The 72,089-nt window shown below is 36.7% G+C and overlaps 4 protein-coding genes and 2 pseudogenes across 5 annotated transcripts; 4 read left to right on the top strand and 2 right to left on the bottom strand.

Annotated features, from left to right (window-relative positions):
• The window catches only part of LOC137734689 (MADS-box protein AGL42-like), a 16,367-nt pseudogene extending 5,510 nt beyond the window's left edge, over nucleotides 1-10,857 (top strand).
• A 3,686-nt stretch (nucleotides 10,858-14,543) lies between these two features.
• On the top strand, nucleotides 14,544-31,012 carry LOC137733191 (MADS-box protein AGL42-like). Its single transcript, XM_068472350.1, has 8 exons — nucleotides 14,544-14,834; nucleotides 14,963-15,157; nucleotides 18,589-18,670; nucleotides 29,233-29,294; nucleotides 29,387-29,486; nucleotides 29,589-29,630; nucleotides 30,206-30,247; nucleotides 30,415-31,012. The coding sequence occupies exons 2-8, from the start codon at nucleotides 14,976-14,978 to the stop codon at nucleotides 30,619-30,621; spliced, it is 717 nt and encodes a 238-aa protein (XP_068328451.1). The 5' UTR covers nucleotides 14,544-14,834; nucleotides 14,963-14,975; the 3' UTR covers nucleotides 30,622-31,012.
• Nucleotides 31,013-40,097: 9,085 nt separating this feature from the next.
• Nucleotides 40,098-43,902, top strand: LOC137735292 (uncharacterized). 2 transcript variants are annotated; one of them, XM_068474707.1, is made up of 4 exons: nucleotides 40,098-40,902; nucleotides 41,111-41,199; nucleotides 41,353-42,453; nucleotides 43,015-43,902. In XM_068474707.1, the coding sequence occupies exons 1-4, from the start codon at nucleotides 40,695-40,697 to the stop codon at nucleotides 43,771-43,773; spliced, it is 2,157 nt and encodes a 718-aa protein (XP_068330808.1). In that variant the 5' UTR covers nucleotides 40,098-40,694; the 3' UTR covers nucleotides 43,774-43,902. The 2 variants fall into 2 exon arrangements, with proteins under 2 accessions (XP_068330808.1, XP_068330806.1); XM_068474705.1 differs by having other exon boundaries at nucleotides 43,012-43,902.
• A 3,352-nt stretch (nucleotides 43,903-47,254) lies between these two features.
• LOC137735137 (uncharacterized) lies at nucleotides 47,255-50,713 on the bottom strand. Its single transcript, XM_068474523.1, has 7 exons — nucleotides 50,484-50,713; nucleotides 50,368-50,399; nucleotides 49,671-49,768; nucleotides 49,462-49,544; nucleotides 48,920-48,997; nucleotides 48,748-48,846; nucleotides 47,255-47,709 (listed from the first exon to the last, which is right to left on the bottom strand). Exons 1-7 carry the CDS (start codon nucleotides 50,577-50,579, stop codon nucleotides 47,449-47,451), a joined length of 747 nt encoding a protein of 248 aa, XP_068330624.1. The 5' UTR covers nucleotides 50,580-50,713; the 3' UTR covers nucleotides 47,255-47,448.
• An 828-nt stretch (nucleotides 50,714-51,541) lies between these two features.
• Nucleotides 51,542-55,154, bottom strand: LOC137734071 (probable fructokinase-7). The gene is made up of 7 exons (XM_068473337.1): nucleotides 54,940-55,154; nucleotides 53,891-54,135; nucleotides 53,237-53,449; nucleotides 52,933-53,130; nucleotides 52,679-52,819; nucleotides 52,227-52,343; nucleotides 51,542-52,012 (listed from the first exon to the last, which is right to left on the bottom strand). Exons 1-7 carry the CDS (start codon nucleotides 54,959-54,961, stop codon nucleotides 51,872-51,874), a joined length of 1,077 nt encoding a protein of 358 aa, XP_068329438.1. The 5' UTR covers nucleotides 54,962-55,154; the 3' UTR covers nucleotides 51,542-51,871.
• Nucleotides 55,155-70,060: 14,906 nt separating this feature from the next.
• Nucleotides 70,061-72,089, top strand: part of LOC137735294 (phosphoglucomutase, chloroplastic-like) — a 5,089-nt pseudogene continuing 3,060 nt past the window's right edge.

Below are 72,089 nucleotides of genomic sequence, written 5' to 3'. Positions count from 1 at the left end.
TAGGACCAGTGACAATGATGTCATCAACATACACCAATGTGAAAACTAATGCTGGATACCTCTTGACAAATAGAGTGATCATTTTGTGAACCGAAGAATCCAAGAGACTTTAAAGTAGTGGTCAACTTCTCATACCAAGCCTTGGGGGCTTGCTTCAATCCAATACAAAGACTTGTGTAAGTGACAGACATGATGAGGTTTGGTAGGATCTTCAAACCCAGGTGGTTGTATCATGCACACAAACTCAATTAAGTTACCATGCAAAAATACATTACTTACAGCAAGTTGGTAGAGAAACTAGTCGAATTTAGCAGTCATAGTGAAGAGCAGCCTTTATGGTGACAAGCTTAGCAACTAGACTAAAAGTCTCAGTGTAGTCCAAGCCTTGTTGTTGATGAAAACCTTTGGCAACAAGCCTTGCTTTGTACTAGTCAATGTTACCATCAGGTTTTTGTTTGATTCGAAATACCCATTTTGCACCAACTAAGTTTTGAGAAGAATTAGTAGGAACTAGAGACCAAGTTCCAATTTGAATGAGGGCATTGAATTCCTCTTCCATTGCTTTCCTCCAATGAGGTAATTTGAGGGCCTGAAGATAAGTTGTTGGGGGTATAATCTAGGGATATATCAGAATGGAGAGGATGTTTGGTTGCCAAAAGGGCTTTGGGTTTGAAGATGCCAAATTTTGATTTGGTTTGCATGGGATGAGTGTTGATAGGTAATGGAGATTAAGCAATGTTATTAGAGACAAAAATGGTATTGGGAACTGGAGTTGGGTGTGTTGGTGAGGAGGATGTAGGAATAAGGGAAGGTGAGGGTGGAGATGTAGGGAGAGGTGTAGGATTAAGAGAATGAGAGATAAAGGGAAAAGTTAAGGTATTGGGAATGGTGTTATGATTCTATGATGTAGATGAATTGGTACAGGACTAAGATTGTTGAATGAACTTCCTTTTGAGCAAAAGGAAAGGTAGCTTTATCAAAGATCACATGTCTTGAGATGTATAATTGACCAATGAGAGGATTAAGACACTTGTAGCCTTAATGATTCAAGTTATAACCCAAGAAGATGCATTCCTTGCTTTTGGGATCGAGCTTGGAGTTGGTTAAGGCTTCAACCATGGAAAACACCTACAACCAAATATTTTTAGAGATGTATAATATAGAGCTTGACCAAATAATAATTCCCAAGGAGATGATTTGGTGGATGTTGGCAGTCTGTTAATAAGATAGATGGTTGTGGCAAATGCATCATCCTATTAAGAATGAGGAACCTTGGATGCTACTACTAGAGTTCTAGCAGTTTCAACTAGATGCTTGTGCTTGCGCTCAGCACAACCATTTTATTCTGGTGTGTGAAGGCAACTAAACTGGTGTGAAATGCCATGCAATTAAAGGTAATGGAGAAATTCCCTGCCAGAATCAGATCTTAGAGTCACAATCTTAGAGTTGAGCAAATTTTCAACCAAAGGTTTGAAATGTACAAAAGTGTCAAAGACATCAGACTTGGATTTGAGAGGAAAGAACCAAGTATATTTCGTATAATCATCAACAAATATAATGTAATATCAATATCCATTAACAGAAAGAAGTGGTGCAGGACCTTTAAAGAGCGTTTTCTCCGAAGAAAGGTCATTCACAATGAAGTGAAAAGGATACAAGTGAATACAGCACCAATTATCAAGTATGAATTAATTGGCAGAAATCAAATCTTGCTTAAGATGAGGAACATGCAGGACATTTTTTAAAGCAAAAAAATGAGAGGCAGTGTTAAGTGTAGAAGATCCAGAGTTAAGTATAGGCAAACCCTTGCCATTACCGATATAAACTTGTTCAGGTCCATTGTATGGCTCAGGACTTTGCAAACTGGTATAAGAGTTGGTCATATGCGAACTAGCTCTAGAATCAAGCAACCATGTGGGAGTAGTAGTTGCATTGTATGCGGTTTGAGAGTTCTTGGTGCCGAAGTGTGGATTCATGCGTTGTGGACACTCTGTAGTTTCATGATCCATTTGGCGACAAATTTGGCAAGAGATCTTTTCGGTAGAAAAGTTGTAGTTAGAACGAGAACCACAATTATTTATGTGAGTACCCCAACTGCCTCGATGAAATCTTGGATTGCCTTGAAAGCCTTGATGATTTCTTTGAGTACCACTAGTATTGTAAGGCCTAGGATTAGAAGAATGTCCACGATATGAAGCACCATAGGAATTCAGATTTGATCCACTATGAGTAAAGAATGCCTGTGATCCAAAGTCACCAATTGGTGTTGGAAAAAGGCTAGCAAAAGAATTAAAGGCTTGAATCGGTGCTGGCTGAGAGACTTTCTTGCGAGTAGTTAATTGCAGATTCTTGCTCAAAAGTAGTCCATGAAGTTCATCAATGGTGGTGGAACCAAGCCTGAACTAAATAACATCAATGAACGATTCATACTCAGAGGGAAAACACTGCAAAATCACATAGATCAACTCAGAGTCTTCGATCGGAGCTCCGGCATTAGCAATTTCTTCAATTTGTTGAAGATAGATTGCAGCCGTAGAATCACCCTTCATGATGGTACGAAGATGAAAACGAAGCTCGTGAATGTGCGATTGCGATGCGGTTGCCAATCGTGATTCCAGTTTCGACCATAGCTCACGAGCCGAATAGACACTAACAGTGTATGGAATGAGAGCATCCTCAAGCGTAGAGTTAATCTATATCAAGATGTTCTGAACATTCTCAAGCCATTCAACTTACTGTGGATTCAGAGTGGCAGTGCAATTTCCAGACGAGTCAAGAAGAAATTTCGATGGAGCATGCATCGTGCTGTCAACGATACCTGTGAGATTGTACTAGCGGAAGATTGGAGCGAACAAAGTACTCCAGGTAAGATAGTTCGTCGTTGTGAGCTTAATCAGAACTAGAGATCCAATATTCTGGATCGTGATCGACAAAATTGCCGAGGATTGTGAAGAATTAGGGCAAGAATTCATCTTAGCGGGATGAATAGGAGAGGCAGATTAAGAAGAAGGGGAGCCAGAGGTCGCCATGGCTGAAAAGCTAGGGTTTTGAGCTTCGAAGAGAGAAGAAGAAGAGCGAGAAGCAGGAAGCGGAGAGAAGAGGATCGAAGGTCGTAGACGCAGGCAAGAGATACCATGATAGAAATGTTTAGAAATGTTATGCTTTCATTTCATAAACCAATAAGATTACAACTTTGGTATATATACTAATGGTATACCCACTTATGCTACTAACTAAGTACATCATTAACTAACTAATCATTAGCTAATTATAAGGGCTGTTTTAACAACCTTATAACAAACTCATCTATTTACAATTTTATCCTTATTAACGCTCACCCCCTAGTAAGGGTGGTGAGCAAATTCAGACTCATTTCTTCATATCAACCTGGACTAAAAATTCGTTTTTACTACCGTGCTAGAGGAACATGCATGGTGCATGTAATAAGCTACCACCCCTTGCATTTGCCGAACTTGAACCCCAATGAAGATATAGCCTTTTTATTATACCATAACTTCATTTAAACAAGGGGCATTTCTGGGTGCTTTGTATGCCCTGGAATCTCTTGTATTTCCATAGGGCATTGGAAAAAGGACTATTGTGTTCAGTGGGCACAGAAGCACTTAAGCCTCGACAGTCTACTTTCCTGGGAAGTGGTTTTGGGATCACTTGCCTGCGATGGTTCTTATTGCTTCTCTTCCTTTGCTTATGTTAGGCACCTTTCTTTTCAGTATAATCCAGAACTAATTGTTTAAGAGATTCTGTGTGTCAATTGTGCGTTATAATTATATTGTACCTATGTGAAAATCAGTACCATACATGCACACAATTGTATATGTTAATATGTATATTACGTGTACCATAGGATTGCTAGGAAGTTTTTTGGATTTTGTCCTTCCTCATCTTACCATCATCATTATTTTACAATATTGAAACCTGATAAGCCGATACATACTTATCAAACGAGAAAGGAAAAAAGAAAGGAAACTGAGGAGCGGTCTTCAAGTTGTTGATTAGGTTAACTATTAGCAAATCCTTTCACACCTAAGCATGTTTCCATGCGTTTGTACTCTATAGGAGGATTATATATCACATTTCACAATGTGTATACTCTTTAGTTGTGACTGATCATTTTACACAATTTTATTACATAAATGATTTTCACGTTTCTTTTGAATTTCTACACTCTCTTTTAATTTTTCTTTTATTCATTCAATTCAATAGCTTAAAAAAAATGTAATGCAAAAAGGAGTGATTTCTTGATTACCTAACCTCATATATGAGACAAATTTTGGCTGAGAAAAAACTAATTAATCTGCATGTGCATGCAGCACTTGAAGCATGAATCAGCTACTATGGCCAAGAAGATAGAGATCCTAGAAGCTTCTCAACGGTTTATGGCTTAATTTTTATCATCTTCTCCTGCACTTTTTTACTCAACTGACGTTTCAGGTTTTCCTAAACTCTGAAATTTGTATGTCTTAGGAAGTATTCGGGAAATGGTTTGGATTTTTGCTCTGTTGAAGAACTCCAAGAGATCAGTAGCCAGCTGGGACGAAGCTTATGCAGCATAACAGAGAGGAAGGTATTTCAGCTGATGATGATCACAATTCCATTTTCCTCCAACTCTTATCAGTTAAATGGATTTTTATTTTCCTTTTGAAATTTAACTAACTTGAAGTGATTCCAGGCTCAATTATACATGGAGCAGCTAGAACAACTTAAGGGAAAGGTATTTACTTAATGTACTGCTACAAAACTATTAAGGTGATGTTATTAGCACTTCAAAGCTGTTATCCCACATGTATTGTATAAATTTTTTTGGAAAATTGGCTAAAATGAAAAGAAAAAAAAAAAATCACATTCCAATTGTTGAAATTAATGAAAATTAAATATTGACGACATACTGAAAAGCTGATCATTTCAACAACTGTTAAACTGTAAAATTTAAATATTGACGACACTAGAAAACTGATCATTTCAACAATTAGATTTGAAAATGATCAACTAGGCCAATTTTCCAATTTTCTGTTATGTATTAAAAATTCAGAGTGCCTAATAACTTGTTTTGGAGAGTCAATAACAGCTCTCTTGTTGGAAATTCAACTCAAAACAAGTTGGTGCTAGCCATTGTTGAAAATCAATGTCAAAGTTAGGCATTGAAAGTTAGGCAATGTTAGGTATGGTTGAATAAAAATTATTAGGTGCAATTAATGTGTTTTGTGTTGTAATAAATAATCTTAGTTTAATCATTTGGTTTGCTATAAATACCCAAGTTCTCAAGCATTGTAAATCATCCCATCCAAATCCCACTTCCAATTGTGAAGAAGCTTGTAAGCTTTCTTATTCCAATAGTTTGTAAACCTTTTTCATATATCAAAGTCCAAGTGTTTTGCCAAAGCTTGTTGCTTCCCTCCTTTCTCTATTTCTTTCTTTGTCCAATTTTATTTGAGAGTGCAAAGTGAAAGAGGTGTGATAGAGTTTGTAAACTTATCACCCACATATTTTGGTATTGAGTTAGTAAACTGTAAAATACCAACAATTGGTATCAGAGCCAGAATACCATTCTGGCAGGTGCAGCAGTTATGGCGTCCAACTTAGTGCAACTCCAAGTGCCCACATTGAAGAAAGAAAATTATGAAAGATGGTGCATCCAATTCAAAGCATTGTTTGGATCACAGGAGCTATGGGAAGTTGTCAGTAGTGGGTATGTTGTACCCACTGCCGAGCAAGAAGCCGTATATACTGCGGATCAAAGGAACACTCTCAAGGACTTACGAAAGAAGGACCAAAAGACGCTGTATCTTCTATACCAGGGTTTGGAAGATTCAACGTTCGAGAAGGTTGCAGAAGCAACAACGAGCAAGCAAGTATGGGATACACTCAGTATAATCTACAAAGGAGTAGATCGAGTCAAGAAAGTGAGGTTACAATCACTTCGAGCAGATTTTGAAACTGCTCATATGAATGAAGGGGAGAGCATCTCCGACTATCACTCAAGGCTCATTGTGATAGTAAATCAGATGAGGAGAAATGGCGAGAGACTCGATGAAGTACGAGTTGTGGAGAAGATACTCCGGTCACTCACATCTAAGTTTGAGCATGTGGTGACTGCCATTGAGGAATCCAAGGATTTGGAGGTGATGAGCGCAGAAGAGCTACTAGGATCCCTCCTAGTTCACGAGCAACGCATTCAGAAGAATGCAAGCCCCACAACGCTAGAGCAAGCTTTGGAGTCAAAGTTGAATATTGACAAACCAAATAAAGGTCGTGGGCAGTGGAACTCACGTCGTGGGAGCTCATCCAACCGTAGCCGAGGACGAGCCCGAGGAAGAGGTCGAGGCTATGCACAAAATCAAGGTCAGTCTCAGGAGTGGAGATCTACTCGAGGAAAGGCGCATATCCAGTGTCACAACTGTAAGCAATATGGACATTATGCCAATGAATGTTCACATAAAAATGGTGAGCATGTCAACATGGCAGAATCAAGTGGAAATACTGATGAAGAACTTACAGTCTTACTAGAACACCATGATTCCAGTAGCCAACAAGATGTTTGGTATTTGGACTCTGGTGCAAGCAATCACATGTGTGGAAAGAAGGAGTTTTTTGCCGAACTCAAAAAAGGGGCCTATGGATCTGTAAGTCTTGGTGACTCCTCAAAGCTGCCAGTTGAAGGCAAAGGGAAGATCAAGATCATCCAGAAGGATGGAAGAGAAGAATACATCTCCGATACCTACTACATACCAGGTATGAAGAGCAACATTCTGAGCATTGGTCAACTGCTCCAGAAAGGGTACATTATACATATGGAGAACATGCTTCTCACTCTCAGGAATGCAAGGAGAAAGCTTATTGCACGTGTTCGAATGTCAAAGAACCGGATGTTTCCGTTGAATTTGAACACAAAGATTGGAAGCTGCAACATCGGTGTAATGGAAGATGAGTCATGGAAATGGCATCTTCGATTTGGCCATCTTAATTTCAATGGCCTAAAGTTGCTGTCAAGTGGAGGAATGGTTCGTGGTCTACCCCAAATTGAAGCCACACGCCAAGTATGTGAAGATTGTGTGCTTGGCAAGCAAACACGACTATCGTTCCCTGTTGGTGATACATGGAGAGCAAAGGCACCACTGCAGTTGGTGCACACAGATATATGTGGTCCATTGGATCCCATGTCTTATGGAGGTAATAGGTATTTTATTACCTTCATTGATGATTTTAGTAGAAAGACTTGGGTCTATTTTCTCAAGGAGAAGTCAGCTGCCCTAAAAAATTTCAAGGAGTTCAAGGCACTCACAGAGGCAGAAAGTAACCACAAGCTTGTGGCTGTGAGATCAGATAGAGGTGGAGAGTACACCTCCAATGCTTTCCAAGCATACTGCAAGGAGCAAGGAATTAGGCATCAACTTACTGCTGCCTATACCCCACAACAAAATGGGATAGCCGAAAGAAAGAATCGAACCATCCTTGACATGACAAGGTCCATGCTTAAGGAGAAGAATTTGCCAAAAGAGTTATGGGCAGAAGCTGTAGCTTGTTCGATTTATTTGTTGAATCGATGTCCAACAAAGAGTGTCAAGAGGATGACACCACAAGAGGCTTGGAGTGGATACAAGCCGAATGTTACACACCTAAGAATTTTTGGGTGTGTTGCATATGCTCAAGTTCCAGAAGCCAAGAGGAGGAAACTTGATGATAGAGGTGAGAAGTGTGTGTTTGTGGGCTATAGTGAAGAGTCCAAGGCATACAAGCTCTACAACCCACTAACTGGCAAACTAGTGGTTAGTAGAGATGTCATCTTCAGTGAGGAAGAGACATGGACGTGGAACAACAAAGAAGTCAGTAAAGAGAAGATCGTCTCCACTGATTTTGAAGAACCAGAAGTTGTACCACCGATTGAGCAACAGCCTGCTCAAACAATCACAACAACTCCAGTGCACAGAATTGCAAGGAGTGGTCCTACATCTAGTGAGGAAAGCAGCTCCTCAACTCCAGTGAGGTTAAGGAGTCTCACAGAGATTTATGGACAAGAAGAAGAAGAAGAAACCAACCTTTTCTGCTTGTATGCAGACCACGAGCCTTTCTCATTCAATGAAGCTGTGGAAGAAGATTGTTGGAAGAAAGCCATGGAAGAAGAGATCCATGCCATCGAGAAGAATGACACTTGGGAGCTGACAAAGCTCCCACCAAATCAGAAGGCTATTGGTGTCAAGTGGGTTTACAAGATCAAACGCACTGCAGATGGGAGTGTGGATCGATACAAATCAAGGCTTGTAGCAAAGGGCTACAAACAGAAGTATGAAGTGGACTATGATGAAGTTTATGCTCCAGTTGCGAGACTTGACACGGTAAGATTGCTAATCTCTCTTGCCGCACATCATAAATGGAAAATTTATCAACTAGATGTCAAGTCAGCCTTCCTTAATGGAGTACTTGAGGAAGAAGTGTACGTGGAACAACCGGAAGGCTTCCAAGTACAAGGAGAAGAAGATAAGGTGTATCGTTTGAAGAAGGCTTTGTACGGCCTCAAGCAAGCACCACGAGCTTGGAACTCAAGGATCGACAACTACCTTCACCAAAATGGATTTCAGAAATGTCCATACGAGCATTCAGTTTACATGAAGAATGGTGAAAAAGGGGAGTTCTTAATTATTTGTCTCTATGTAGATGATTTATTGTTTACAGGAAACAATGAGGCAATGTTCCATGAGTTCAAGCAATCCATGTTCAGTGAGTTCGAGATGACTGACAATGGATTAATGTCATACTTTTTTGGCATAGAAGTGAAGCAAGAAAGTGATGGTATCTACATCTCTCAACAAAGGTACATGAGAGACATATTGAAGAAGTTCAATATGGACAAGTGCAACACTGTCAATACCCCAGTCGCAACTGGATTGAAGCTGTCCAAAGGAGGAGAGGGTGAGTTTGTAAACTCAACAGTGTACAAAAGCCTCGTTGGAAGCCTAAGGTACCTTACAATCACAAGACCTGATATAGTTTATGGTGTTGGACTCGTGAGTCGATACATGGAAACACCAAGGGAGTCTCATTGGCTGGCCGCCAAGAGAATTTTGAGGTACATAAGAGGTACTCTAAACTATGGTCTATTTTATAATTTTGGTGAAGATGCAAAATTATTTGGTTATTCAGATAGTGATTGGGGAGGTGACCAAGATGAAAGGAAAAGCACAACTGGCTATTTGTTTTTTCTAGGATCAACAGCTTTCTCATGGACTTCAAAGAAGCAATCAATTGTTGCTTTGTCATCATGTGAAGCCGAGTATGTTGCTGTAGCCTCAACCGTGTGTGAGGCAATTTGGTTAAGAAATCTGTTGAAGTCAGTGTGTCATCCACAAGTGGAATCGACTGTGATTCACGTAGATAACGTGTCTGCAATCAAACTTGCAAAGAATCCTGTTCAACATGGAAGGAGCAAGCACATTGATACCAGGTTCCATTTTCTAAGGGACCATGTGAAGCAAAAGACAATTGAACTTGTCTACTGTCACACCAAGGAACAAGTGGCAGACATCTTCACAAAGCCATTGCCAATTGAAACATTCCGGCTACTGCGTGAAATGCTAGGAATGAAGGCGTTTTGATTTGAGGAGGTGTGTTGGAAATTCAACTCAAAACAAGTTGGTGCTAGCCATTGTTGAAAATCAATGTCAAAGTTAGGCATTGAAAGTTAGGCAATGTTAGGTATGGTTGAATAAAAATTATTAGGTGCAATTAATGTGTTTTGTGTTGTAATAAATAATCTTAGTTTAATCATTTGGTTTGCTATAAATACCCAAGTTCTCAAGCATTGTAAATCATCCCATCCAAATCCCACTTCCAATTGTGAAGAAGCTTGTAAGCTTTCTTATTCCAATAGTTTGTAAACCTTTTTCATATATCAAAGTCCAAGTGTTTTGCCAAAGCTTGTTGCTTCCCTCCTTTCTCTATTTCTTTCTTTGTCCAATTTTATTTGAGAGTGCAAAGTGAAAGAGGTGTGATAGAGTTTGTAAACTTATCACCCACATATTTTGGTATTGAGTTAGTAAACTGTAAAATACCAACATCTCTAACCATTAATAGTATTTGTAGAGCTCTATACATACATTGTTCAACTGCTTCACTAGTTCTATGTTCTTACAATCTTTCTCTCCTCTAAAATCAGGAGAGGTTCCTGTTACAAGAGAATGCGCAGTTATGTGAAGAGGTAAACGTTTTTAAATCCTTTTGAACTGTTTCCATTTAATTACTAACAACTACGTACTGTGCATGACGTTTGAGGTGCTTTTGTTTCCTGATTTCCATTATGATTTTTCTTTCTTTCTGGTATTTCTTGCTTATTTATCTGCACAATAATGATATGATCAGTGTGGTGCAAAGCCGTTGATGGAGTTTTCAGCTCAAAGAGAAAGAGCTTTTGCTCCTGCACGCTGTGAAAAAGCAGGAGCTTGCTTCTGCTTATGTAAGCTACAGGGGCCAAAGTAGCATGAGTTCTGGGGTGGAGACTGAATTGTTCATTGGATCGCCAATAATGCGCGCTGTTGATCGCATCGCAGTCTAATGTCAACGTACATCAGATAAATAATAATGCTTGTCAATAATCTCTAAAGACAATGCCATAACAATTAAAAGGCTTTTTAGGAAAAATGATTATGAGATTGGCATAATTTCCAACTATGTTTTCTGACAATGAAAATTGATAGAAGTGATCTTGAGTTTTGTCTTTTGTAAATCATTTTGATCATTCCGTGAAAAATCGGTCAATGAACTCATTAAATTGTCACAGTGAACGACCATGTGACCATCTTTTAAAGAGTATTTTTGACAAACCAACCCCTCAACTGAACGAGAATATTGATAAATTTTTCATGAATTAGTAAAAAAATATTTATGAGAGTTGTAAATATAAAAGAGTATATTCAAGATTTGCCATGTGGCGAGTTTTGAATGGATTGCAGTGTCACTCAGCAAAATATAATAGCAAGTTAAGATTTACACAAATTTTTTTCATATGTGAAAGATAAAAATTGATGTATGAATAAATACTCCACTTGGATGTTGTTTTCTTGGAACCTGCATCTCTCATACGGTCTCTTATTTTCGAATTCAAATCCTCTACACCTATTTTCTCCTTTGTGGCCCATTTAAATGGGCCGAGCCATTCGACAAATTTCATTTCTTTATTTAGGCAAGAGGTGGACGTACGTGATTGACCTTGGTTGACAGCTGCAGATCCAAAACATACTTCCAGGCTTCCGGCCGATGTGTCTTTATGGATCTAACTACTTTTATTTTATTTCCACACTAATTATTAAGAAAATATAAAGAAAATTTGGCTCATCACATCTTCCACTGGACGACAGACGATGCTGTCATTGTACGATGATCTTTGTCAAATTGTCATTGCGCCCTTCAAGATGTCAGAAGTTTATGCGGAGATTACAATTGTTGATTCCCAACGCACTATCAGAAAGCACCATTGATTATAAATATATATTCCTCAGTTCCTCCATCTTTTTCCTTCTTTGTTTTTAATTTTTGGCAAATAAGAAAACCAGCGAGGTTAATAAGCATTATGAGCGTGTGTATAAAATATTTTTTGAATCACGACATGATATGTATGATTTACACGTTTTAAATATATTTATGTGCATAAATTGAGAAAATGAAAGTCAAATATTTGAAGTAAATGAATAATCTTATATAGAAATTCTTCGTATACCAATTAAAACAGCTGAATCCACATAATATAATCGGTTTCTATAAAATTTACATTAAGAATAGAAAAAATAATATTCAATAAACAACTTATTGAATCACATTATTGCTGGCCTATTATGAGGTTAAGTTCACCATCTCTCCATTAGTGTAGATAATATTGTTTGTTCAACAAAAAAATAATAATTTGATAACTAATTTAATCACATTATTGCTAACCTATTGTGAGGTACTAATTAAAAAAATGTACAAAAAATTAATTATTAAAAAAACACTGTTAAAATCATGAAAATACTTCTGCCACATTTGATGCATTATTTTGGGTTGCTTTTGAAGTTGTTTGTTTGATGAGCATGTCCAATTCTTTTTTGTGAAGCTTGTAACACCAAAAAACACTATTCATTGGGCTTGTTAGCTTTATATATAAGATTTAATTATCTGTTTGTATTTCACTCAAAGGTTTTTTCTTTTTTCTTTTTATTTTTCCAGTTCAGGTCTCCAAGATTTTCAGCAAATATTCAACTTAAAGTTAAATCTCCATATTTTACATTCATTTATTTGTAATAATTGAGAGCTTTATGATTAATTATACTTTTCTAGGGGTAGGAAGTTTGGAGAGAAAGATAAGGGGAATAATAGAAGTAGACCTAATGTGGGTTCGAGAAACTGAAAAACGAGAAAAGTTAAAAAGAAAAAACAAATCGTATTTTCGAATTAAAATTTTTAAACTCAACTGAACTGAAATCTATTGGTTCGGTTTTGGTATTAGTGGTTTGGAAACCGAAATGAACATAACATCTAAACCCTTAAAACGATGTCGTTTTATGTTTTACACTTAACCTAACTAATACACCTTGCATCCCCTTTTATCTCCAAACTCCGAAGTTCAAACTCGTCTTCCAAACTTAGAACCTCCTTCTCTTGACGTCACACACTTGACACCTCGCCCACCTCGCTTGCCCACCTTGCTCGATTCAGTGCGATACGCCTCCATCCTTTCATGTTCTCCATGACCACCTGCTTCACTGTGACATCTCCGTTCATCTCCGACTTGACTAGGCTCTCCAATCCGACCTCACCATCAAGATAAGACATGCACGTGACTCTATTTTAGAAATAAAACAATATAGCAATTTTTTAAGTTCGATTTTTGAGTAAAAGTTGGGGAAGTTTGTGAAAAATAAAAGTTAAGGGAGTTCAGAGGCAAAGCAGTTACGATTCGAATAGGAAAGATGTGGGGTGAGGGGTTGAGAAAGAGGTTTTTTTCGTGCAGATAAGATCGATCTCAAGAGTTAGGATATCCAACTAGTGAAGCACTTGAGTAGGGTTGGGAGAGGGAGAGGGAGGTGAATGCAAAGATGGAAGAATGGGAGATTGATATGGCTAAGTTGGATATAAGACATGTTATTGCTCGTGGAACTTATGGCACCGTGATGTTGGAGGTATTCTGATTTCCCTGAAGGCTTCAATTCGATTTGTATTATTTTTCTTTGTTGCAATTTTGATGATGTGCAGGATTTGTTTGCATACCTAAGTTTTCCATGTTTGAGACTTTAAAACATAGTTTAGTGGTCAATGATTTTCACCAAAGATGAAATGGAATTGAGAAATTTTACATTTTGTTGAGTTGGTAGATGGTAAGACATAATTTATATTTGAGATATTCATCAATTTTCCTCCCAACCTTGTAACAAACAGTCAATTTCTCTTTTTGAACTTTAGTTTTAGCCAATTACCCTCTGAACATTTATAATTAACAAATTTTCGTGCTAAAATTTAATTTTAGCCGATTACCCTCTATACATTTACAATTCGCTGATTCCTCCTCCAACGTTAGATTTAGGAACTTTTCATCCATCTTGGTCATGTGCACAACACATGGCAATTGTATGAGGGCAAACGGGTAATTTTACCTCTAATGTGGAAAACATATTGATTTTTCTTCTTCTCTTTTGCTAGTTCCTCCATATATCTTTTGTTTGAATTTTATCCCTAATGTAAGAAACTATGAATTTTCACCATGGTCTTGCTTTTCAGCAACATGTTGGAGTTGTGGTGGCATTTCATTATCCTTTCTTGTGACTTGATTCACATGATCATCTCGATTTGCCCATTTCAATTCAAGACCCAAAAATTAAAATCTAAGGAATAATCGACTAAAATTAAAGTTCATGGAAAGATTGGTCAAAAAAATAAAAGTTTCGAGAGTAATCGATTAAAATGAAAGTTCTTGGAGAAATTTGACAAATCCTTATAAGTTCGGGCGAAAACTTGACCTATACCTTATTATATATTTTTTTTTCTTCTTTTTACTTCCAAATGACCAATTCTCAGATTTTTTAAATTGTTTTTTTTTTCTTCAGGTTTTATATAAAAAATAATAATAAATAAAAACCGAAAAAAGACAAACGGAAGTCAAATCAAATCCAAAAAAAAAATCCGAATTAAACAATAATTTTGGTTTGACAAAAAATAAAACACTAATTTTACTTCGGTTTTCAATTTCGACAAAAAGGATTGTGGGGCCTGAGGATAAAGAGAGTCCCCAATCAGATAAAACGATCCTTCACTGCGTTTCGAAACATTTTTAATGTAATCGACACACGAGATGATACATCACGTATTATTATACAAATATTGTGATATGTGTTTTAAAAAATTAATAACTTAAAAAATAAAATTTTCCACCATTTGCATAAAAATACATGATGTACCACTCGTGTTCCGATCATAATAAAAAATTTCTCTTGCTTTTCCCTTCTCTTTTAATATTATCTCTAGGGTTTCTGATCTATTTCCATATTTGTGTTCTTTCCAATCCCATACCACTGTGTCCTTGCTGCTCTTGTTTGGGGTGTTTTCCTGTCTCTTTTCATTAATATTACTTATGGGGTCTCTATATTCCATTTTTGGAAACTTAATCTAACATGTTTTTGGGGGTTTTCTTCTATATATCCTTTTGGGTTTCATCTATAATTTGCTTCATTTAGAACTTCTTTGGGGGTTTTAAAGTAAACCCTCTCCAGCTGGGTTTTCTTTGCTGTCAGCGTTCTTCACAAAATCTGTCATCTTTCTGGTGTTGGAGCGCTAATTCAAATCTTTCCCGGGTGCAGGTTGTAAATCTTTTTCTTAATAATTCTACTAAAGAAATCCTTTGGCTAGCTTTTTGAGCTAAATATGTGGCATATTTTACCAATTTCTATTAGATTGCTATTAATTATGGTGGTGGATGATGATTTAGGCAAAGCGAGGACATGGTGAGAGGGAAGATTGAGATTAAAAGAATTGAGAATGACGCCAGCCGGCAAGTGACCTTCTCGAAACGTCGAAACGGCTTGTTGAAGAAAGCTTATGAGCTTTCGGTTCTTTGCGATGCTGAAGTTGCAGTCATCACGTTCTCTCAGAAAGGCAGGATCTATGAGTTCTCCAGCTCTGAGTACGTTTCTTTTATTAAATTCCTTATATTTAAATTCTTGAAGCCCCATCTTTCTTTTTGTTTTATATGCTTAATAATTTTATAAAAATAAAAAAATAAATGAAACAAACATCATAAAACGTCTACATGTAGTTGTACCAGCTTGAGGCTAGGGTGTCCGATGATACTAAAAAAAATTCTACAGATTTTTCGAGCTTTCTATCAATTCTGGTCATAATCAAGACTTGAGAATCTATATATGTTTAATGGATGTACCATATGCATCTTTTTAATCAAGTCTGATATCTTTTTAATCAATATATTTGATCAAGTACATCCCAAAAAGATTTGGCCTCTTTTTTCCTTTATTGACCTAGATGAAGTTCAGTGCATATCCTATGCTACTCCCACTGACCAATTTTGTTGATCTCTCCAGCTCTAATTGTCTTCCTTCCGGTTAGCATATAGTTAATGTGAATGGGACATCAGCAGCCGGTTTGAGTTTGAAACTGGAGGAACCAAACTTATTAAACTTACCCGAAAGCAATTGGAGTATTTCCACATAAAATTTGAAAATTCATCCACATATAATGAATTTGCATTTATACTTTGCTAGTTTGTTGATGATTGGATGGATGACCAACACAATTTCTTTGGAGAGAGTAGTAGTCTTCACCTTTTACAGTTCTGCAGGAGATTTCATTGGAGATAGTGTAGGTCTAAATAACATTTGTTTTATCTGACTGCTAATTATGGTGATTAGATTTCAAGAAGCTTTTTTTGTCGTTTCTACCAGTTTATGTAGAACTTTTTCCAGTGAATTGAATGAGATTTCTTGGGGGCTTTTCAACTTAACATTTCCCCTTAAGTACATGTGTAAATTATGTTGCTCTTTGTTTTAATGCATCTATATGCATAAGTTCTGGTAAATTTATCACTAACTATATACCTACGTAATTATTTTGTCCACTTGATCATGTCAAAATTGCTAGCCTGGCCATAGTAATATATGTAGAGGTTATGATCGGGGGACAGGAGTCTTTGACACATAATTTGACACACATTTTTTAAAGTTCACTTCATCATCTATTTCAACGATCCGAACATCTATATTTTAGTACATCATTTATATATCATCCTTGCAAATAGATGAACACAAAACTAGTAAGATATTCATTTGAAGTGAAGAAAATAGACGAATATGATTCTTCACAGAAACACTAAATTTGATCAAATGGTCATATGATTTTGGATTTGGGTTAGACGAATATGCTTCTACAAAGAAACAGTAAATTTAAACCAACTGTCATATGACTTTCGGATTTTGGTATTTTTGGTAGACATGATTTTTGAGATAAGACAAAAGATAGACAGTTGGATCGTTGAAATACATTACTAAGTGAGCCCCACAAAAACGTGTGTCAAAATGTGAAACCATATGATCGTTGGATTAAATTTAGGGTTTCGTTTTCGTCAATTTTATTCACTATGAATGAATGTGTCTTAATGATTTTAGATTTGTCTAATTTTTTGTAAGGATGATCTATGAATGATGTACTAAAATATGGATAGTTCAGATCGTTGAAATACATAACAAAGTGAGCCAAACAAACTAGGCGTCAAAAACATGTGTCCCCGGATCCTAACCCTATATATATATTTTGTCACACGTTTTGTAGGGTCTATTTCCTAATGTATTTCAACGGTCCGATTGTCTATCTTTTAGATCTTACCTTAAAGATCATCTATACCAAAAATCACCCAATATGAAACCATATGACCAACGGATTGAATGATAGTCATTTTAGTGTTTATTTGTAAAACGTATTTGTCCATTTTCTTCACTACAAAGTTACAAATGAATGGTTTAATAGTTTTAAATTTATCTACTTTGTGCAAGGATGATCTATGGGTAATGACGGGGTTTGAACCCACGCCACCATGACATAACTCAACACTTTTCTACCACTGTGCTAAAGGGTCACTTGCATATATTCACATGAATTATATAGAATCGTTAGGTGGTGATTGTATTGAATAAGTATAAATATGGTAATCAATCCCTTAAAATTAATATACGTTCGAAAAATATTTTCTAATCATTACCTCTCGTCAGTAATTAATTGTGTTTTGATTCTCTTTTACTCCCCTCGCTTTCCTTCAGTTTTTTTTTTTCTTTCTCCTCTTTGCCATTTACATTCTGTTCTCTATTTTATTTTTATTTTAAACAAAGTACGATTTTTCGTTTATTGTATAAAAGAAGGTACATAGACATATTCATGGAGAATTTAGTCCCCAAAAGGTTTCTTAAACTTTTGCTCCAATTTGATATTTCATAGGTATTTGAGTTCATAGATATGGAAAGAGCACTAGTCAATAATGACCTAGAATAAGTATTTCCAAATGGTTATACTGGACTATAGGCTATATGGAATTTTATATATGTTTATCCGCTGATGAAAGGGCTTTGTTCATTTTTCTTGTAACTCATGAATTTGAATGAAATGTACAAGAGATTTTATGATGTTATGCATCCAACTTATGGAATATAAAAAATCATGTAAGGTTGAATAAAACTATGAAAAAAGGAGATGAAAAATTCGATCTTCTTATCCTTAAATTCAAATCCTGTACCTTTGATATCTTATTCCATCTCAGAAATACTTTACAGTCCAACAAAGTTAGAAAAGTAATTAGAATGGTAGAGACCTCGAGAGGACGAAGAGACCAAAAAAATGACAAGAGGAAGATAGAACGAGTAGGCCATAAAAATGAGGAAAGTGGGAAAGGAGAGATTGAAACATATTTTTAATGGAGATAGTTAATGATAAAGAGAGAATCATAGTTGAAATGTTCAAAATTTTATTTTCAAATTGTTTAAAGATTAATAACCAGATTAGTTTTCATGTCAGATTACATCTCAACCGTAAAGAGTGAACTAATCTAATGGTCTCAAAATTTGTATTCAAATATTGTGTTAAAATAGAGTAATGCTAGGGATACTACATTTGGAGACTAAATTTGCAAGCTAAATGATTTGTCATTAATAAGAATAAGCACGTATATCAACGATTAAGTAATCAACCAATCATAAACTTTCATGTCCTTTAGTTTTCAAAACTTTGTCTCCAAATTTAATCTCCCTAACTTTATCCTTAAAAACACAGTGCCACAAATCAGGATAGATGTGTGTGTGTGTGTGTGTATTAACTTTTAAGATTGTTGCGTTCCTTTGTTTTAAACGGTCAATTTTTCACAAAGGAAGTACTTATGAATCAGATTATGTTTTCTGCTATTCCTTGACACTTAACGAAAGGAAAACCTGAACCATTGCGTAACATCAAGTATGTATGTATATACATATCTTGTTGTTAAGAGATATTGTAATGAATGCAGCTCTATCTAATTTTATCATTATCTGTTTTTGACCTCTCTATTTCTGGATGCTTCAGCATGCACCAGACTATAGAACGATACCTCAAACATGAAAATGGAGGGGAAACCAACATGGTTGAAGCAGAACAATACGTGCAGGTTAGAAGTTCTATCTTGGAATTTGAAAATCCATCTTTAATTTCAGATAAAATTTGCAGTATCTTGATGTGGTAAATTTTGTCATCTTCCATAATCTTCAATAACAAAGAAGATATATAATATTGATTCATATAAAGTCTGGAAATTATTATATTAGGGCAAAAACGAAACTTTTACCCTATGTTTGGACGAAGAACTAATAGTTTTAAAGATTAATGACATTTACCCCAAATTTGTTCAGAATGCATTACAAAAATTAGATAGAATAGACTTGAAAGTGAGTAGATGCAATACGTTTGAGAGAAGTTTCAAATAACTCCTTAAAACTTGTCATTTGAAATTTTTTTATGTAGTCCCTTGTAATGTATTTGTAGTAATTTATGGTGCTTGTGTAGTTCATTAATAGTATTTTTCTAGTGCATTTGAAACAATTAAATCTAAAGTTCGATGGAGAAATCTCGTGATACAAACATAGGGTTAGTTTTTTCTGTATCAGTTGAGTTGAGTGACATGAAAAAGATACCAAGTATCTACGATTTATTTCAGGCTAGAAGCTTAGAGCTACAGACATAAAGATTTGAGTCCTAGTCGGCCTTTCAGATTCACAAAAAAGTAATTTGACGTATCCCTTAAAATATGTAGAAACGGTTGTGAGTGACGTCAAAGCATGGAAATAATATCGACAAAAAAAAAAGCATGGAAATAATAAGATTAATTTATCATCTAGGCACGAATTAATAAAAAAAGAGAATTTAAAATAAATAAATAAAGAGAATTAATATAGCATTTTACTCAATGAACCAAGCATAGATGAACAAGGTGCTGTGTCGGAGTAGGATCCTTGTCTCTCAAAGTTCTCCTCCCCTTCAGTCCCTTCTTATTTGAACGGTCACAATTAAACCACGTCAATATTTTATGTTGTCTTTTTTTTATAGAGACAAAGACAAGAGGAAAATGACAGAGGAGTGGAAACGGGAGAGAATTTGGAGGAAAGAGAATCCTATCTATTAATTTTCATCCTAAGATGTCAAAATCTGTTAAAATCAGGCATATATTGAACAAACTGATAGTAATTTAGTTTCTGAATTCCTGTGGCTTGGTCGGACTTCGGCGCCTGACACCAGGGAAGTAAAGGGTTGAGAAATTGAATAAAATTCATGCCTTTCTTGAGCTGTAGTTTGTATTTATCTTTTATTAGATAAACGAAATTAAACCCTAAATCCACCACTCTCCGTCTTCCTCTCTTGTTATTCATATAATTAACCCTTGGTATGGATTGGAAATAAAGTCAAGATGAAGGTTTTTCAACGCCAGTATGAGAATGAACTCGAGACAAGGTCAGACATATGCAGCTTAATCCTGCGCCCTGCGTCCTGCATGCCTCCTACTCTTGCACGACAACACCTTTCCTTCTTTTATTTTTTTTTTTCTCTCAATTTCTTTACTTCAGTTTTATTCCTCACTTAATTTAAATTAAAAACTTCAGGACCTGTGTATGTTGTGTAATCTAAAGGTTTAAAAAGAGTGTAAAAATATTTGTCAAAATGTTAGTCTCTTCATTTTAACCATTGGTCTATAGTAGGCAAAATTGGAAAGTTATCGTTACGCTTAATTTCTTCAGAGTCCGAATTTGCTTCCCACATTTATTAGGTGGTGGCGTTACTACTCTTCTTAGAATGTCGCACATGTTGGGGGCTTAACCATGATTAACTAATTTAATTTATATATATAACAAAGCATCTTAATTAATAATCACCTTACATCTTTTCTAATTTGTTCCATCAAACTTTGAGTTTATTTTCTATTATCAGTTTGGAGATTCTCTCCATAAAATTGAAGATATATTAGAGAGAATTATTACGAATGCCATAAGAATATGCAAGTCATATTGGTAAACCCTAGTATATCACACATGTCATGTCACTAGATAATACCTACAATTTCACGTTGGTATGTTAATGAGTGAAGAAAGTTGAAATTACACCTTAAAATCAATTGACAATATAGAGGGTAGTTCAATTACTTAAGAGTATCTCCACCCATTGGTGGAGGGCAAGGGCAATTGGAGGGCAGGGGCAATGAAATTGCCCTTACTATTCACTTGAAACAGTAATTGTCTTGTGTAAGTCCATGAAACAATAATTGTCTTGTGTAAGTCCACCAGTTTAGAAGAAGAATAGGCGAAGGAAAAGACGCTCACTATTCACAAATATATATTTTTATTCTTTTTAATGTTTTCTTTGCCTTATCCCTACATGTTATTATCGCCATAGATTTTTGTTAAGATTCTCTATCATTCAATTACTAAATGCATCACATGAACTCATAAGCTCATGCAAGGTCCATCCTCCCATCAATGTATGACTCATTCTCAACAGGACATGCACATCTCGTACCATGGATTTTACTTATGTAGTGGTGTTCAAATGTTCTATTATACAAATTAAACTCGTAGCACAGTCATCCCAATATCCCCTTTTGTTAGTCCTCTTGCCTAAACTCTTCATCACCAACCTTGAATTATTCTAAAAGAAATTATGTACTATAGGCTCGTCTGAGACTTGGTACGTACTAAGAGTTTGGCTCAACCATAGAAAATGTCTTTTCCAACTACCCTCACTTCCATTCCATTCTCAACGCCATAACTTCTGCCACATGACACATTATCAATGATTCACAAATACTTTTATTTCAGATATCACAGTATATTCCCAAAAAAAAGTAATTCATAGACAACTACAAACAGTCATGCAACGAAACAATGATGTACACATTTGCAAGTAACACTCCACAAGAATTATAAACCAATGAGATCAACAATAATAATAGTATTTCACGAAATTTAATATAATCAATCTCTGTAAAGGTCTGCTGTACCTCCCCCTTCCTGGATTCCAAAGAATTGCTCCAACTCTCGATTACAAGAGTTCACCACCTTGATCAAGTCCTATTTCACAAATGTTAGACAATTACTAAATGCATGACATGAACTTTAAACCCAATTAAAGGAGCTGGGATTACTAATTTAACAACACCCAATTCAAATATAAATATGCATGCTGTCTTCTTGGTGTATAAGCTGGGTGATGAAAAATAGCCTTGGCCAATAGTCAGATAAAAGCCTGTTTTATGAAATTAAACATATTAAACCACACATATACATGCATTATGTATTCGTTTCCAACTTCAGACATGGTTTATTCGATATACTATATATATGGACATGTGCAGATAGTTTGAAAAATGTAAAAACCAGCTAGGTTTAGTTGAAGTACATGCATACATACATACATATACATACATACATACATACATACATACATACATACATACATATACTTATATTATATATAGGGTTTAGGGTACCAACTCAACATAACAACTTTATTTGATATAGGATTTAAAAAGAAGGGACCAACAACTTATCAAAACATGTTTTCCAGTAGCTAATCAATCCATATAAAACACCCCTTTTCAGCTTTAAATCAAAACACACTTTAACAAAATATCTTTCCGCATATATTTTGGTATCAGTTTATGCAACTAATTTTGAATTAATAACAGTGGCTAATATATGCCATAATTACAAAATAAACTGAAATTAATAAGAACAATTGATACAAAATACCTATGAAATGACTAAAGCAAGCAAGATGGGAATCGTTATCCATGCTGCAGGGTGGATAGGTAAATCAACTTATAGGAGACCAATTCACTCCACTTGAGTCAAGGTCTCATCTGATCAGTTTCTGGGTTGTTTCCATTCTAACCTCATAGTTGAAATACTGATTTCACCTCTTCCTATTCAGTGCTAGGATAAGAAACCTCATAAGAAGCATAAAATATAGGAATGAATTTCTGTATATTAACATCAACGGGATTTACAGCTTTATATAAAGACTAACATGACTTGTTTCCTATTCTACTCCCTACAAATAATGCTAACTGATAACCTAATAGGTAAGTAAATATCAATCTACAATATTTGACAAATCAATCTAAGATTCCTTTCTTAACACTCCCCCTCAAGTTGGAGTGTATGTTAATGACACCCAACTTGTTGAGTAAGATTTCAAATTGTGTCGAGCTCAATGGTTTGGTGAATATATCAGCTAACTGATCACCCGTCCGTACGTATGATGTGCGTATCATTCCTTTTTGAATCTTCTCGCGCACTAGATGACAATCAATCTCTATGTGCTTTGTTCGTTCATGAAAGACGGGATTTGAGGCAATATGTATAGCTGCCTGATTATCACAAAACAAGGACACTGGTTGATGATGATTCACTTGCAAATCGTTGAGAATATTCCGCAGCCATGTTATCTCACAGAATGTAGTAGCCATAGACCGATACTCGGCTTCGGCGCTAGAACGAGAGACTGTAGTTTGCTTCTTAGTCTTCCATGAGATTGGTGCTTGGCCAAGTAATACGCAGTAACCAGTTATCGATCGCCTAGTGTCTCGGCATCTAGCCCAATCAGCATCACAAAATGCTGTTAACTGCAATGAACCTGTGGAAGGAAAGAAAATGCCTTGCCCAGGCGCTTGTTTAATGTATTTAAGGACCTTGTGTGCAGCATCAAGGTGTGGTTGCCGAGGCTTCTCCATGAATTGACTTAACACATGTACCGCATAAGCCAAGTCGGGTCTGGTGATGGTTAAATATATCAATCTACCCACAAGTCTTCTATATGAAGAGGGATCATCCACCAGTTTGCCTTCCAGTTGCGTGAGAGCCAAGTTTTGGTCTAAAGGAAACCTGGAAGGTTTCACTCCGAGAAAACCAACATCATCTAGTATCTCCAGGGCATATTTACGTTGACATAGAGTGATTCCATGCTTCGATCTTGCAACTTCTATCCCCAAAAAATACTTGAGTGTCCCCAAGTCTTTTAGTTGAAAACGGTGAGAGAGAAGTTGTTTGGTTTTGTTAATCTCACACAAGTCATTCCCTGCCAGTATAACATCGTCAACATAAACCAATAAAGCAATGAATGTACCTCGATGACTTCTGGTGAACAGAGAGTAATTGGACAAAGATTGTTGAAACCCATCAGCCTTGAGAGCATTGGATAATTTTATGAACCATTGCCTCGAAGCTTGCTTTAAACCGTAGAGGGACTTATGCAATTTGCACACTCGAGTCTCCCCCTTGCGTCCAAAACCAGGAGGCAAAGACATGTAGACGTCCTCTTCCAAGTCGCCATGTAAAAAGGCATTGTTCACGTCGAGCTGGTGAAGGTGCCAGCCTTGCAAGGCTGCAACACTTAAGAGGACTCGAACAGTAGTCAGCTTAGCGACGGGAGCAAACGTGTCACGGTAATCAACTCCTTCAACCTGATTGTATCCTTTGGCAACAAGATGGGCTTTGTACCGTTCGATGGTGCCATCGGGTTTGAGCTTCACTTTGTAGACCCATTTACAGCCAATAGGACGTTTGCAAGGAGGAAGTGGCACGAGCGTCCATGTACGATTGGCATGAAGTGCCGCAAGTTCAGTTTGCATGGCAGCACGCCAATGGGGATCCTGGACAGCCTGGGAATGGCTAGTGGGTTCCTTATGAAGAGTGAGATGAGCGACAAAAGCTTGATAGGAGGGTGAGAGATAATTATAAGATAAGTGAGAAGAAAGTGGATGGGGTGTACCTGACGACGACTGAACCACGTTCGTGGAAGATGTGGGAGCCGGCCGGGAAGGGAGAGACGCCTCGACATGAAAGTCCTGCAAAAAGGAAGAAGGTTTGGTGGGTCGGGTACTTCGGCGGAGTGGGGTGGTTGTGGTCGGGGTGGTAAGGGTGGATGGAGCTGTGACATCAGCGAAAGGAAGAGGCTGAGGGGAAGGTGGGGATGGTGTTGGTGTAGAATGAGCATCAGAAGCAATATCAGTATAGGGGTGAGAATGGTGAAAGGGAGGTTCCATGTCAAAAGAAAGCAAGGGTGCGGAAGGTGGTGTTGAAGGGGAGGTTGTAGGGGCAGGTGAGTCTAAATGAGAATAAGGAAAGTTATCTTCAAAGAAGAGCACATCTCGGGAGATAAAGACCTTTTGAAGTTGAAGATAAAAAAGTTTATAGCCTTTTGTACCATAAGGATACCCAAGAAAAATGCAACGACGTGCACGGGGATCAAATTTGGAGGGTTTGTGTGCATGAGTGGATGCAAAACAAAGACATCCAAAGACTTTGAGGTGAGTGTAAGTGGGTGGTTTGTGAAACAGCTTTTCATAGGGAGTTTGTCCATGAAGAATGGGAGTAGGTGTGCGATTAATGAGATAAGCAGAAGTAAGGATAGCATCCCCCCAAAATCTTGTAGGTAAATGAGCTTGAAAAAGCAATGCACGAGCAACATTAAGCAAATGACGGTGCTTGCGTTCAGCAACACCATTTTGCTGGGGTGTGTGAACACAACTAGTTTGATGAATAATTCCTTGGGATGCATAAAAGGTATCGAGTTTAAACTCGGGGCCATTATCACTGCGAATCATTTTAACGTGAGTGTTAAATTGTGTGGCAACCATGTGAATGAATCGAGTGAGAAGATCCTTTGTATCAGATTTATGTTTCATCAAATAGATCCATGTGCACCTAGTATGATCATCAACAATGGTAAGAAAGTACTTTGCACCAGAAAGAGAAGGTACTTGATAACCACCCCAAATGTCAACATGAATTAATTCAAAACAAGAAGTAGTAGACATGGAACTTAAAGGGAAAGGTAACCTTGTTTGTTTAGCCAAAGGGCAAATTAAACATTGAGTGAGATCACATGTTTTATTGGAGACAAAGGGAAACAACATAGTAACTTTAGGTGATGGATGGCCGAGGCGTTGGTGCCAAAGGTTGGGAGAGATGGTTTGGATGGTATTGCATGTTCCTTTCTTCGGTGAGTCAAGGTAGTAGAGTCCCTCCCATTCAATTCCCGTCCCAATCATCTTCCCCGATCGTAGGTCCTGGATGACACAAAAATGGTTTAAGAAAAGGGTAATAGCAAATGAATCATAAGCCAATTGACTAATGGATATTAAATTTAACGTAAAGATTGGAACACAAAGAACATTGTCAAGAATAAAATTAGGAGAAAAAATGACTTGGCCAACATGAGTGACCGTGGCAAGGGATCCATTGGGTAATGCAACAGTGTGATTTTGAACAGGCCTAGAGGATGTAAGAGACTCGGGGCTGCAAACTATGTGATCTGTGGCACCACTATCCAAGATCCAAACATTGTGCTTGCCATGACGCATGAATGAAAAGGCCTTACCTGAGAGATCATCGTGGCTGGAAGAATTACCAACATGATTAGCAAAAGAAGATTTGTTTTGATGCAACATTTTAAGGATCTGCTTGCAATCTTCTGGAGAGAACGGGAAGTTGGAGATTTCCTTGTTGGTCACGGCAACGTGATTTCCTTTGGCAGAACGGCTTGGTTCGCTGTCTAGGGCTGCCTTTCTTTTGCGGCAATACTCGTACAAATGGCCCTTCCAACCACAGAAAGTACATTTGATGTGTGCCCGGCAGTTCTTTGTGGTGTGATTCGTCTTATTGCACTTGTCACATCGCAAACCACCATCCTCAGGTTTAGGTTCTCGGCTTCCACCTTTGACAGCGAATACAGCAGCTTCTGGTTGGGCAGTACTTCGTCCACTTGAAACTTCGACTTGCCTTTCATGACGAAGAACAAGTGAGTAAGCCTTGTTAACAGTGGGCAAAGGCTCGAGAAGGAGAGTGTTGCTGTGAACAGTAGAATAAGACTCGTTCAAACCCATGAGAAACTTCATCGTCTTCTGGGTTTCAATGTAGGAGGTGATCTCCTTCTTTGTGTCACAGCCACAAGTTGGGATAGAACACAACGCATCTCGTTCGTCCCAAAGGCTTTTTAGTTTGGTGAAGTATGTGCTCATGGTCATAGTACCTTGTACGCAGTCGTGAATCTCGTTTTCGATGTGAAACAGTTGGACAATATTCACATGGGAAAACCTTTCTTGCAGGTCAAGCCACATATGCCGTGCATCCTTGCAGTGTATGACGCTCCCAGAAATTTCTTTGGACATGGAACCGAGCAACCACGTTTTTACCAAGTTGTTGCATCGATTCCATTGTTGTAATTCTTCGAGTTGTTCTTCATGAGGTTTCTTGACCGTTCCATCAACAAACCCTAATTTGTTCTTTACTGTCAAAGCCATGGTCATGGATTGAACCCATGTGCCATAGTTATCCTCCACAAGAGACTGCGGCACAAGTATTGCACCAGGTTGGTCTGAATGATGAAGGAAAAGTGGGTGATTGGGGTGTTCCCACTTTTGATGCGAAGCCATGCCTGACAAGGTTGGCTTTTCTGATGTATCGCCCATAGAGATGGCTGGTAGGGTTTATGTTTGTTGTTTTGCCTTTTATTTTCCCAGATATCGTTCACTCTGGTACCATCATAAGAGGCATAAAATATAGGAATGAATTTCTGTATATTAACATCAACGGGATTTACAGCTTTATATAAAGACTAACATGACTTGTTTCCTATTCTACTCCCTACAAATAATGCTAACTGATAACCTAATAGGTAAGTAAATATCAATCTACAATATTTGACAAATCAATCTAAGATTCCTTTCTTAACAAAACCGAAACTAAGAACACGCCCTATTACTCGAAGGCATAGAGGAAGCTTAACAGAAAAGGGAACAGAGGAGTTCTGCTCTCTCTCTCTCTCTCTCTCTCTCTCTCTCTCTCTCTCTCTCTCTCTCTCTCTCTCTCTCTCTCTCTCTCTCTCTCTCTCTCTCTCTCTCTCTCTCTCTCTCTCTCTCTCTCTCTCTCTCTCTCTCTCTCTCTCTCTCTCTCTCTCTCTCTCTCTCTCTCTCTCTCTCTCTCTCTCTCTGAGTTTTGCATGAAGGCTGCATCCCTATTTATACAAGAGGAAAGGTAGTAGGTGAATGGATAATGGATGGACCATAACAAACTGCTACGTGGAAAACCAAAGGGCTTTGTGTCTAGTAGTGTGACACCTATTTCACCTCGTGGCAAACCCATTCTCTCTCTCTCTCTCTCTCTCTCTCTCTCTCTCTCTCTCTCTCTCTCTCTCTCTCTCTCTCTCTCTCTCTCTCTCTCTCTCTCTCTGAGTTTTGCATGAAGGCTGCATCCCTATTTATACAAGAGGAAAGGTAGTAGGTGAATGGATAATGGATGGACCATAACAAACTGCTACGTGGAAAACCAAAGGGCTTTGTGTCTAGTAGTGTGACACCTATTTCACCTCGTGGCAAACCCATTCTGGCTTCCAACTTGATTAGGACGAACTCAAGCTAACAGATAGCTTACTCACTTGAATGCTGTAGGTGTCAACTGCTTTAGTAGGGAAAACTCTTTCATCACCACATACTGCCACCTCCTGCTAATTTGGAGTGCTCTCCAAGTAGTCCTACGATACCCCTTTATTCTTTGACATTCTTCGCATCTCTTTCTTTCATTTGCTCAACACGTGGAGACCAACATTGAAACATAAATAATTATTTTTTGAAAAAAATGTAGTTATAAAAATAGATAAATAATATTATTAAGAGATTCTCTGGAGGCACAGATGCACCAAGCTCAAGACTCTACTTTCCTGTAAGTGTTTTTTAGATCACTTGCCTGGGATGGTTCTTAACTTTTTATCGCTTCTCTTCCTACTTGCTTCTGTTAGACACCTTTCTTTCCAATACTAATCCAGAAGTAATTGTGTAAGAGATTCTCTGTGTCAATAGTTGAGAATGAATCATACATTAATGAGAGCAAGAATCTTGCATGTGCTTATAAGTAGTTGAGAGACTCTCCATATTGCCAATGCCACATGTGCTCCGTGTCACCTGAGTTGTGTTGTCAGTGTATTAGGCTTAAAAATTCTCACACGTGAGGGGGCGTGTTGAGAATGAATTCCACATTGATAAGAGGAGGGACCTTGCATGTGCTTATAAGTAGTTGGGATACTACTCATATTGCCAATTGGTTTTATGTTAAAACCCCAACTTTCTCCATCAACTGTGCGTTATAATCTGCCTATGTGCAAATCAGTACTATACATACACACAATTGTATTTGTTAATATGTATATTAAGATTGCTGGGAAGTTTTTTGGATTTTGACCTTCCTCATCTTATTTAAGCATCATCATTACTTTACAATATTGACACCTGATAGGCTGATACATGCTTATCTAACGAGAAAGGAAAAAAGAAAAGAAACTGGGGAGGAGGCTTCAAGTTGTTGATTAGGTTACTATTAGCAAATCCTTTCACACCTAAGCATGTTTCCATGCGTTTGTACTCTATAGAAGAATTATATATCACATTTCACATTGTGTATACTCTTTAGTTGCGACTGATGATGATCATTTTAGACAATTTTGTTACATAAAGTGATTTTCGCATTGCTTTTGTCTTTCTGCACTCTCTTTTGAATTTTCTTTTATTTATTCAATAGCATAAAAAAACGTAATGCAAAAGGTCAAAGGGCGAGTGATTTCTTGATAACACTAACTCATATATGAGACAAATTCAGGCTGAGAAAAACTAACTAATCTGCATGCATGCAGCACTTGAAGCATGAATCAGCTACTATGGCCAAGAAGATAGAGATCCTAGAAGCTTCTCAACGGTCTATGGCTTAGTTTTGATCATCTTCTCCAGCACTTTTGTACTCAACCGATGTTTCGGTTTTTCCTAAACTCTGAAATTTGTATGTCGTAGGAAGCTTTTGGGAAATGGTTTGGATTCTTGCTCTGTTGAAGAACTCCAAGAGACCAGTAACCAGCTGGAACGAAGCTTATGCAACATAAGAGAGAGGAAGGTATTTCAGCTAATGATTAAACTTCCATTTTCCTCCCACTCTTATCAGTTAAATGGATTTTTATTTTCCTTTTGAAATTTTACTAACTTGAAGTGATTCCAGGCTCAGTTATATATGGAGCAGGGGGAACAACTTAAGGCAAAGGTACTCATTTAATTTAGTGCGACAAAACTATTACGGTGTTGTTATTAATTAGCACTTAAAAAATGTTATGCTGCATTTATTATATAAAAATTCTCGAAAGAAATTGGCTAAAATGATTAATAAAAAAGCAAATCCCAATTGTTGAACTAATGAAAATTAATGTCGATGACACACTAAAAATTTATCATTTCAACAATTGTTAAACTGATAAAATTTGGGTAGTGTTACTAGCACTCTAAAAATCTCATTCTACACAAGTGTATTTTTCTTTCCTAATATAGAAAGTTTGGAGTGTAAAATGAAATTTTTGGAGTGCTAATAACAATTCTCTAAAATTTAAATACTGAAGACATGCTGAAAAACGGATTTTTCCAACAATTGAGATGTGAAAATTGATTTTTTTGGCCAATTTTCCAATCTTCTGTTATGAATTAAAAATTTAGAGTGCACTTTTTTTAGTGTCTCAATATAACAACTCTCTAACCATTAAAATAATTTGTAGAGCTCTATACATACATTGTTCAACTGCTTCACTAGTTCTGAGTTCTAACCATCTTTCGTTCCTCTAAAATCAGGAGAGGTTCCTGTTACAAGAGAATGCACAGTTGTGGGAAGAGGTAAACGTTTTTAAATCCTTTTGAACTGATTCCATTTAATTACTAACAACTCCGTACTGTGCATGACGTTTGAGGCGACTTGGTATCCTGATTTCCATTATGATTTCTTTTTTCTAGTCTTTCTTTCTTTCCTTGTTTATTTATCTGTACAATGATGATATGATCAGTATCGTGCAAAGCCGTGGATGGAGTCTTCAGGTCAAGAAGAAAGCGCTTCTGCTTCTGCAAGCTATGAAAAAGCAGGAGCTTCTGCTTTTGTAAGCAATTGGAGCCAAAGAAGCATGAGTTCTAAGGTGGAGACCGAATTGCTCATTGGACCGCCAAGAATGAACTGTTGTTCGCATCCCAGTCTGAAGTCAGTATCAGATAAATAATAATGCATGTCAATCATCTCTAAAAATAATATAAACAAGAAAATAATGCAGTGGAGACCTATCTTTGGTAGGCCATGCTCTCAGATCAATAATAATAGTACGGTAAAAATTTACAGATCATTTTATGTATATGCTGAAAGCTTCATGTTGTAGCACCATATTATTTGCTTACAATGTATGAGCATGGCTGAGGAGGGTGAATGTGGTTGATGTGGGACAACTAGCGGAAAATATAGAGGAGCAGCTCCACAGGGGTAAGTAAAAAAAAAAGGGTATTGAGAAATCTAAATTTAGGGGTCCTGGTTTTCTTGAGCCCATAATACTCCATTTAGAAGAGAACAAGAAGTAATCAAACTTCGTATTGCCATAGCAATATTTGAAATGACTTATTACGTGCTTAAAACGAATACATAGCTTTTCTGATCAAATAATGACATTTTTCTTCCTCAAATCTGTAATTTAAGATTTTAGGAAATTTTTATAATTTCCTTGTTCTATTTATTTTTTATTTTTTTAATACAGTTCGATATGTGTATTTAAGCATCTTATGGACCTTGGACCATCTTATTTATCAAAATAGACATTGAGATTTTTTCATGTTCTTCTTTCAAAGCTTTACATATATAATGATATTTTCTTCAAGGATTCATTGTTTTTCTTTTTCTTCTTCTTTTTTTTTGCTTTTTTTTTTTTTTGGTTCAAAGGGATTCATTGATTTAAAAACGGATTTCAACTCAGAATCTAGGAGAAGGACGTCATGAGGAGGGTCTCCTTCCAAACACATGACGATTAATAGCTAAAGCAAATCGATGGGCAGCACCATTGCAAAGACGGAGAATTTCACCTCTTGCAATTGTGAATCCAGTAATTTACACCTGCAATCAAACAACCAAGAGGAGAGTATTCAATCTCCATTCTATAGACAGCTGTTACTATAAGAGAAGCATCGTTCCCTACTTCAATCTTGGAATGATTTAGAGACATCCCAAGTTTCAACCCCACACATCGCCAAAATCTCAATGTGAGCAGCCGAGGAGACGCTCACAAAGCACCAAGCTCACCTCTGCAACAAATGTACCTCTCCAATCTCTCACCACGGCACAAGCACCACCAACTCCCTCGTGCAATCTTGTCGCCACATCCACATTTATCTTAAACCACCCATCACTTGGACTGAAGAAGATGAACGGGACGCTTCGGCGTACCATTCAATCTCGGAAACGGTTGATGCCAACTTTAAGGTCATCTCAAACCGATCCAGCCAGAGGACCATAGGGCTAAAAATAGCCCGAAATGACACGAAAACCGTCTCCAATTGAGGGCTAGTCGTGGGCCCCATTGGGCCAAAAATACCAAATCAAGCCAACCGCCTACTCATTCCCAGGCTAGCCCAAAATTCAAATGCCAACGGCTAAACTAGCGTCTTGGATTTGAATTTTTTTTTCCCGAACAAAATTTAAAAAAAATAATAATAATAAATTCTAATTTTACTATTTAAGTTATAGTTTTTAAATTTAAGTTGTTGTAGTCTTCAAATTAAAATAATAAATTATGTTTGGCCTATGGCCCACTACTACGAAACCTTTTATTAGTGTCGCTATAATAACCAACAAGAAACGTATATTACTGTTAGATATTAAGCAAAATTCGATAGAAAATGGATGCAATGATGGATATAATAAGCAACAGAATTACCAGCGTCATGAAATGAATTTTCCTACACAAAATACTCTAAGGCTAACAGAAAGTGTGTCGGATATGACCGACAGAGAATATATTAATAATGAATAAATAAGAGTATTCTCTGTCGGATAAAACTGATAGCAAATACTCTAAAACTGACAGAATTTGTGTAAGATATAACTGACAGATAATTTATTAATAATGAATAATAAGAACATTTTTTGTCGGATAAAGCCCACAGAAAATATATTAATAATAAAAAATATATATAAACCACTAGGAAACAAAACCTCTCATACAATGGACAAAAATCAACCTTAAAACCGGCAAAACCAAGAGATAAGATTACTTCCTCATCTTGCAGGGTTTTCTCTCTAGATGGTTCGGTCCCAGATTCCTATACAGAGACTTGTCATCGAGACTCATTGATACACCAGATATCTCCCTAAAGAAATCAATCTCTTGTCTACCTTTGTGCTATATATATGCACAAAATCTGTAGGTTTCGTGACTACCATTAACTGACCATCTGATGAAAAGCGAATTGACCTAGCAGCACCCAAGTTATTCTTCAAAACGGCAACTGGCAATGAAAGATTTCTTATGTCCCAGACTCGGGAAGTCTTGTCCTGGTTTCCGATGGCAAATATGCAACCATCAGGATGCCATGCTGACGCAAAAGAGTAATCCAGATGACCAACGACCTTAGCAATAGTCTGGAATGACCAAAAAAAAAAAAACAGAGTTGTATATAGATAGTAAACGATTCCATCCAATTGGAGAGATGAGCAGTTGCCAATTTCATCAGGAATTTAAAACACAAGCTGAACGTAATACAAATAATTTAAAACGTACTGATTCGAAATGTTGTTTCTTGAATTGTTCATCCATGGTGATTGAAGCGAGAAGGAGAAGGAAATGAGGAAAGGAGAAAATGGGGAAGGAATGGGGAAGGGAGAAGGCACCAGCGCAAGGAAGAGATGGAGGGGTTTTATTTTGGAAAATTTTCATTACTGTCGATTATAATCGACATAAAAAAATGACGGCAAAAATCCCCCCAAAATTTTAAATCCCCCCCCCCCCTCAAAATTTTGTTACAATTTTAAAAAATAAAATAATAATTGTTTGGTTTAATAAATAAATAAATAATATGTATTTAAATAGAATACCTTTTTAAAAATTAAATAAATAATTGTTTGGTTTAATAGATAATAACCCATGTAAAATATGCAATAAAGAAACAAAAAGATAATTGTACAATGAAAATGTCATCACACAAACTAAATATTGTCTAATCAATACTTGAAAAACATAATGAAAATTTAGCACAAATTACTTTTCTCACTTCAAAATTTAGCCAAATTTAACGGAGATATGCATTCTACGAAACTAGTTTCCATGATCTAACCGTCAAACTTGTTTGTAAATACTACAAGATCGCATACGTAAAAAATCGCAAAAAAAAAAAAATTTAGAGATTAGGTAAAGGAACAAAAGTTTTCAATGGTTATAAACGAAAAATCACAATTTAACGGTTATTTTAACTCCGATTTTGATGATTTTTTACAGCTACACTCCTCGACCCTATAAGAATGCAATGAATGATGTTTGTACCATACTTGACCAATCCCGAAACTACTAAGCACCGGTCAACATCATACCGTCAAGGACCCACAAGACTTTTCCTCCAACCAGGAGGCCAATCACAACACGACACATGTCGGTATCAGAAGCCAATCACAACACGACACGTGTCAATGTCAGAATAAAACTAGAAACTCTCTTCTATAAAAGGAGATCATTCTCCCCACAATAATCCCTAATGTCATTTGTACTAAACTATTCACTAGAACTCACTAAAAGAGAGCTTGAACCTATGTATTTGTGTAAACCCTTCACAACTAATGAGAACTCCTCTACTCCGTGGATGTAGCCAATCTGGGTGAACCACGTACATCTTGTGTTATTTGCTTCCCTGTCTCTATTCATTTACATACTTATCCACACTAATAACCAGAGCAACCTAGCGAAGGTCACAAACCTCACACCTTCTGTTGTATCAAAGTCCTCGCCGATTTTGTGCATCAACAAATGAATTCAATCTTCAATTTAAAATATTTACATTAGTGGATACCATAAAATCTTATTTTATACTTAATGGAAGTATAATATTAACTCTAAGTGTTTGTTTAATCTACCATTTTGATGCGATATGCATTCTATGAAACTTTTTTCAATGATCTAACCGTCAAACTTATTTGTACACACTTCAAGATTGTATACGTAAAAAATCGTAAAAAACAAACATTAAGAGATTATGTAACGGAACAAAAGTTTTTTACGGTTATAAACGAAAAATCACATTTAACGATTATTTTAGCTCCGATTTTAATGATTTTTTACAGTTACACTCCTCGACCCTATAATAATGTAATGAATAAATTTGATCTTCAATTTAAAATATTTACACTAGTGGATACCACAAAATCTTATTTTATACTTAATGGAAGTATAACATTAACCATTTTGACGCGATACACATTCTATGAAACTTTTTTCAATGATCTAACTGTGAAACTTGTTTGTACACATTCCGGGATCGCATACGTAAAAAATCACAAAAAAAAAAACACTCAAAGATTAGATAACAGAACAAAGTTTTCGACGGTTATAAACGAAAAATCACAATTTAAAAGTTATTTTAGCTCCGATTTTGATGATTTTTTACAGCTACATTCCTCGACCCTATAAGAATGCATTGAACGAATTCGATCTTCAATTTTAAATATTTACACTAATGGATACCACAAAATCTTATTTTTTACTTGATGGGGAAGTACATCATTAACTCTAAGTGTTTGTTTAATCTACTGTTTTAATGCGATACGCATTCTACGAAACGTTTTTCAATGATCCAACCGTCAAATTTGTTTGTACACAATCCAAGATCGCATACGTAAAAAATTGCAAAAAACAAACATTCAGATATTAGGCAACGAAACAAAAGTTTTCGATGGTTATAAATGAAAAATCACAATTTAACGGTTATTTTAGCTCCGATTTTGATATTTTTTACAGCTACACTCCTTGACCCTATAAGAATGCAATGAATGAATTTGATCTTCAATTTAAAATATTTACACTAGTGGATAAATCTTATTTTATACTTAATGTAAGTATAACATTAACTCTTAAGTGTTTGTTAAATCTATCAATTTGATAGGATATGCATTCTACGAAACTAGTTTCAATGATCCAACAGTCAAATATGTTTGTATATACTCCGAGATAGCATGTGTAAAAAATCGCAAAAAAAAAAAAAAAAAAAAAAACCATTCAGAGATTAGGTAACGGGACCATGAGTGAAAAAAAAAACATTCAGAGATTATTTTGGCGGCCGTCCAAAATTTTGCTTTGTTCTTGTCGGTTATATCCAACAGGGCCACGAGTGAAAAAAAAAAAATTTTAACCATGTGTTTATTTATTTATAATCAATATAACATTTTAAAATAATAAAATAGTCAATTTTTATCGGTTATAACCGTCAGAATACTAAAATAATAAAACAGTAAATTTCTATCGTTTATAACTGCCACCATTAACTTAAAAACCGCTGGAATATGTTAAAAATATTTATAAAAAAAAAGAATTCAAAAATACTTGCGGATATAACTGACAAGATTTCATTGTTATCCGACACTAACTGAATGATGTGCTGGATATCTTTTATTTGACATAATGGCTTATTAAACTGCCACCATCATCTGACACCTAAAACTAATATTGTAGTAATGGCCCCTTGGCCCCCTTGGTTAGAGATGGTTTTTTGCCACGGGGTTATGTTTGGTCTATGTACTTTGGCCCTCTCGGTTGGAGATGATATGAAATATGGCCCGACACTGTTTATTAAAATATAATTTTTTGGAGGGCTATAGGGTTAAAGAGAACCATCTGGCCCTCCTTCTGTTGAAGATGGCCTAAACTTGCACCACCACGGCCCTCCCAAAGCAGTTCTTTCCGCTGCTGCCAAACATAGATAACAATTATTCGTTTTGAGCCCAAACTTGTACCGAAGGCCCTTATAGATCCAATCCATAATAGATGCAAATATTTTTGGGGCCTTTAGAAAGAACTTCTTTTAGGGCTTTAACCTCTTTCCTGTCTCTATTTTGAAAATATTTTTCTCTTGTGAAGACATGGTTGACCGGTAGATGACACTTTATCAGTGGCAAAAAATAATTATGCCTATGACTCTAATGTGTATTCCATCCCACCAATCCTCCTCCAAACTAACAATTTAACCAACTTGATAGAAAGTGATAAACTGAATCTTTCAATTAATGAATCAGAATGATACATCCAGAGAGTATTTATACATACATCAAATAAGTGCTGACTCATTATCTACTTCTATCACAACTAATGTTATCATTTGTAAAATAAAATGACATGGTTAACCTAATTTATTTCCGATCACTTTGCTATCCCATACACAAATACCGTACAATAAGGAAAGAAATTCAAAATCTAGTTGTTACATATTTTTACGTAGATATAATTTTGTGGAGGAAAAATTAGGGGCTCTTCTCTATTTCTCTTCTCTCTAATAATGGATACTGCAACATGATTTTAGCATGCACAAAAAATAAAAATGTAAAAAGGTTATGGGACCTCTCTTTATATCGTCTCGATCATAACATTATTCTCCTTGTTTTCCTATGTTCAATCATAGCCTTCTTTCTTTTTCTCTGTCTAACTCTAAGCCCACCATGACAGGATCATACGCTCCTCTCTTCTCCTTCCTAGCTATTTGTCAAATTTTATTTATAAAATTACAGAAGGTAGAAATAATACGCGGAAGTTTGTATTTGCTTCCGATATTACAATTTAAAAGTATTATTTTTCACTTGTAAATTCAATTTATTGTCATTAAAAGAAAGTTAGAAATCAAAATATATACAAATAAGATTGGTAATCATAATCTAGGAGGCACTGGATTTGGTTATTTTCTTTTTTGCTGGGTTAAACATGACAGCTACTCAGTTGTTTTATTATAATTCGAGTTCCCGGGAACAGGACCACTTTGAATTTGAAATGTCTCTCTCTCTCTCTCTCTCTCTCTCTCTCTCTCTCTCTGTGACAGATTCAATTTAGAATTTAGAGCAAATGTAAGTTGTCAGGAATAATATGTATAGGGAGGAATCTGCCAAGTTTTGCGCAAAATCTGAATCAGATGACCTCAACCCTTTATTTGATACTCTTATAAAAAGTAAGAGGATAAGGTAATGAAAGATTCATAAAGTTCAAAAAATGATAAAATAACTCTTCAACACTCATACACTATCATTGTGTTAATCATGTGACCATGTCCTTCCCAAACCTGAAATTGGTCCTAATTCATTTGTCAATTATATTCAGGTTGGTGTGTTTTAATATATATTGATTACTATGGAGTGCAAAAATTACTACTCTTAACATATTTTACATGTATTTTCAAAATTTAAGATCTGACTTGAATTAAGTATTTTATTTCTATGCATTTGTTAGATTAATTTTTTTTTATTATCAGGATTTAGGTATTGTTTAACTAGAAGATAAATTTGTGGATCTTTATATGGAGTTCTACTCATTCAACTTCTAATAATTTGCTAGTACTAGGGCATATGATTTCGCCTTATTCTTCACTTCCATTCCTATTCGAACATCAGCTTAAATCACAGTACGTATAAAATGCCAAGTGTCATGTCAAGGGAAGAGTATAAGCATTTGAGGTTTTAAGCCATATGCTTTTGTGGTCCCCTAATACATCTGATCTTAGACGCTCTGGCCTGGCCTCAGTGGCCTGTCCTGTCCCTGGAAGGTCCAACTGAGGGCACCGAAAAATCTCAGTCAAGTGGGATCTATGCACAGTTTTTGTGGTCCATGCATGGCATGGTTTTGTTTATCCAATTGTCCTCGACTGCCTTCCCATGTTGAGAGAGATGATATTGTTTTAATAATTTATACGTGTGTAAGATACACCGATATTCAAATTATCAAAATTTAGTCGGACAAATCCATTTAATGAAAAGTTAGTAAACTAGATTGAGACTATCAAACTTTAGTCGTACAAATTCAGTCGTCTAACGTACGAATGCATTTGAATTTTTTCTAAAGAGATAATCCATGTAGCTAGCTAGATGATGGGTGCAACAAATGAACAGTTAATGCAGTTGCATGATTTTAATTTAACGGAATTTAATTTGGTGTTTCCTCATAGGTAAGGTCTGTGTACTTCTTGTGCACAAACTAAACTTACATAGCATATGCATAAAAGGTAAATATTGGCCACAAAAATTCCATTATGAAAATTAAACGGCCTTGTTTTTGTGTGAAACTATGGCAGTGTGAGTACCTGCTAATTAGTCTGTTATACCATGAATTGGATATCTTCGATCAACAGAAACCAAATTCTTCAGTCCCTCATGAGATAGATTTTAAAAAATAAAATGTTGAAAATTGTAGTGATGAAACTGACAATCGGTTCAGTGTTCATAATTGCTATATGTATGGTGTGCGGTGCTTTTCAATGTTATCGGTGATACTGTTCATATTGACATAAACAGTGTTCTGATTCATGATGGCTTATTGTTGACATTTAGGAATTCCATTCGATCATACAAATGATGTAATGGCTCAATAAATTAACGAAAAAAATCATTAACTTAGTGCACTTCAATTTCATCCTTCACATCATCATCATGTGTGAACATATCTATAAGAATTTCTCTAACATCTGCATTATTGGAATACATCAATTCTTTTAAAAGAAAAGGATAGATCTAAGATTCAATTCTCTCCGATTTGATATGATATTTGCAAGCAATATTGTAAAATTGATCCTGAATTCAAAAAATAATAATACAATGATCAGTAGTTGTCTATTCTCTCTCACGTGTCAATCCATTATATTTTTTTAATGTTGTGGTTTAATTTTGATCCCAGGACCTTAAGTTAATTAGGAGAGACCCAAAAAATTGTTAAATTTGCATACAAAAGGAGCATTTGGGTTATGAAAAAATTTTAAAAATTTGTTATAATTAGTTGCGAGGTTGAGGTTGGTACCAACTCAATTATTGAACTCAAAGACACCTTTGAGTTTGACAGGCCTTGGTTAAGTTAAACCCTACCCAAGTAGAGAAAAAAGGTAGTGATCTTAACCATGGTTAGCAAGTTAGCATCAGAGAATCAAACTATAGTAACTGAACTGAAATAAAAAACGTCATAAACTAATATAATTGATATTATAACAGAAGGGTTGGATTTAGATGCTCGCAGATCCCCAGTACACCTCCTCGTATAACAAAATCGTTTTGACACATGGGAATACACATACCCACATGCACTGTAGAGATGGATAGATGGATAAGAGATCAGGAGGGTTCATGGCTAATCTCTGATGCCAAATTTTCACCATAGAGCGATCCTTCATTGAACTAATTGTGTATTTTTTAACCCATGACAAGCGTTTGTCACACATTAACACCATTAGAACTAAAACTTGGATCAATGAGAAAATTTCTCCATTTCAAAGATATATAGATAAAACACAGTACACATATTATAATTTAAATATAAAAATAACATCGCGTTGCGATGTTGCATATACGCCGAAAAATCTCTGAACAGAGACGGAATATAGTGTTTTGACCAAAAAAAAAAAAAAAAAAAAAAAGAAGAGACGGAATATAGTGCAGTAAGAAGGGAGCAGAGGAGGTGCGTGGTCATATCGTCATCTTTTTCATTTCTTTGCATATTAATTTCGTTTCCCAATGAGGGTGAGAGAGAGGGAGAGAGATGGCCAGCAGTTGTTTCCTTGGTTTTGGTCTGGTAAAAGCTTGGGAGTGAGCGTCATAAACCACTAAGATAAAAAGAGATAAAATGCAGTGTGTGGAAGAGAGAGAGAAGATACCTAAAACTCACACTGCTCTGCGTATTAATTTCATCAAATCAAATACAAAACTCTCTCTCTCTCTCTCTCTCTCTCTCTCTCTCTCTAGCGTTTATGCTTTCATGGATCCGCTTTTCTCGCTTCTTCATGATGATCAGTGATCACAGCATCCCCACAGGCTTTTCTTCTGCTATTTTTCCACTCCAAACTCTCACAAACCGTGACCAGTCCTAATCCTACTCTTTTCTCTGCAGCTCAGAAGTCCTCAACACACATACACACACTAGTACTACTGCTTCTGCTCCTAGCTTCTGTCATTTTCATATTTTCATTCCTGTTTTCCCATTGTTGGAGAAGCTCTAGCAATTGCTTTTCATCCATCCATAGACCTTCCACCATATCAATCCTTCTAGTTTCTGTTGAAAAGCCAAAAGCAGTTTTCTCCTTTTTTCTACTTGTTATGGGAATGAGGGAGTGGTATTGGGGCTCTGGAAAATCCTCCAAGAGAGGTAGAGGCAGTGGAGGACCACCAGACGAAGACATCACCACATCTTCTGGTTGCATGTGTGCCGTCTTTCAGTTGTTTGACTTCCACCAACTTCAGCTTGCCAACTTACACCACCACCAACAACCTTCTTTCGACCCAGAAGATCTCACAGTACCAAAAGGTCCTCGCTTTCTCTCTCTCTCTCTCTCAATGTTTTATTTTAAATTTTTTATAATACAATTTCTTCGTAAAAGCGACGAGGTAAAGTGCGTTGCACCTGAACCTTAGAGGTGCGCAGGGGTGAATGCTCTTAATCAACCAAGCGTTTCGGATAAATGTGGATAACTTTAGTAGTGAATAATTAAGTTCAAATTGTGGAATTGATTCAGGTGTTGAAGCACCTAGAAATAGCTTGGATTCATCAGAAGGGACTTCACTGTCATCTATCACAAAAGAAGAAGAAAATTTAAACAGTCCAGTAAGTCGTTTTGTTACAATATTTCTTGTCACAAAAAATTATAATATCTATATATTTTTGTATCTAATTTGCTTCCCTTTTGGGGTTTTTCAAAAAGTAAGTCATGATGATAGTAATGATGGAATGGTCCCCCTCAAATTTGTGTGTTTGCAGATTTTGAAGTTCCAGAAAAGTATGCAGATCAAAATAACCAAAGCAAGAATTCCTTCAGTTGATTTTTCATCAGATATTAGCTCACCAGGCATGACAAAGACTCCAAGTTTGGTAGCAAGGCTAATGGGTCTTGACCTTCTTCCTGACCAAACAAACTCACCCTGTTCAACTTCAACATCCAGTACCACCGGTCATAAAAAAAATACAAAGTCCAGGAAACCACTCAAAGGTAGAGCAAGACGACATGCCGTGGACACGAGTGACATGAATGCTACAGCTGGAACTCGCTCACTGCCTGAGACTCCGAGAATATCATCAGCCAGAAGATCGGACGTCGATCTTCACCACCGGCTTTCGCTTCAAATCAACAAAGAAAATGTTGGGGTTTCTGAGGACTTGGATTTTTCCAAGTCATCGTACAAAAGGAGGGACTTAAAGCTGATTAATTTTGGAGACCATGAGAACGTGGAAAGCCCAAGTCACTACGCTAGGCAAATTGTGAAGCAGGTGAGGGAAAGTGTGAGTAGGAGAGTTGGTTTGGACATCACAAACACCCCCAGATCATCAGTCAACAGAGACAACAACAAGCAAGGCAGAGATGAGCTGCTTCTCCAACTCAAATCCAAGAACATTGCTAATGCTGCTTCAAAAAGTGCTTTCGCAAAGGAAGGAAGTAGTACTCCAGCTTCTTGTTCTCCCAGGCTCAGATTCTTGGACTCCAACAGTCCCAAAGATCAAATTCAAGCACTTCCTCCAAAACCCAAATCACCTCTATCGTCTTTACCTCTAAAGCCAAAGCCTTTGCAGCCTTTGAAAGAAGATCAGCAGCGGCAGAAGCCGAAAAGCCAGACTGCTTCAGTTCAGAAGCGTAGACCAAAATCAGCAGATGATATTGGATACGGTCCAAGGCTGAAGAATAAGCAGAAGGAAGAAGCATTCGTGAGTTCATCAACGGCTACAAGAGCCATCAGTAATAATCATATTATTCCAGGTGACAAGAATTGCAAGAAAACCCAATTATTATTGTCAAGCAATGTCCCTACCCTTCTTGTTGTCAAGAAAGATCCTTCACCTCCAGATACCAAAATCCCCTCAAAACAGGTATGTATGTCGGACCCATTACTACGTAGGGGGCGTGATATTCACACACCCCATTTTACTTCTCACACACCCTTGATAATTTTTGTCCGTTGATCTTTTTCGATTTATCCGATCCGATTGCCGAAAATTAAAAAAATGTGTGAGAAGTAAAATGAAACGTGGATATCACACTTATTTCCCTTTTGTTTACCAGATCAACAGTCTAAACTATTCTATTGTCTGTGCAAGCGTTAATCACATTGTCCTGGCAAACCGACTTTCCTTTACTAGATGATAGTCTAAATTATCAGTTTGTCAAAATTAGTTTAACAGTGTGACTAACCCTGGCAAACTGACCTTTTACCGAGTTATTCTAAAGCACGAGTTCAAGGGTTAGTCGCACAGTCATGCTACATATTCGTACTTGATTTTATTCTAGTAGTTTTAAAATCTAAAGATCATATCTGTACCGATTTTGCATATTATTCTTGGTAGCTAGAAGCATAGAAGTACTTTTTTGTGATTCCACTCTCTCAACTGATTAGAATATTATGTTTGCAATGCGTTACGCAAATAAAGCAGCAGGCACAACAAGTAAAATCTGAAGCCCAACAATCGAAACGTAGGTGGTCACAGTTATCTAGTTCCACGAGCCATACGTACTACAAACATCAACAAGTGACCCGGGTCCCCCACGTGCTCGCCACCCGACACTGCATCAACTTTACCGGCGACATCCCTAACGGTAACGCCGGCACCAACACCAGATCAACCACCGGCGCTGGTGGAGCAGAGGCAGAGCGGCACCTGTACGTCACAAGAATATTAGCCCGTGCTGGCATCGATAAAGACACCCTAGTCTCCTTCACAAATTGGTTCTCTCCTTCCCATCCCCTCGACCCCTCCATTTTTTACCACCTCGAACATTCTTACTCTACCGCTAGCGGTAAAAACGAGTTTTCGAGTTCGCTTGGTCATAGGTGGAACAGAAAACTACTGTTTCACCTTGTGGATGAAATTTTGGTGGAATTTTTGAGGCCTTATATCAACTTAAAGCCATGGGTTACGAGCTCAAATAATATTCTATTTGAATATTGCAATGGAATGCGTATCAATGGGTCACATTTGATCAACATTTTGTGCTACAAAATTCAGAGCTTCCCTTGTGCCGACTGCCAAGTTCTCGAAGACATCAACGCATTAATCGACAAGGACTTGCCGGAATCGAAGGTGCAGAGCGAAATGGAATTTGAGGAAGTAGCAGAAGGGATTGTTAAGGAGGTAGAGAAGGACATTTTGGACACTCTCATACATGAAACGGCTATGTCCCTATGGTTTTGAGTTTTACAATTTACAAGCTCGAGATTTTACGTCCAGAACCGGGACGTAGTATTATAATGGTGGGTGCATGCAGATGCAGGGTCAGAGGAGAGGACTGGGTCACAAGGGTGGATCACGTGATAAGATGCTATCGGCCCGGGGGAATAGTTTAGTTGGGGGGGTTGTGGCAGATTGGGAGCTGTAAAATGGTTGGGGGGGGGGGGGGGGGGGGGGGGGGGGTGGGGCCGGGGCGGGGGGAGGGTTTTTGACAGCCCGACAACCGTGGCAGACGACCCTCAGAGGTATCCATTCCCTTCTTTCCAACCCCTTTATAATTTGTAAATATGCTTTCTTTTACTTTCAAATTTTTTGTAATATAGTTACAAATTATAAGCACATCTTGTTTTTTCTGGTACGGATTCTTAATATCTACATATTAATTAGAAATGAAGCTTAGCTACATCTTGTTTTTTCTGGTGTATTCACTGTTTTATTAGTATTAATTGCAGATTAATAATGAAGCTTAGCTACATGTAACTTTTCTGTATTGAAATAACTGAAGTTTTTATGTTTTTAATTTAGTTTTTACACAGTTATCAATAGGGTAAGGTACAGTACTTTGTATATTGATTTGTCAATTTGTTTATATTTGGGATTGCAAAGGGTATACGCCAGGAGAATCTACAAAGGATTTGGTTCTTAAATCATGGGGGTTTGAACTTGTAAGTTAATTAATATGTCAACCAATAAACCAAAACCGCAATTTTTAAATACACACCCCTAATTTTATGGTCTTCACTTTTAACTAATGTCTATCTAACAGAACTCTGAAACTTAATCATGATCGCATAGATCAAATAGTGTACGATTATTTTGGTTCGACGACACTCAAACTCTATTTTACTAAAAGAGATGACACTTCTGTACTAAAGGAGGTTTTTTAGAGCAAATTATAGAGAGAGGATCCTCGTCAGATATTTTTTGTAAGGATCTTGGAAATCTTTGAATCACATCCATTCATCTTACGTACATTGTGCGGTCAGTTTTTGTCAGGTACTGTTTATATTCAATTTTAAATAAAAAAAATTACAATAATTTCTGACCGCACGGTGTACGATAAACGGATGTGATTATATGATCTCCAGGATCCTCAAAAAGAGGATCCGACGAGAATCCTCCTGGCAAATTATAAACCAGAGTTGCTGAATAAAAGGAGTACCATGATATGAACTTTAGAGAAGAATATGTTCTAAATTCCTCAACTATACAAAGTGCATCTGTAAATATTTCAAAGATAGTGTTTCAATTATGCACACAATGCAACCAAACTCTTATCCATATATGAACTCACTATAACTAATTGGTATCAAACTCGTCATCTACTTAAGTCGAATGTAATATCTTTAAGGTAGAGAAATTAATATCACCAAACTTTATCGACCACACGGTCAATCCAATTGATGAGTTTATATATATAGTTGCCATTTAATGTTTCCAATTATAATCTTACATACCTATAGATCTCATAACATAACATAACATAGCATGGCAGTGAGCTAAAAATTCCACAAATATGTAGAAAAAGCTGAGCGGGAAATTCAAATCAAATGCAATGTCACTGACATAATATGTATATTGTCATGCATGTGGGTTGGTGCATATATATAGGGTTTAATTATTGGTCCTGATGATGCAGATAAGTAGGGCTGGAGATCTGTGAGGGTTTGACTGCATCCAATTAAATGATGTTTGAACTGTTTGGGGGAAAGACTTGAAGCTTATGGATCTGTATTTTTCTACCCTACTGTGTGGAAATAATCATATAAAGTTTATCAAAACTTTCGTACCTCTGAAAAAAATTTACCCTTAAATTAGATAACGATAGAGAAAGTAAATTAAATGTCTCAGACAAACGTGCTACTTGTTCATACCTAACGTTACGTTTTCGTGTAAATACGATTTACTCCACTAGATCATGACAGCTACCGAAATGACAAAAACTTCATGCATGAATGTGATTTCCATGTGAATTATGCACCATATCTAATCGAAGAAAGTTAAAAAATTTCTATAAAACCAATTAACAATATAGAAAGTCACAAATTACTTCCATTAAAGAGGGGTCGTCGATAACTTCAATTTAAGCAGTTTATGTACCTGAGGACACGAACAATTTGACTAATCATGCTTTGGCCACGACATTTGCTCATTTAAATGCTACTACCATCACCAAAGAGGGTCGTCGATAACTTCTATTCAAGCAGTTTATGTACCTGCGGATGCGAACAATTTGACTAATCCTGCTCTGGCCAGGACATTTGCTCATTTAAATGCTATACCATACTAACTCAACTTCTTATAAGTTCTTGCAAAGTTTCCTCATTTTTTCGATTTGAAACTTTGCCTTTCGAATCCTCACATTAACTCTCTTGACGTCACAAATAATAAGAGAGTGCTGATGGGAATTGAGAACCCAATGATGGTGACTTGAGTTGCAGGCGTATTTAAGGAGGTGTGGCCTAACTTCCAGAAATTCTTAATGCAAAAATTAAATGGAAACTTTGATGACATACACCACAGGGGCTTGACCGTATCTTCTTCCTTGCAGCAAGTCTTTGGACGTTATGTTGCAACTGTATACGAAGTCGGGCTCTGGTGGCCCGCGACTGTGTAATACGGCCAAGGCATTAGGACAGGCTATGAGCCCAGGATATATGATTCTGTCTTAATCTAGATCTGCACAAACTACTCTGCAACTGGGAGCAATGGTCCTTGTAGTTTGAAGCATATATTCGGTCGGCTTGTTATGCCGCACCAAGTAAGATTACGCGTGGTTTGGTACAATTAATCATATATTTTTGTGCGAAGTGTCACACAAATAACATGGCTTGGGCACCTCTACACAAGCTTTTCTTGTAGTTTTGTTGATAAGTTAGATTAATCTCAATCAGAATAAAGTATAGTTTCAAAGTTCTTTACCCCCATTTGTTAGAGAAAAATGTCTAAAATGAATTCATTAAACGAGTACACTCGTAATTAAACTCTTTCGATCTAAGTTTCACAGACGCATATATTTAACCCTTTAGGCAAGTGAAAAGACTTAAATACCCTAATCGATTGACTGATCGTTTATACTGTAAGGGTTGAATGAGTGGCCAAATGTAAGGGCATTTTCGTCTAGAAAATGGGCAAGGGGTTAGAAAGTGGATTACCTTGAAGGATAGAACCTTCCGCTTTAACCCATTACGTTCAGAGTCTAAATCCCTCCCCTCTTTTTAGTCTAGCACGGAAACACCTTGGGATATTTCAAAGTTATTTTGCAAAAGATTATCACAAATCAGGGCAATTACAGATGTTTCTTCGCTATTTCAATGTGGTCTCCGGCAATTATTTCTTCAGTGATTTGAATCTTTTCTTAGTTCTACACTGAGTTAATCACCCACAGTTTCCACATGAATAACGTTAATATTCACGTTACATAATTTTGATAACAACGAAAACAAACGTCTAAATTCTTGATTCTTGCTTGATATCGGTAAAATACAGGGGCGTGAAGAAGCAAAGAGAAGTCAGAAAGGTCCGCTTGCATTTTCTCATATCAAATGCTAGAGACAATTAAGAAACACAGGGGAAGAAAGATGGACGAAAGAATATATCCAAGATCTTTCGGCACAGAGAAAAATCAGAATAACAACCCTAAGCATCGAACCCAGCCCCTGTCCAGCCGGGCGGAGGAGGTCCCCTAGCCTTGGGCACAGCTCCAAGTCCCTTCCCTCTTCCGTGGAACTGACTTTTCTTCTTTCCTCTTCCTTCTCCCTCAACAGGTGGCTGTTGATTGTGCCCATTCGTGACCGAAACATTTCCAGCATTTCCTGGATTAGAGGTGTTTTGAGTGACTCCACCTGATTCTGTTGATCCCGGAACTGTAGGAGCATCTGGACCCATTGATTTGCCATCCTAAACACAGTTCCAAGCTCAAATGATTATAATATATACATGTATAAGATAATCGATAAGTATGAATAGCCACTGCCATGTAATAGTTAATGAAAAGAAGCGGCTTCATTTTGCTCCTATCGGATCAGACAATAACCCCCACTTTTGCCCTCTCCCATGACCACCCCTGGGGGCCATCCTCTTCTCCTTTCCGTAGATAAGTCTTAAATTCTTACCATTTGAGAGCCAGAACCCCCAGTGCTAGATGTGTGGATGTTTTTCAAGATTAATCTAGCTATATGGAGTAAAATCTTAATCTAATTCATCAGTGCTTCTTTCTATGTGCCTGTTTTGTGAGTCGATTTTGGGGGATGGCAGCCAGTCACCCTTGCTCATATTCACTAAAACTGACAGTTAGATAACCTATTTTCTTTCTTTATTAGCTTCTTTTCTAAGATTACCAAGGACTTCACAGAGATAGTGGAGGTCAAATAAAGTTCCAAGATTGTATACGCAGAAAAAAAAGAGAATGCAGGGATAGGAAGAGGAACCATAGTACCACCGGAAGAAGGAAGAAGGAACAGGCAAGGAACAGGTGTGGGAACATCTACTGACAAACCATTTCAAGGCATGAGAGTGGAAGTAATGATTCTATTCTAATCTAAGTACAAACTTCCAACAAATATTCTAGATTCCTACGTGGTATCCATTAATATATTCCTGCACTGCATAGTGCATACAGAAAATGTAACTTGTGTGAACAACTGAAGCAACACAACTTCTTGGAAAGTTAACGAGGGAGAAAAAAAGAACCATGCAACCTCCAAATCGTAATGAAACATAACCTTTTCTTATAAACAGGCCTGATGCAACACTACCTTGAATACTTAAGAATTACACACACACACACACATGAGGACCATGAATAAACTGTGGTATAATTGTTGATTTTCAAAAACAATGAAATCTACACCAACTAATAACAAAGACTGCAATGCCATCCAACCTGTACATGATGTTACAAAATATAATCGTCATATATATATAAAGAGAACTTACATGAGAAACAGAAGCTGATGATCTGCTTGGGTTCATAGCTTCAAGTCGTCTTTTTAACTCCTCCAGTCTCGTAAACTGAGAACTGCTGCTTTCTTGCACCTTTTGAAACAACAGTGTCAAAACAATTTGTCAAGTCTGTAACCTAAAGGACACATGTAACGAAGATATATACCAGTTGGTTTAAGTCTTCACAAAGCTGCTGCTTGATAGCTTCCTCGTCCTTTACAGCCTGTAATGCTGCTTCCCACACCTGATATACATCAAAACAAACAGCTATCAGACTGCATAACAAACAGCATTCATGCATTAATTAAATTTTAAACTAATTTTACACAACCATATTCGGCTGTATACACATCAATCTCTATCCATTTTTGCAATGAATCTTAATTCATGTGTCTTCATCCCTCTGATAAAATGTGTTTGGTAGGTCTAACTATCTAACAAGCTTACTTTTTAACTTGAAACTCCACCACATCACCAAATACAATCATATGCTTTCCAAAAATTAGACAAAACCAGACCAAATTTATTCAAAAACTTCAATTTTAAATATCCAAGGTCATCTTGGTCAAGCAGAATGAGCATGTTACTAATTTTCGTGAGCACTTGGTAAACAGGCAGAAGAGTTTTGTTGAATACTGATGAAAGTCAAACAGAGCATTACAAAGTAAGGATAAAGAAAAGCCGTTTCTATAATTAAAAGGGATGAACCTTTCGTGCTTGTTCTTCCTTCAGCTTGGCAGCGTGAATTTTCTCTGTTGACATCTCTATTTTCTTCCTCAAATGTTCAAGAGCTTCAAAAGATACAACATACACACAAAGTAAAAGGCAAAAAAGCAATCAATCAACTGTTATACAAAAGAAGAGGAAAACTAATAAAATCAAAGAATGAGAGTAACTAACAATGATAATGCAGCAACCTGATTTTTTTGGCCCAGCTGTGAGTTTCATCTCCATTGACAACTGTGCCAGCTCTCGTTCGACATCACGAATTTTAGAATAGTTTTCTTCAATATATCTGAAGGGATCAACAGTCTGAAATCATATATCATCGAATCTTACTGAAGATGGATAATTACACTAACGCAATGTTCCATTGAAACAAATTTGAGAAACATAAAGGGACATAAGGATAAAAGAAGACAGAATCCAAGACTTTAACTTTATCCTGAAGCTCCCCCACTGTACATTGCCATTTTCAAGACTCGAAAACAGGTGAACCCCAGGTCCCCAAGACAAAGGTAATCAAAGAACGCTTCCAATTTTCAAATAGTTCGTTGGCTTCCTAGTTCCTACACCTCTTGACCACAACTTGTAAAACCCTCGAATCAATTACCAAATACTTTCACATTGCCATCTATATTTTCCTTAACTTCCAGATTAAACCTAAACTACTCAGATTTCTCGGATGCCTAGTTCATCAAACAATTTGCATTTCTAAACAAACCAATTAAAGCATCAGTCAATCACTACAACTAAAAATTCAATGATCATTTGACTCATTTCACGGAATAAAGCAACCATAATTCACTACATTACTGCTTAAACACACAATTTAAGCAATAATAATTCCCTTAAACGATCCATATACATTACAATGGAATCAAAGATACTTACTTTCTTAATTGAAGCTGTTCGTTCTCGATTGTCTGCAAAAAACCACAACCAACACACATTCAATTCAACAAATTACCAAGAAATTTAGAGAGAGAGAGAGAGAGAGAGAGAGAGACCTTCTCAGTGTAGGTAATGACAGAAGCCTCGCGAGCAAGGCCGTCGGGTCCGATCTCAGGCTGCAGCGACGGATTCGAATTCGAATTCGACGCCATTTTAAACTTTTTTTTTTTTTTTTTTCAAATTTTCCACAGGAATTTGAATCAGAAGAGCAACCCCAAGCCAAAGCAAATGGCTTCTGATTCAAACTCTCGTTTTCCTCTTCCTTTTCTCTTCAAAACAAACGTGATTATCCTTTTTTAATTTGTTTAATTACTGTTGATTAATTAATACAGGGGGCTTGCCATTATTCGGGTTCGGGTCCGTTTCGACGTGCGGGTCACCGTTCCCGCGAGATTATTATAATGACTAGAATGCCCTTGTGATCTGGATCCGCGTCGTCATTTGTGGCTCGTTGGATCTCGTGTGCTGTTGCCGATACCACATGCGTTATCTTGGCGGTAAAAAAGTCCACCAACTGATTTGCCTACAACTAACACTAATCGAAAATGTTAATTTTGCATTTGAATTCTAACGAACTTCATTACGAGAGTTTAAATTCAAATTTTTTAACACAAAAGTTATTTTTCAATTATCTTATTATTGTTGGGACTATTAATCTAATTTAACTTCAAAATAGAAAAATGTTATTCACAAACTAATTTTTATCTTCTACACACGCTTTTTACTTGTTCTTAATAAGTTTTCGGTCAAGTAGGTTGCACTAACTTTTTACTCGGATTTCCACCTTCGTTCTTGTAGTTTCATTGCGCCATCAACGTTCCAACAACTTGGCTAACGTAGACTAAAGTGAAAAGACAAAGAAGAAAGTGAAATCTCTAGTAAACTGCAAGTGGCCCCTTAATACAATGGTGAAGAAGAGTGTAGCCCTTGCACCATAGCCTAAGTTCAAACCCCCTCAGGTCCGTAATACAACACCTAACATAACAAATTTATTGTTTGACCAAAAAAAAATTTCTCGAGTAAACTACCCAGTTTATTAATGCAATTTGGCTGAAAACGCATGTAAGATGAAACAACTCGAGTCATCCAACTACGACAAAAGTGAAGCAAAGTATTATGGTTAAAAGCATTTACCCTTGCACCGAAGAGCGAGTAATTTCCGGCATCCCGATACAAAAAAGAGAGGAGAAAAATTGTATGCCACAGAAGGTTCATTCAGAAATGCTATGATGCTCACACTTTGGACTTGAAATTTTTTATTGGCAGTGGTTTACATTGTAACCACCAGTGTACGCTGTACCAGAGGCACCTCCGAGTTAAATCGAAGGGTGGGGTCGAATCGAAAATTTATACGGAGGTCTCCAGGAGCAAAAAGCTCAATGATATCTCAGCAAACAAACTCAAATTACACTAAGATTGATACATGGATTCCGACCATTGCCGTCTACTTTTTATCAGCAGCCTGCTTTAAGCACTGGAGCACGGCTTCTCTTGTCGGCATTGCAGGAATGGCTCCTCTTTCTGTTACTGTGAGCGCACCGCATGCATTCGCAAAGAGTAGAGCTTCTCGTAACCCCTTCTCGTCCTGCAGGTAAGATTTTTATTACTACCGAGTTCCAAGGGAGATGATACAAACTAAAAGCATACAAAGATTCTACACTACATACAGAATTTATAGTCTTCGGAACAGAACATTTAAAGTACGAGGACCAAGTCACATTCGAATTGAAGTGTATGAAAATATTCTATAGGGAGATTTATGGATGATTTTTCTCAATTCCGTGAAGAACTATGCGTACCTGAAAAAGACTCAAGTTAGAAGCTATGCTGTTGAGTACCCCACCAACGAATGCATCACCAGCACCAGTTGTGTCAACAGGTTTAACTTTAACACCACCAACCCGGCCATGGAATTTCTGAGAGTATTTGGAGTGACATCAATTTTCATATTACCAATCTTTATGAAACCGAATAAAGTGGAAGACAAAAGGCAAATCACATTCCGAGTGTCCAACAATTATTTTCCTCAACAAAAATATGCGTCTTTACTACAGGATATTTTTTAGTCAACAGCCTCTTGAACAATAATAATAACAATACGATGACAAAAAATTTCGTCTTCACAATAGCAGGGACTATCTCAAAAGGACTCATTGAAGTCGAGAAGTGACAACATGATTAAGTGAGTTCTTTACCACGAGAGACAAAAGATACTGAACACAGAAAGATCAAATATATTTGACAAACTTACCTGTGTGTAATATCTGCAACCCTCTGATCCTTCAGTTACTACCAAAAGTCTAAGATTAGGATGAAAAAGCTTCGTTAACACCACATTATCATCGTAAGGATCATCACCACCTGTCAGGAATCTAATCTCATCCTCACTTATCTGCAAGTTTGAGGAAACACCAGATGAGAACCAAGGATAAAGATACAAACAGCAGATTTGCACCTAAGCAACAGTTACCGACTTCCGCAATTTTGTTTATTCAGGTACTATACCTTGATAATATCTGCTTGGTCCCATATACTCATTATGCCTTTCCGTGCGGCATCTTCTGATGGCCACAATGGCAATCTTAAATTTGGATCATAAGAAAGGATGCAACCAGACTTCTTGGCAATTTTCATTGCAGCAATATGGGTTGACCTGCATGGTTCATCAATCAAACTAATTGAACCATAATGGAAAATTTTTGCCTGCAGATGATATTGTTTGAATCAGTAAATTTCCGACAAATGGGTAAGCTTCATCTATTCGATGCACTGTTTCCAAATCCTAATCAAAATGAAAAGAAAAGCACACCCTCTTAATAAGATTTATGTCAAGCTCTGATTCATGTAGAAGCATATCAGCACTTGGATGACGGAAAAAAAGGAATTCACGCTCTCCGTCAGCTCTGAGTGTAACAAATGCCAATGCAGTTCTTGCACTGGGGTCAAATCGCACGCCAGAATTGTCGACATTGTTTTGTTTTAAAATGTCAGCCAACATGTATCCAAATTCATCATCACCTACCTGTAATGCAAGTTGTTATAAGTTAAATCAAGGAGCCACTCACATTCAATTATCCTTATCAGATTTGAGAAAAAGGTTGGTCCGAAATATATATTAAAACTAAAAAGGAGCTTGACTGCAGAGATTGGATGTAAAGGAGGCCCACTGAAACTGAGAGAAAACATCGTTCGAATACATGTCTGGAGATTGTGATATGCGTTAAATACACAATATGAGAAAGATGCATATTTGAATCATGCCATGCTCAACAAAGTCAATATGGAGTTGAACCGTTGGGGGGTTTCAGTAAACAGGTTGAAAGCGTCTTTCTATGTTTCATTATTCTTACACGTGTGGAACAAAATGTTATTAGAGAAATCCTTCTTCTTAACAGAAATCCCAGAAAGAAAGGCAAAAGCCAAGGGGAGAAATTAATACCAGCATCCACAGAATCTAATGTACCTTGCCTATGAAACCTGCTGAACCACCCAGTCTTGCGATTCCAACAGCGACATTAGCAGGAGCACCACCAGGAGCTTTCTTAAAAGCAGGTGCTTCAGCAAGTGAAACTCCACCAACGGTGGGCACAAAGTCAATTAGCATTTCCCCAAAGCAAACAACCAGGGACTTGTCATCTTGTGACCCTCCTTTTTTATCTGAGGATGCGTCTTTAGAATCTTCACGCAAAACCAATTTTTTGTCCAGAGCTGCAGTCACATCATTTAAGCAGTATTAATGAAATTGCAAAGAAGTTCAACAAGCTATATCTACGCCTCGATGTTACATATGTAATAGTCGGCCATGGACATATGTTTAACGTTAATTAATATGAAAACTTTCTCATCATCTATGCAATTAATAAAACAATACAGTAAGCTAAAAATCACACAGTTGCTCCAACTGGGACTATGTTAGAATTAATTCACCTTCTTTTATCCAATTTTGGTACTAAATCTAAAACTACAGATTAACCGACTCGGAAACTCGAAACTGCATGTTTAGTAAACAAAAATTGTTCATCTTTACAAAGCATCTGTTACCCGACTACCACACACATGTGCACAGTGCAGTGTAAATCGTAACACACAGTGCATCTATACGAAGCAAGAAACAATATTTCGAAAACAATAAGATGCCGAATCACATACTAGAAAGCATATACACCCATAACATGATTTTTTTTTAAAGAAGTGAATTTTTAAGAGAGATTCACAAGTGGGTAATCTATGTAAGAGACATTTGATCAAACACGTAAAGAAAAAGATTGATTGCTGCGAAAGATAGATCAAAAATACAGAAACCCAATACAAAGAAATGCCCGAGAATTCAGAAATCATCAATCTTTTCTGCAAATCAACGATCTTTCAGCTAACACGAGTAACTCGAAGAACCCAGATGTGAAATCTCCCAATATAATAATAATGGATTGAAATCCCAATTTTAATCAGGACGTCCGTATACGATCAGAAGCATCGTATATAATCAAAAGACGGAAGGAGGACTTAACGAACCTGGGGCGAGATTATTAGCCATCGCAGGAATGGAATTGCAGAGATTGAAGTTTAATGAGAGAGCAGAGTATGCAAGAAGAAATGGAGAGAGAGAGAGAGAGAGAAGGTTCGGTGTTGGTGCAGTGTAGTTGTAGGCTTGTTAATAAAGGAGAGGAAGGAACGAAAAAAGAAGGGAAGGAGAGGGAGTAAATTTGCGATTGAGTCGGCTGATACTCCAAATCAAAAGCTGTTTAAAAGAAAGAAAGCAAACAAGCCATATGATAATTTGTCGGAATTTTTATGGGGCGGTATTATTCACATGTCTGTTTTTATTTTTTATATATTTTTCTTCATTTTCTATCGTTGAATCGATTAATTAAAAATAATCACAGGGCAAAAATAACATGGATGTATGAAAAATAGAAATAAGGGTGTGAATAGCATCTATTTTTATAATAATTCATATCACATCCTCAACTTATTCTTACCTGTTTTGGCTTAAATCTTGTCTACCTTTTTTGTATAATTATATTAATCACATGTATATTCAATTCACGTGTTAAATATAAGAACCAGTTGATATTTTATAACTTTATAATAAGTGGAATATAAAATTTTGACCTTAAAAACAAATGATAATTTTGTAATAATTTAAATCACAATAATAAAAATCAAATTTGAGTGCAGATAAAGAGCATATAGCTCTAATCAACTTTACATCTAAATTGTTGAGTCTTCCCGACCCTTGGAAATGGTGGATAACCGTGGTTAGCCACCAGTTGTTCTCCTTTTTCAAAAAAAAAAAAAAAAAATCTATGTTACATTTTAGTATCACTACATATCAACTCATGCATTAGCTGATTAAAATGTATATTACTTTCTCACCTTTAGAGTTTTTTTTATATTATCAATCTTGTAATTTTAAATTACGAAAGAAGATTCGAATATCAGTGCAAATTGTGAGCATATAACTCTAATCAATTTATCTACGCTCATATTTGCTTTTTTTTTTAAAAAAGTGTATTTTTATACTTCAATATATTTACATTAAGTCAACAATAATGATCAACTATAGATAATATATTTTACACTAAGACTAGAAAATATAGGCAAAATAACATAATAATCAACAATAACAATTTTGACATCGAACTTGTGATGTACAAAATCAAACTTAAAACATTTCTCCTAAAACAAAAAATATGTCACTAAACTATATTATCAAGTGGCACTATTTTCTGAAGTTTAGTATCACTACATATTTATCAACTTATATGTGAACTCGCGTGATCATATTTTATTACGACAAAATAATTGTTGGTCTATTTCTAGACAACAAATAGAACAAAATAGAAGAAAAGTCTACGTGTAAATTATTCTTATATTAGAAAAGAACAAATTTAAAGTAATTTTTAATCTTTAAATAATTAATGTATACTTGTATGTATCCTTCGTATTATATGGTAATGTATAATATTTTGTCTTTTGAGCCACGTCGGTCTTGAAGGGTCCGAGTGGAAACTGATTTTCCTAGAAAACTTTGAATCCTTTTATATATAAGTTATATAGCACTTTACGAACAACTACAGTAGGCAGCTGGTCGATTGTCCGTATGTGAGATCACATGAATATATTTTTGGATAATTACATTTTCTGTCTTCTCATGTTTTCGTTCAATTTAAATTCATAATTTTTATGATTGGTTTTTTAGTCAAAATGGTTTTTGAAATTGGAATGATTTCTAGAGGTGGTTTATGAATTTGTGTACCATCAAACATTTTGATTATTTCGTAAAAATACCTATTAAATAAGGATAAAAAATAAAATAAAAAAACAAAAACACCCTCAATTTTTGTCAAAATATTTCACCCATTGTTTATTAAATTGAGAGTATTATTGTCAATTGAGTTCTTATTTAACAGAATCTTTCACATAATGACTAAAATGATTTATGGTGGACAAATTCAAGACCATTTTTATCGATTTCAAATAGGAAAATTTTATTTGAACCCATGTAACATCTTTTTATATCCAACTTACTCTCTACACCCATATTATTATTAATTGAACTATCTGACACACCCCGACCAAGATCAGGGCATACTGGCTGTCACGTGAGAGTAACGTAACCATGTGCACAGCGCGGAAGCTAAGAATAATAATAAAAGTACGAATAAATAAAAACCAAGCTATACACTGAGTAGATAACATACATGTGCAAGCATAAGTGTGAAAAATAATATTCAGAGCACAGAAGACCTAGTGCAGTCCAGAGGAACAAACACTAACGAAACACACCCAGAGGTGGTCCAACACTGGTGATAATCTGTCAGATATGCCGAGAATTCCTCGAGAGCCACCAAAAGCGCAATCCAAACTAGAACCTGGAGGGGCGCAAAACAGAAAGTGTGAGTGGGAAGAAACAAAGCTTTTCAAAACCATTTCATTAACAAAGTTCTAACCCCTCGCCGTCAAATCTGTATAGTTTCCCAAAAAAATAGAATATGTACACATATAGAAAACATGCTCAGAAATATGCCATGTCGAATGCCTCTACATAAACTGTAAGTAACCCATGTAATGTCAATCAATGCAATGTAATATGTCAGCCGGAGTCACCTAACGTGACCTGTACGGCTAAATCTAGAGCTCAAATCTCCAACTCACTAACTATACCTGCACACGAGTCGGAACCACTTAAAGTGGTCTGTATGATAGGACTGAGTGTAAATAAATCGCGGGTCACCTACGAGTCGGAACCACCTATAGTGGTCTGTATGACAAGACTGTGCACCTAACTTGGATCCAAGATGAGCGTGTGGTGCGGGAGGTGAACATCATGTGAAGGACTGTGCCCTACTCTCGGCGGGAGCACTAACACCGGGGGTGCAGGTTATGAGCTCTCTATGCATCTCATATCACTACTAATCACAAACATAAACCATAACTTACCTGGCACTTACATGTGCGTCCGCAACACCAAACATACATATATGCAACTACTAATGCATAATTAAATAGGCAAACGCAATGCATGACATTTAAAACATATAAACGTTTCATTTCATTTTCTGGGAAAACCACAAGTATATAGGTATATACGGAAAATCAAAAGCCCACTCACTGGTATGTAGAAGGGTCGTAACCCCCCTTGCCTCAAGTGACTGCGCTCGTCCTCGGGATAGGTCTCACCTATATGCGAAACAACTATAAAAATGTTAATTTTAAAGCACATAACCAAAACTAGGTAATAACTTCTCATACAATGCTCAAATGGGGTGTATGAATACACCAACGTGATCTACTCAACCTCACGAACATCCCCATATTTTTAAAATAATTTTTCGACGCCTCACACGCCCCCACGCGCAGGCACGTGCCTGGCACACTGACGGCGTCAGTTAACGCCGTCAGGAATATTCCGTTAAAACTAACAGATTATGTTAAAGTTAACCTAACGCCGTTAGGAATATTCCGTCCAAACTGACGGAATATTCCGTCCAAACTGACGGAATATTCCGTCGTCTTCTCCGGCTAACATTCGGCATCGTCACCGTCGCCGGAAAACTGGAAAAACCTCAAACCTTCGTTTCTCACTCATTTTCATCCAAATTTCATGAAATTGGTACCAAAATGAAGCTTACAACTAGTAAAACAAAACCTTACCACTTTCAAGCACTAAAACCAACGGAATCTTGTCGGAAAAACTTCACAAAATCCGGCCAAACCTGCAACTCACGATCCCGACGTCCAAAACCTTCAAACGAACCACCCCGAGCTTCCTAAGGACCTCACCAAGCTTCCTATAACCCTGAAATTCCCAAAAACACATGATTTTACGTGTGCATGAACAGTGACCAAATCGGGGATCTCGAGTTCGACGTGAAAACAAAGGTTTCCTTACCTGAAATGGGTATGGTTGAACTCGTATGGACCTCACGAACACAAAGGTATGGTTTTCTTCCTTGATCCGTAACGTTTTCGAGTGATTTGGTTCTTATCCGTACATAGTTGATGAAGAAAAGGGAGAGAGAGAGATACGAGACATGGCAGAGGATAAGAATGAGTGTGGGTGTGTGTGTGTGGTCCAAAAGCAGCCAACCAAAACCCCAAACAACCACACAACGAAACAAAAACACTAGGGGCAAAACCGTCATTTTACCCCTACGGTACGAAAAATCTGGGACGGACTGTCACACTATCAATATCTACTTAAACCCAAATTTAATATATCTAAACTACCCTCACAAACCCAATTTAATATATTAATTTATCTATAGACCCATTTAAAAACTAAAACTCTGAATCACTGTCCTGCAATTCATTCAAAGTGTGCTTTATCCGAATTGGATTCCCATTGTTCTTATCCCATTGCGGCTTCATAAAAAAGACCTATTCAAACTCACTCACTCACTCCCACTACGTAATTAAACTCTACTCCATAACTCAAAATCATTTTATAAATACACATACAGTAGTAATGATAATTATATAAAGACATAAATTATATAGAATAGGTTCTTTTGTCTGGTTTGTATGTTTATTAAGCCCAAATGCTTAAGCTAGTATTAGGGCTATAGTGTCATGAGTTCTTCTAGACAATAATTGTTGCTTAGTGGCATTTCCAAGAATATATCCATTATGATTGCTCACACAATTCATTTTCCCTCTTAAGGCCTGGGAGAGAGCGATTCCTCGATTCAAAGCCTTAGGCCCTCAGTTGTCTTGAGAATCGACGATGGATTTATTAATAAATTTTAGTTTCATTATTAATTTTATTTTGTATTTGATGGTAATTATGCAATAGGATAAAAAAGAAATTTCATATTTAAAATTTAAGCTGGGTGTAGAGATAGGTTATATGGATTCAAATAAAATTTCCCTTTCAAATATCAGGGACCAAAGTGAGGAGTTATGTCAATCTCATACACAATTTTAGCTAAAAAGCCTTTATGATTGCATAAACGATTCATGATTTCGCACTAACATCATACAACCGTTAAGTCAATTTGTCCAATTTGATTGCTAATTTGTTTTTTTCCCACAACATCACTTAACGACCAATTTAATTCATTGACTAACAATTTTATGACATCGGTACAAAATCATAAACTGTGATATGAAATTGAAACTCCAAATAAACCGCAAAATATTCTCTTTCCAAGCCAGAATTCGTCAAATCCAACTCATTGCAAGCTCTGATCTGACTCGAAACCCTTCATTTTAACAAAAAAAACTTCACATTAGCATAATCCGTATTTAAGCCATGCAGCTAAAAACAACCAAAACCCTATATCCTAATTAAAGATATTACCTAAATGTATATGTAATTAAATGGAAACAAGGAAATGTTTACCATATGTGTAATCGTAAGGTAGGTCCTTCAGATGCAACATGATTGACTTTTGAAGGTTCCCTTACTTCTTGAAGCTGAAATTTCAACAGTATTCCATGCACCAAAAAATAGAAAAAATTAGCCATCAAATGTGGAGCATTCGAAATCATAACATGTTGAACGTTGAAAATTTATCATCACATGGTGGGATGGAAATTCAGGAATATAAACAATTTAAAGTACCTTACATTTGAGCTGTTTATTTATTTTTGCAAGATCTTTCTCCTGTCAATTTTTTCAAAATAATATCATATGATCTCAACTACTAATTGGAATTGGAAGAGGAGAAAAATGAGAGAAAGCTTTCTTTTTTTTTCTTTTTTTATTTTATTTATAAATTTAGAGTAATTTTGTTTACATACACAAAATTAATTATAGTGTTAAGGATAGAACTCGCTTGTATTTGAAAATTTTCTACCGTGTAACTGATTCAATACACTACTAGAAAACCCACTTACAAAGACTATTCATAGGCACATCTCCCTGCACTTATATTATAAGGTTCTTCATGAGATATACTCTCATCTCTCATAACATGACGTGTTATGTGATCAAAGAGAAAGAGAAAGGAATTACACAACATAATACACCTAAAAGTTACTTTATATTAAAGAATATATCGTCAGTATGGTTAGTTTTGTATGCCTAACGACATTATTATTGGTCATTTAGTACTACGGTTTATTAGTATTTCTCTTCACTTATAAGTGAGAAATCTTATATTCGATTCTCACCAAATGCAAATTTAGACTATATTAATGCTAGCTCATTGTGAGGCATAGCCACTCACCCCACTCTCTTAGTGTAGATAATATCATTTGTTAAAAAAAAAACATTATTATTGTTTAACTTTAAACCTTTCATCGCCCTTCTAAACTTGTAAAGGAGGTCAATTGAACACATTGCAGTATTGCACGTCGAGCATGTCTCTAGTTCTCTTTAAGAAATTCTATGCACGTAGTTTTGACCAAATTTCAAGACAGAAGAACGAGAAGAAAATCTTATAATCATGATGTTAAATTCGAATCAGGATTCTTTTTGTGAGGATCCTGGAGATCCTCAAATCATGTTCGTTCATCGTATATTGTGCAGTTATAGATCATTTTAAATACTTTTATTTAAAATAAATATGAATATTATCTGATGAAAACGAATCGCACGATATACAATGAACAAACACAATTTAAAAATCTTCAGAGAAGATTCTCATAAAGATGATCGGGAGAAAATCCTCAAACTTCACGTGATTTGGGGCCAGCGGACACAGAAAATCGCATATGATATGTAGGAGGACTGGGCTGCATGGTATGCTAGCAATACATATATTTTCACCTTTTGGCGCAGTTCTTCTAGTTGATTATACGTCATCCGCGTCTGCATATACAAAAGCAGAAGGACAAAAAAGAGTACTGTTGGAACAATAACAATATAAAATAAAGGTGATTAGTATATTTATATGTTAATCCAAGATACAGAGAACAGGGTCTATAAATGGAGTTGATCAAGAAGCACAAGAAGAAAAATCAATAATATTGTACAGTGCCACCAAATTTATGCCCAATATTGTTGATTGATGTGAAGCAGTCGTGATAATATAGGTGGTGCTTCGTTTCGCTCCAAGAAATCCTATATATACAATTATAAAAACAATTGACACTATAGGGAGTAGTCTAACTACGTACTTACAAGCACAATGTCTCTTTTTTTTTTTTTTTTTTTTCGGATGTAAGATTCATACTCTCAACATTCTACATTTCTTTTTTATTCTTGGTCAAAATCTAAAGGTGTCTTTACCTTTCAAAATATCATTTTCCGTCTTTCTAGCTAGATTGTATTTTTGCAAGTGATCACCGGTAGATGAAGACGATCGAGATGGCATGCTCAATCGTGGTAAAACACTTTTGAATCTTTAATAATAAACATGTATAACATGCGAGACTCTGTGCAAATTAAGAAACCTGAGCTAGTTCTGAGTGTGCATGTGTGTATAATGCTACATTTTGCTGGTATACCTTTTGTTGTCTAGTTTTTGAGAGAGTTCTGTCAAGTTGTTTCTCAAGAATAAGCAGTTCTTTTAGGCGAAGCGTTTCCAGATCTTCTCCATGTTAGAATTCCTCTATCCCACATCGGCCAGAAGGTTTGAGAACAAACCCTTTAAATAGAATTATCCTACTCTAACTAACACCGAAGCCTTTTGTATTAAAACCCCACACCTGGTGGATTGAGCAGGTGGTCAAGTGGGGACAGTATCGGTGTTGTTGGAGTGGGCCCATGACCTATCTACCTGAAATTTAAGATGGTACCCAAGCCAAGGGACGGGCCCGTACATCTCTAACTAACACTAAGGTCTTTTGTATTAAAACCTCACACCTGATGGATTGAGCAGGTGGCCAAGTGGGGACATTATCAGTGTTGTTGGAGTGGGCCCATGGCCCATCTACTTGAAATTTAAGATGGTACCCGAGCCAAGGGACGGGCCCGTACATCCACGTGAACGGATGTGGATCCCCTTTAACCATGCATGAATAGGTGAGCCCCAACTTGGCTCCACGTAGGCCAAGAGATGCCACGTGAATGGGTGGGTCCCCATTGGCCCCGCGTGAACGGGTGAGCTTCGGCTTGGCTCCACATGGTTGTCGATGTGTGGAACTTCACGTGTGACCCATAAAATGGGGTCTCACATGCAGGGGCGTGTTGGAATTCCTCTGTCTCACATTGGCCAAAAGGCTTGAGAACAAGCTTCTTATATAATATTACCCTACTCTAACTAACACTAAGGCCTTTTGAATTAAAACCTCACACCTGACGAATTAAGCAGGTGGTCGAATGGGGACAGTATCAGTGTTATTAGACTGGGCCCATGGCCTGTTTACCTGAAATTTAAGATGGTATCAAAGTCAAGGGAGGGGCTCGTACTACCACGTGAACGGGTGGGTCCCCTTTGACCCCGCGCGAATGGGTGAGCCCCGACTTGGCTTCACGTAGGCCAAGAGATGCCACATGAATGAATGGGTCCGCATTGGCCCCGCGGGAATGGGTGAGCCCCGGTTTGGCTCCACATGGTTGCCGATGTGTGGAACTTCACGTATGACCCATAAAATATGATCTCACGTGTGGGGGAGTGTTAGAATTCATCTGTCCCACATCGCCCAGAAGGCTTGAGAACAAGCCCTTTAAATAGAATTACCCCACTCTAACTAATACCGAGGCCTTTTGCAATAAAACCCGACACTTGACTAATTGAGCAAGTGGCCAAGTGGAGACAGTATCAGTGTTGTTGGAGTGGGCTCATGGTCCGTCTACCTGAAATTTAAGATGGTATCAGAGTCAAGGGACGGGCCCATATATCCACGTGAACGGGTGGGTCCCCTTTGACCCCGCGCAAACGGGTGAGTCCCGACTTGGCTCCACGTAGGCCAAGATATACCACGTGAATGGGTGGGTCCCCATTGGCCCTGCGCGAACGGGTGAGCCCCGACTTGGCTCAACGGGGTTGCTGATGTGTGACCTATAAAATGGGGTCTCACGTGCAGGGAGTGTTAGAATTCATCTGTCTCATATCGACCAGAAGGCTTAAGAACAAACCCTTTAAATAGAATTACCTCACTTTAATTAACACTGAGGCATTTTGTATTAAAACCCCACACCTGACGGATTGAGCAGATGACCAAGTAGGGACAGTATTAGTGTTGTTGAAATAGGCCATAGCTTGTCTACCTGAAATTTAAGACTCCAAGCAAATGCCTAAATATGTGGGAGTAAGAATTGATTGTATGTTTGAAAAAATGGCACAAAAGAACAAATAACATGATTGATTAATAAGTTGAATCTGATGATATTTTATATATACCTCTATGAACTTTGAAGAGACTATTGTTTGACCTTTAATCTTGAGACCTCTTGGTATAGTTTCTGCATTAAAATAAATAAATGATTAAGAAAATATTGATCGCATCAAGAAAAGAATGCCTTTCATTCAACAAGACCACTATAGCAAAAATGGCACTAGCTACTGATATGGATCAGTCCCTATACTATGTAGCAGGATCAGACTTCACACCGATCGGACTTCACACCTTAATAAGGTTTGCACCACAGCATCTATATGGATCTTTAAGTTCAACACACTATAATTCTAGGGTGCGTTTGTTGCACCGGACTGTTTCGGACTGGACTAGCTGTTGGGACTAAGCTGGACTGGCTTAGACTAGACTAAACTGGACTAATTTAGTGAAGCGTTTGGTGCAGTGTTGGACTATAAAACCGGATAATAAACAAACTATAATATTATACTATTTAATACATATATTATAATATATTATATTATTTAATGTATGTATTGTAATATTTTATATTATTTGATGCATACATAATAGTATTTTATTATTTATTCAACCTTTTAACCTTTTTTTCTCCTGGAAAACTATCACTCTGTGGAATCATCTCTTCTTTCCTCCTTCTGGCTCCGTCCATTTCTTCTTTTCTCCCTCATTTTCCTGCACAACGCAGGTGTGAAGCTCATCGCAAATCCTTCAAAAACAAGCTCATCATCTTCACCCTCTTGCCGCCATTAAGCATCTCCACCTTCCTCATCCTTTTTTCTTCCAAAAATTTTCAGATCTCTCTCTTCCATCTAATACATGCGTTGGCTTCTCCGCCTACAAAGCCATCTCGGAATTTTCTGGCACGGGGTTGACTTTGAATTTGGTGGTTGGATTTGGTTGTTGTTATTGTTTTTCGTTTTTAATTTTTTTTTAAATTTTGTGGTTGGATTTTGAGATTTAGGTAGCGGGTAAGGCTTTTGTTTCAGATCTGGGGGATGGGCAAATGGTGTTGCAGAGAAGAATGCTTGCAGACGATGCAGTATGTAGACGATGCAATGGGCAAACGAAACAGATTTGGGGACGGGATTATCAATCCCATACTTATTGGGGATCCCCGCTAAGACGACCTACCGAAAGACTTAGTCGGTGCGAGTCCGACTTAGTGTCATTAACGGTAGTCCATGTTCACATCAAACACTAGCTAGCAATCCCAGCTAAGCCAGTCCAATCCAAGGAAGTTTAGTGAAGGCAAACAAACTCCCCCTATAGTGCTAGGTCTCACTTATATCCAAGTTTTTTTTTTTTTTTTTGAACAAACAATATTATCTACACGAGGTGGGGGAGTAGGTTAAGCCTCACAATAGACTAGCCATAATGTGGTCATAGGTATGTGTTGCAACTGAAACAACGTATATTGTATTAGAAAAGTTTGGTTCTATCCACACACATTTTTTTACCTCTTACACACTCTAGTTAATTTATGTCCTTTGATCCTCTACAATTCATTTGATCTGACAGCCGAAAATTAAAAATTGTGTGCAGAAGGTAAAAAAGGGTATGTGAAAATTTTGGTTTACCTGGCATTACCCATAACCAAAAGACTACATCTTAACCGACTTAACAAACAATAAATCAATCATAATTCATACTAAAATAATATGAAAGTATTCAAATTTCTTAGCCTACTAGAAAACCCTAATACATAAATACCAAAAACGTAAAAATATACAAAATTGCTTGGAGTGGCTTGATTTTAATTAACTAGGCAGGCTGAATATATAAAACCAAGCAACATTCTTAGGATATATATATAACTCAGTCAGTAGACGCTCATACCACCCGCACATGCAAACACAAATGCAAATAGAATTTTATCTGACCTCCTTTTATTTATTATTTTTCTTTCTTTTGTCAACACTTATTCAAACTTTGTTATTATTACTTTTCTTATTTCTGCAGTATGGTACCATGTACCAACATAAATATTTATATATATATATATATATATATATTATTTATTTATCTATTTATTATTTTGACCAAATGATGCCATGGACCATTCAAATTCCTTTATATATATATATTTTTTTTCTTCTTAGGGTGTAGTCAACACCACACATTTCCAAACTTTTTATTTATTCACATGTGCCTTATCATTCCATCAATCCCCCTTTTCTATTATTTTTCTTCCTTCTCTGTCAATCTCGAAACGCAGGGCTAGTTGGGTTGTTGTGAAGGTTGCCCAAATTCAATTCAATCCAAAAGGCTACCAGAGACTGACGTTGTTCTTGCATGACCCAAGGAACATGGCATCGCGAAGCAAGAACCTCCATACAGAGACATAGATGACAGCGGGGTTGATGGAGGCACAAGAGAGGGAGCCCTGTGTGGAGTCAGTCCTACCATCACCATTTCAGACAACTGAGTATTCATGGGAGTCCTCAAGATCCGTTGAAAACAACATGATATGGGTTTTTAAGTTTGATGAGATTCTTCTGGATCTCTGGAAACCAATTATCAAGTACGAGTTTTCTCATCTTGTGACGACTACAGGTCGTAAAATTTCAATTCTCACCGAAATTCGGTGGGATGCTTCTGGCGCGGTGGGAGAGACAGAAAATGGACATACCTTTTATTCTGTGAGATTTTAGCTGACATAGGTGAGAGATAGATAGTGCTTCACCTGATTTATGGCGTTGTGCTTTCCATTGACATGAGAGTTTCTCGTGATGATAACGTGTTGTAAAATTGACGGTGTGTGTAATGGAATAAATATAACAAGACACAAAATTTATGAGGTTCCTCTACAGTTAGTGTGACTGAAGTACATCCTTGGAGCAGCAATCGTGCTTTCATTATAATTTAGAATAATAAGAGTGCAAAATAACTCTCTCTATTATCTTCTCTCATCTTCCTCTCTTTTCTCTCTTCCTCTTCCGTGAGCCTTGTGGTTTCTATGTGTTTGCTCTCATCCTTAACATTCCTTTTTATAGGCACAGATGATAATGTTTGTTGCCAGCTAAGCTACAGTGTTCTAAAGTGGTTGATATAGTCATCCATTACATCATTTAATGGTCAACCACCAATGTTTACAACAACAAGAGAATTATAAGAAACCAAGTTTTTGTAAATTGGTGTTATGGTTTGTGGTCACTTTCTAAGAGACCGAGAAAGGGAGTGAGAGAGGGGAACGATGACAAGTTCAAGGATACATGTCGGACTGTGGACATCGTACTTGGCATTTCCTAGTGATAAAACAGTAGAAATGGCCTACCATGGTGCAATTTTACTGTAGTCCAAAGGGAGGGGATCAGGTGTGGCTCTAAGCCATCACTGGTAATCCTAGTGGACATCATTATTGGTAAAGTTGAACCTAACTTTAACCACCCTGCAATAGGACCTCGACACATAGTATAGCTCCTAAACGCTTGACTGCACAAGAAGCTTTGTGTTTTGGCCAGTAGCCGGTACACAAAGAACTTTTTGGCTGAAGTCGACCTGCCACAAATTTTTCTTTAAATGTGTCATTTGCTAATAACCTAAATCCTATCCAGATCTAAAGATCCTGAGCTTAAGGATCTTTTGATCTGGATCATTGAAATTTGATCCAACAGTTACAAACATGAGACTTCTTTTAAAAGTTATAATAATTGTAGCCGTTAGATCAAATTTCAACGGTCTGGATCATTTGATACTTAGGCTCAGAATCTTTAGATCCGGAGAGGATTTGGGTTCATTTGCTAACTCATTTTACACTTTTATGCTAGAAAAGTAGAAATTTCTCATTCAAATTCACTCTACCAACTGTTTAATTTTATGGAACTTTAACGAAAAGCTCTCGGTACTGTTCACTTTAATGAAAAACCACATTTTTACATTAAAAATTCAATAATGGTACTATTCACTTTACCCTTTATTTTGTCCTTATCGTTAAAACTCAAAGTTTTCAAGCCATTTTCATTAGTTTTCCATTAATTTTATCTTATATTATGAGAACCAACTTGCTAATTTGAAAAAGTGGCAATTGAGTTGCTACCTTTGTTGGAAATGCGTATTTCCTCTGTGTTATAGCAAATCTAGCTTTGTCATCTAATTGTTACCTCACTTGAGATGCACTTAGCTTCATTGTTAATGTCTTATAAAAAAATCTTGGGTATTCTGGATGTTTTATCCGTTAAATATTTTGATTTTTATATTTTTGAACCATAATTTAACGATTAAAAACTCAAAATACCGAGTACTTTAGAGCACCCAAGACAATCCGTTGCTTTATATATTAATTTCCTTTTCCATTAGTGGCAAATTCTTTTGTTCAAGTTTTAAGTGGCGGTTAAATTAAGGGTTACCTGTCAGAGTGATTTATGTGTGTTTATTTCTAATGCTTTTACACATAATTATTTGATAAAATCACATCGCAAATAAAGCATTTTAAACTTGAAAATGGAAAAAACTTTGCTGACTTTGTAACGTGAAACACAGTAAGGAATTTCACAAGTCACAACTGATAAACGGCTCAATGCTATCCTATTGGGTTTCTTGGGTATGTTAGACCAATGTTCTTTGCTATAATAACAAATAAAGAAAAACAGTGTGATTTTAATATAATTAAAATTTTAGATTTAAGTGCTAATTAAATACATGTGTATGAGAAGAAGTGTAAAAAATTAAAATAAAAAGACAAATAAGGTTGTTAACATTTCTTCTTAATTCAATTGGGCTTTAGTTTGGGTCATCCATTTAATCTTCTTTAATCGGTTCAATGCAATTTTGGTATCAATAGGTGAGTACCCTTTTTTTGATGACTTGATTACCTAAAGAACATAATTTTTCGCCAAAATAATCTATAAATTTGACATAATTTTTCACTTTATTCTTAAAATTGAAAATTGATTAAAGTGATTCTGGAGTTTGTCTACCATCAATCATTTTGATCATTCTGTGAAAAATCTCTGTTAAATGAAAAAGCAAGTGGAGGGTTGTTTGGACAAAACTACCCTCAATTTAATAGAATTTTTTTTCACGGAATAACAAAAACGATTTTCAATGACATAGACAAAGTGGAGAATTTCTATCCAATGAGGCATGAGTAAAAACCGAAGACCTCATCAACTTGAATATTGAACCACATGAGCATCCTCTTGTTGAACATTAGATTACATAAAAAGCTCTATTTTTTATTTTAGGAACAATGATGTATTTACATTAAAAGGTAAGAGGAATAAATTGATTTTAAACTCATCATCCACGAAACTCAAACTTGAAACATTTCATTTAAGTGTAAAGGAATACATGTTGTACTAAGTAACGAAAAATACATGAATTTCTTTTATCTTTTTGTGGTTGCAAATCTGAAGTATCCTTTCACTCAAAGGTATACGCTAGTAGCTGTCGCAATCAAAAACCGTGAAAGTGATTACATCCTTCATTTATACCTGAGCCTAAATATTAAATTTACACCCCCGTATTCAATTATATACCGTAGGGATGTGATATTCACACACCTTATTTTACTTCTCACATATTTTTTGAATTTTCGATCATCAGATTAGATGAATTAAAGATGATCAATAACATAAATTATTAAAAAATGTGTAAGAAGTAAAATAAGATTTATGAATAAGAAATCCCTATACCGTACAATATCCCGAGAAAAGTATGAAAAAGCGATCCCACACTTCAACTTCACACGATGACGCAACTCTGTAGATAAGTGTTACGCAACGTACATGTGGCAAACATGGATTTTCTAAACTTCCATGCATCTGTCAGCGTATATACACTCCTCAATCTTCCCCTAACATCTTCTTCCTCTCTCTCCACTTCCATGCATCTGTCAGCGTATATACACTCGTCAATCTTCCCCTAACATCTCCTCTCTCTCTCTCTCTCTCTCTCTCTCTCTCTCTCTCTCTGCCTCTGAAACACAAACTCAAGAACAATGGCACTTTCTCTCAGATTACACAACCTTCTTTCCCCAACCTTCAGACCCAAAACTTTATCATCATCATCAAATGCCACTCTATCTCCTCCAAACCCATCTCTCTCACTCCTCTCCTTCTCTCCCCTTCCACACCTCCCACTCCGAACCTCACACTCCCTCACCATTATAGCCGCTTCCTCCTCCTCTTCTTCCCCAACCACGGTTGCTGATCCACAGGGCATCAAGGTATCTCACTCAATTGTATATTGCACATTAATTTCTATTTGTGTGTTGCAATATGTGTCCGTGTGTGAATGCGTTTTTCTCTGTCAATCTGTATTGGTTTTGACTTCTGGGTTGATTTAACAAATGGGTTTTTTTTTCTTTCTTCAGATTAATTTGGTTCCCACTAAACCAATCGAAGGTCAGAAGACTGGAACCAGTGGTCTCCGAAAAAAGGTTGGTTCTTGAATATTTTAATTTATGCCCTTTTGGCCGTTCGAATGGACTTTCTGTAATCTAAATGGAGCTAAATTAAACAGCTTTTCCCTACATTGTGTTGGATATTTGGGCTAACAATTGAAGGCTGATTCTTTTTTGTCGAAAAATGTAATTTGTTTTTTCTAGGTGAAAGTTTTTCAGCAAGAAAATTACCTTGCAAATTGGATTCAGGTATGAATACTTACACTGGTTTTGTGGGGTGTTGAATTTATCTTTGGTTTTAGTGCATTGTGGTTTTGAATGTCATTTCAAATTTTCTGTTGCGTAGGCTTTATTTGATTCATTGCCGCCCGAGGATTACAAGAATGGGTTATTGGTGTTAGGAGGTGATGGTCGTTACTTTAATCGTGAAGCTGCACAGGTTCTTTACCAATGTTTCATTCTTTATTTTCGTAAACAATCAAAGCTGCGTTTAATTTTGCAGTTTGCTTTTACTTTCTGTTTCCATTGATGCTACAAATCCTATGTCTTCGTTAGTGATTATCTTTGTGGATGTACAATGCAGATTATTATCAAAATTGCTGCCGGGAACGGTGTTGGGAAAATTTTGGTTGGCAAGTAAGTGTCTTGGTTGGCTGATATTTCCAGTGGTAGTACCTTTTATGATTGTTTTAATCTTGTGATTCTTTTGATGCTCTTCTATGTACTGCATTTCGGCTTTAAATATATGAGTCAATGATGAACTTTGTGATGCAGGGAAGGAATTTTGTCAACACCTGCCGTTTCTGCAGTAATCAGAAAGAGGCAGGCAAGCTAGCGCTGCTCGATTTTTCTGTATTTCTGCATCTTGGCACATCTTGTTTAATTGGATTTATTTGTCCCTTGTCTTGTTTCTGATTAATCAATTATTTTATAGGCGAATGGGGGATTTATCATGAGTGCAAGCCACAATCCTGGTGGACCTGATTATGATTGGGGTATTAAGGTGAGTTCTTATGCATACATAATTTAAAGAATGGATGGTGTAATGCAATCTGATAGGATCTAGTCTTCGAAGTTTCCATGTTTCAACTATTTTGTCTTGAATTTCTTTCAGTTTTGTGTTTATAAATTTCAATATCTCCAAATCCACTACTTCATGATATCTGACTCTTTGTTCACTTTCTAGTTTAATTACAACAGTGGCCAACCTGCACCCGAGTCCATCACAGACAAGATTTACGGAAACACTCTTTCTGTAAGTGCTGGCTTCATATGCATATTTGCTACATTTACTATCCTTCTATTCGTACTTGTCAAATGTGGCTAGTTTTTTCTTGCTTTCATGTCTTCTTCTGGATTCAATACAGATAAAGCTCTACTATTCAAAATTAACAATTACTTTGAAAAACAGATAGTTGACAATAGCAATCTCCAGTTGAATTTTGCCCTCCAGTTATATAACGTTGAAGCATAAGTTCCAAAACTCAGATTGCATCAAATTTCATGTGTTCTTAACTTCTTACTGTACGTTTCTATATTCGATTTAAGTTTGAATCATATAAGTACAATGCAGATCGCTGAAATAAAGATAGCAGATATTGCTGATGTT

The sequence above is a fragment of the Pyrus communis genome, chromosome 5 (assembly GCF_963583255.1).
Source record: "Pyrus communis chromosome 5, drPyrComm1.1, whole genome shotgun sequence".
In the NCBI taxonomy this organism is placed as follows: Eukaryota; Viridiplantae; Streptophyta; class Magnoliopsida; order Rosales; family Rosaceae; genus Pyrus; species Pyrus communis.
Note: the sequence above shows the minus strand (reverse complement) of the source record. Positions and strands in the feature narration are given on the sequence as shown.

Coding starts and splice junctions, on each gene's coding strand:
- LOC137733191 (XM_068472350.1), top strand. CDS start 14,976: ATGGTGAGAGGGAAGATTGAGATTAAAAGAATTGAGAATGACGCCAGC. Junction 29,295..29,386: donor ATCCTAGAAGCTTCTCAACG/GTCTATGGCTTA, acceptor TGTATGTCGTAG/GAAGCTTTTGGGAAATGGTT. Junction 30,248..30,414: donor ATGCACAGTTGTGGGAAGAG/GTAAACGTTTTT, acceptor TGATATGATCAG/TATCGTGCAAAGCCGTGGAT.
- LOC137735292 (XM_068474705.1), top strand. CDS start 40,695: ATGGGAATGAGGGAGTGGTATTGGGGCTCTGGAAAATCCTCCAAGAGA. Junction 40,903..41,110: donor AGATCTCACAGTACCAAAAG/GTCCTCGCTTTC, acceptor GAATTGATTCAG/GTGTTGAAGCACCTAGAAAT. Junction 41,200..41,352: donor AAGAAAATTTAAACAGTCCA/GTAAGTCGTTTT, acceptor GTGTGTTTGCAG/ATTTTGAAGTTCCAGAAAAG.
- LOC137735137 (XM_068474523.1), bottom strand. CDS start 50,579: ATGGCGTCGAATTCGAATTCGAATCCGTCGCTGCAGCCTGAGATCGGA. Junction 50,400..50,483: donor TCATTACCTACACTGAGAAG/GTCTCTCTCTCT, acceptor GGTTTTTTGCAG/ACAATCGAGAACGAACAGCT. Junction 48,847..48,919: donor GTGAAGACTTAAACCAACTG/GTATATATCTTC, acceptor TTGTTTCAAAAG/GTGCAAGAAAGCAGCAGTTC.
- LOC137734071 (XM_068473337.1), bottom strand. CDS start 54,961: ATGGCTAATAATCTCGCCCCAG. Junction 53,131..53,236: donor ACATAAATCTTATTAAGAGG/GTGTGCTTTTCT, acceptor TATCATCTGCAG/GCAAAAATTTTCCATTATGG. Junction 52,820..52,932: donor ACCAAGCAGATATTATCAAG/GTATAGTACCTG, acceptor TCAAACTTGCAG/ATAAGTGAGGATGAGATTAG.